Consider the following 63,725-nt stretch of genomic DNA (forward strand, 5'->3'; position numbering starts at 1 on the left):
ACAGGGAATTGGCCGCTCAGTTCTGAGACTGTCTCCAGCCAGTCTGCCAATAAGTCTTCTCATAAGCACCCCCTCAGCTGGATCTAAAGCCTTCCCGGCATTGTGAGTCAGCCCGAGAGGGACAGGAAAACTGCTGTATGGGCCCTGTAAGTAACATTGTTTTGAAAAAGCTCAACTCTAAGCGAGCCGAACTTTCCTACCCACATCTAAGCGAGCCGAACTTTCCTACCCACAGATGAGAGTCTCCTCACCCGGAGCAGAATTAGCCTAGATAATGGGATGGTGGGCTGAGATGGAGGGTAGAATTTACATAATTGTTTATTGTCAGGAAATCTCTAGAAAAGGAGTGTTTTGTTCTGCCAGGTGTGGGTGGGATATCCTGTTGTTCATTAGTGAAATGACTTAATCAGCTGCTAATACATTTATCCTAGTTAGTGGTTTGGTGCTCAAGGAAACTAAAGAGGTTTTCAGGGGCTGAAAAGCCCAGTGATTCTTACTAAAAATGAAAAATACAAATTTTGAACATCTAATGCATGCCAGGTACTGTACTAGACACAGTGTGTGTTCAGTCTCACAGAGAAGGAAACCAAATGAAAGAAATTTTACATTACTTGTAGGTTTCAGTGAGAAGAGTTTTTGAGAGCTTGAGCATTGAAATTAAAAATAGGTTTAGAATCCCTACTCTGATGTTCACTAGTTGTACATGATCCTGTATATGTTTCATAACTTCTTTCATACTCAATTTCTTCATCAGAAAAGTGAATATAATACTGCAACATGGTGTTATAGTAAAGATGAAAAGATAAAATGCTTAAAGAGTACTTGGCAAAGTACTGTTCATAGAGCAGTAGCTGTTGTTATATTTTTGTCATTATCACTATACAAGATCTCAAAACTAGTTGGTGTTTGAACAGGGATCTAAACCCAGGACGGTCACACAATAGACATGCTGTTGGCAATGACTTGGACAATACTGATAATACTATATAGTCTAATTCAGCAGTAAAGCCATCACCACAAACTGCAGCTCATGGAAGTGCAATGGAGAAAGTGCATCACTGTGATGGAAGTGGACAAGAAAATTAATAGAGAGACTGTAGCTTATTTCCCATAAGAGAAAATGAAGGCTGTGCAGGGACTCAGAGGATGGGTTGAACAGTGGTGGCTACACAAAACGTTCGTTTGAGGGAATTTTTGTGCTTCCTCCTAACCATATTCATTAGTCCTCCTTTATTCTTTACGAACAGTTTCGTGTTTTTGATTTAAGAAGATTGCAATGAAATACAACTGCAAGGTTCCACGACCAACCACACTGCTATTACTAAGCCTCCATATGAAATCCTCTTAAGGCTCCAGTTTTTGACATTTCAGAAATAAAATCAATATGAACTTAATGATGACTTGTATATTGAGGCTAAGTGAGTGGATGGTGAGTATGCATGGTATGTGTGTGCATGAGGGAGGCAGTTCTGAGCAGATGATCTGCTAGAGTTCAATGTCATTTTCTGATAAATGAAGCAAAGAAGAGGGAGCCAGGTTTGGAATGGGAGAGGGGGTAGGATCTTCTTGATTCTTACTGACTGAGCTGTCTGAGAATATATGGGTGGAGCTATCCCTCAGGTATAGATAAAATAGTTTATTCACATTTTATTCACTGGCCCTAAGCAGAGAGCTTTGATTTGTTCTCCAAACTACTGCCAGTTCTTTTCCTAAATCATCAATTTGATTTACTCATTCTACTTCCATGACCTAGTTGAAGCCTAAAAATCTTCTTACATCTTCAAAGATTCTATTAACTTTTTTTTGTCTTTTTATTTTATGTTTATTTATTTTTTAATATTTTATTTTATTTTTTAACTTTACAATATTGTATTGGTTTTGCCATATATCAACATGAATCCGCCACAGGTATACATGTGTTCCCTATCCTGAGCCCTCCTCCCTCGTCCGTCCCTGTACCATCCCTCTGGGTCGTCCCAGTGCACCAGCCAAGAGACCATAATTAGATCTCAGGTTTGTGAGTCATCAGGATATAAGTGCTATTTAAAGCCATGGGAATAACTGTTATATCACAAGAAGAATATATGGAGAGCAAAAAATAAGAGGAGCTTGTTGGAAGAAAATGACAGTCTTCAGTTTAGTTCAGTTGTCATGGCTGACTCTGTGACCCCATGGACTGCAGCACACCAGGCCTCCCTGTCCATCACCAACTCCCAGAGCCTACTCAAACTCATGTCCATTGCATTGGTGATGCCATCCAACCATCTCATCCTCTGTCATCCCCTTCTCCTCCTGCCTTCAATCTTTGCCAGCATCAGGGTCTTTTCAAATGAGTCAGTTCTTCACATCAGGTGGCCAAAGTATTGGAGCTTCAGCTTCAGCATCAGTCCTTCCAATGAATATTCAGGACTGATTTCCTTTAGGATGGACTGGCTGGATATCCTTGCAGTCCAAGGGACTCTCAAGAGTCTTCTCCAATACCACAGTTCAAAAGCATCAGTTTTTCAGTGCTCAGCTTTCTTTATAGTCCAACCCTCACAATCCATACATGACTACTGTAAAAACCATAGCTTTAACTAGATGGACCTTTGTTGGTAATGTCTCTGCTTTTTAATATGTTGTCTAGGTTGGCCATAGCTTTGCTTCCAAGGAGCAAGTGTCTTTTAATTTCGTGGCTGCGGTCATCATCTGCAGTGCTTTTGAAGGCCAAAAAAGTTTTAAAGACAGTCTTAAAGAACAGCACAATTACAAGACAGGGAACAAAAATATTGTTTGATCACCAGGGAAGAAAATATTATAGAATCACTATCGTTGAAGCTAATAAAGGAGACAGTTTCAAAGAGGAGATAGTCAACACTGAGAAAATGTGAAATAAGGGAGAGGAAAATGCAAATAAACTTTTGGACTTGGTATTTAGGAAGTCATTGGTGACAGTTGGAGAATGTTCTGAGAGTCATTAGAGAAATAATCTGGATTGTTACTGAGCATGAAGGAATGATAAACAAAAGTATACTGCCTTTCAAAGAGCATTTTTGTTATTATAAAATATGGCAGGAAACTGAGAGAGAAACAGTTTATGTTGTATTTCTCTCACTAGCTAAGCACAGTGGCTGGTTAAGAAAGATGCTCAATCTGTCTTGGTTGAATTGAATGTGTTGGAAAAATCAGTATAAATGTGTGGGAAGCTTTCATTAATAGATTGGGATAAAACTTGAGTATTGTAGAGTGCAGAAAGGGAGTCAATGGTACTAAATAAGACACTAAAGAAGGAAAGGAATCTTGCTGGAGTTAAATTAGAGGAGATGAAGAATTATTTATTTAGTTATTCATAAAATATTTGGAAATGCCTAGCTTCTGATGCTCTGGAAATAAAATCCAAATTCCTAATCTCTTTCATGAAATTCAAGATATTCATGTCCTAGCCCCCCCTCCTTCTCTTACTTTATTTCCTATAGCACCCAGCTTCACATTTAAGGCTCAGTAGTCTTCCAACAAATTGTATTATATCATTCAACCTCTGCTTCCTTGTTATCTATGTCAAGAACATATCTTTGATTTCCATCCTTGAAAACTCACACCCAACCATCAAAACTTTGCAGAGTTAAAATTAATCTCATCACTTAAGATTTCTTGGAACTAATTTTTCTTAGCACACAGTCACACACATTCATGTATACTTGTATTCATAATCTGTCGCTTCACATTATTTTTGTCTTATCTGTCACTTTGAAGCATCTTACCTTCACATACTTTACAGTTCAGTTCAATTCAGTCACTCAGTCCTATCGAACTCTTTGCGATCACATGGACTGCAGCACACCAGGCTTTCCTGTCCATCACCAACTCCCAGAACTTGCTCAAACTCATCTCCATTGAGTCGGTGATGCCATCCAGCCAGCCATCTCATCCTCTGTCATCACCTTCTTCTCCTGCCTTCAGTCTTTCCCAGCATCAGGGTCTTTCCCATTTGTCCATTCTTTGCATCTGGTAGCCAGAGTATTAGAGCTTCAGCTTTAGCATCAGTCCTTCCAGTGAATATTCAGGACTGATTTCCTTTAGGATTGACTGGTTTGATCTCCTTGCACTCCAAGGGACTCTCAAGAGTCTTTAACACCACAGTTCAAAAGCATGAATTCTTTGGTGCTCAGCTTTCTTTATGGTCCAACTCATATCCACGCATGACTATTAGAAAAACCATAGCTTTGACTAGATGGAACTTTGTTGGCAAAGTAATGTCTCTGCTTTTTAATATGCTGTCTAAGTTGGTCATAACTTTTCTTCCAAGGAGCAAACATCTTTTAATTTCATGGCTGCAGTCACCATCTGCAGTGATTTTGGAGCCCAAAAAAATAAAGTCTGTAACCATTTCCACTGCTTCCACATCAATTTGCTATGAAGTGATGAGATCGGATGCCATGATCTTAGTTTTCTGAATGTTAAGTTTTAAGCCAACTTTTTCACTCTCCTCTTTTACTGTCAACAAGAGGCTCTTTAGTTCTTCTTCGCTTTCTGTCATAAGGGTGGTGTCCTCTGCATATCTGAGGTTACTGATATTTCTCCCGAAATCTTGATTCCAGCTTGTGCTTCATCCAGCCCAGTGTTTCTCATGATGTACTCTTCATATGTTAAATATGCAAGGTGACAATATACAGCCTTGATGTCCTTTCCCGATTTGGAACCAGTCTGTTGTTCCATGTCCAGTTCTAACTGTTGCTTCCTGACCTGCATACAAATTTCTCAAGAGGCAGATCAGGTGGTCTGGTATCCAATCCCTTTCAGAATTTTTCACAGTTTATTGTGATCTACACAGTCAAAGGCTTTGGCATAGTCAGTAAAGCAGAAATAGATGTTTTTTCTGGAACTCTCTTGCTTTTTTAATGATCCAAAGGATGTTGGCAATTTAATCTCTGGTTCCTCTGCCTTTTCTAAATCCAGATTGAACATCTGGAAGTCCATGGTTCACGCATGTACTGTTGAAGCCTGGCTTGGAGAATTTTGAGTATTACTTTACTAGTGTGTGAGATGAGTGCAATTGTGCAGTAGTTTGAGCATTCTTTGGCATTGCCTGTCTTTGGGATTGGAGTAAAACTGAACTTTTCCAGTCCTGCAGCCACTGCTGAGTTTTCAAAATTTGCTGGCATATTGAGTACAGCATTTTCACAGCATCATCTTTTAGGATTTGAAATAGCTCAACTGGAACTCCATCACCTTCACTAGCTTTGTTCATAGTGATGCTTCCTAAGGCCCACTTGATTTCGCATTCCAGGATGTCTGGCCCTAGGTTGGAGATCACACCATCATGATTATCTGGGTCATGAAGATCTTTTTTGTATAATTCTTCCGTGTATTCTTGCCACCTCTTCTTAATATCTTCTGCTTCTGTTAGGTCCATACCATTTCTGTCCTTTATTGTGCCTATCTTTGCATGAAATGTTCCCTTGGATGGATCTCTAATTTTCTTGAAGAAACCTCCAGACTTTCCCAGTCTATTGTTTTCCTCTATTTCTTTCCATTGATCATTGAGGAAGGCTTTCTTATCTCTCCTTGCTCTTCTTTGGAACTCTGCATTCAAATGGGTATATCTTTCCTTTTCTCCTTTGCCTTTCACTTCTCTTCTTTTCTCAGCTATTTGTAAGGCCTCCTCAGATAATCATTTTGCCTTTTTGCATTTCTTTTTCTTGGGGATGGTCTTGATCGCTGCCTCCTGTACAATGTCATGAACCTCTGTCCATAGTTCTTCAGGCACTCTATGAGATCAAATCCCTTGAATCTATTTGTCACTTCCACTGTATAATCATAAGGGATTTGATTTAGGTCGTACCTGAATGGTCTAGAGGTTTTCCCTACTTTCTTCAATTTAAGAGCTCTACAACTAGTGGCATTTCTTTGCCTGTGACTCCTCTGATATGCCCATGCCTAGTACACAGTGCCTGGCATGTAGCTGGTTTTTCAAATAGGTAATTTTCCTTTTTTTCCCCAAATGTGTCACTGGGCTCTGTTTAAAGATGTGGTTTTCTGTCTCTCAGTGATGAGGTCCTGACATCTCTCTGGTTTTCTCAAGTATCAAACCTCCGTTATTTTGCTTGTTTTGTACTACTAGTGCTGACATAATCTGGTCTTTTGTATTCTCATAACAATTTTTATTATTCATCATGGTATGCTGGATATTGAAATTATTTATAAGCAGCAGCATTCACTCTCCCTTAATTATAAACCCTGTAAGAGATGTTTTGTTTGTGTTATATCTTAGCTTCTAACAGAGCACTGTGCCCAGAGTAGGTGTTCAGGAAATGTCTCTGAGAGTGTAAGGCAAGAGCAAAGAAACAATATTACAGGCTCATTCTCGCTTGACAGTTTCTGGCTTGGAATACTTCATCTTGACATACACAAAATGTAGAATTATTTCAAGTACTGTTTTCTTGGAAAGCCTTTTGCAAATACCCCAAATCATTTGTAAACAGAATTGAAGTGATTCCTTTTTTAATAATTTCTCTACTTCCAAGTAACCTCAGAAAGTTGTTAACTTCAAAAACTGAGTCCCAGGTTCTATGAAAAATGATAAGAAATAGGTCAAAGACTTGTGGAAAATGAGATGTGAACCCATTATTATAAATTATCATATCATTCATTTAATATATTTTTAGTTTATCTTCCTGATCAATACATACTTATTAAATGTAAAAGCTGTAAAAAAAAAAAAAAAGATTTTCAGAAATCACTATAGTTTTAATTAATATCAAAAAGTGCTAATAGAACCTGTTAATCTTTCAAACTTTCACAGTTAACTGCTAAGTACATGCCAGTTGCATGACACAGTATCTATTGATACTTCATTTTTTAAGTATTTTTTAATTGTTTATTTATTTATTTTTGGCTGCTCTGGGTCTTTCTTGCTGCGTGTGATTTCTTTAGTTGCAGCAAGCAGAGGTTACTCTCTAGCAGAGGCATGTATTTCTCATTGCAGTGGTTTCTCTTATTGCAGAGCACTGGCGCTAAGTACCCAGGCTTCAGTACTTGAGGCACACAACCTTATTTGCCCCAAGACATGTGGGATCTTCTCAGACCAGGAATCAAATGTGTGTCCCCTGCATTGGCAAGCAGATTTTTTTTTTTTTTAACCGTGGACCACTAAGGAATCCTGATACTTCAGTTCTATAAAATGATCAAAGCCATGGCAGTGCCATGGGTGTAGTATCCAGAAAAAATTTTCCTTTTTAAATAAATATTCCCTTTTTGTTACTTCTCATTTCCCTTATGAAATTTGCTAATATATTCTGACAGTAATTTGATTGGTTCTCTGGAAACAGTCTCATTTTTGTAAACTGGAGAATATGAAGTCATAGTTCACTGATTTGACCAACTCATGTAATTTAACATTCTTTTTTCCTTGAATTTTCCATTAATCAAATTAAAAATTTTCCTGTTAAAACTAAGAGATTTATTTAGGAAATTCTTGACCTTGCACTTTGGGTAAAACTGTGTTCTGGAAACTCTTAGGTTCCCTTAAGGAACAGTGATCTTAACATTGGTTACAAGTTCATTGTGGCTCAACTCTCTTTCACATATGCCATTCTAAAAGCTTTGGAATACTAATCTCTGTTTTCCCCATACCCCTTCTTCCAATTCATACAGACCTATTTACCCAGGATGCAATTGCTTATTCAATGAAAAATAAAGTTATGTTCCCCTCCAAAGCAAAGCAGTAAGATTCTATTAGGTGTCTCTTTAGAAGCATGTCTTAACAAAATGGAGAAAAATCTGTTCTTTGCTAATGGAGAAAAGCTAGTCTGTAAAGAAACTGAAGCAATATATTTGAAACTGACAGCATGTTATATCAACCAGGGGCCAGAGGCCTTTGTAGGTAATAAGTCTGTGTTCTAGCTCTCCATCTCTCTAATGCAATTCCAGATGCTATAAGGGTCTGGACGAGGGTCAAATGAAAATGGTCATTTGAAAGGTTAGATACTATAGTCACCTGCACATGACCGCACTGATGCTTAAGTCATTTATTATCACTTAATACATGTTATTTTGCATTATAAGTATCTCTCAATATTTTCTGGCTTCCCAAATTATCTGTAAGCTTCACTGCTTTCTCTTCTCTTGACCAATGTAATACTGCTCCTCCAAAGCCTCAATCATTTGTCTCTGATGCCAACTATACAGAATATATTCCAAAGAGGATGGAATATGATCAGCCAGTCTTGGGTCAAGTTTCTTTTCTTAGTTCTGCCATCTCTGGCTAGAAGAAAAGATCACATAATATAAACCTTGCTATCAGCAAAATGCTCCAGGGAAAAAAAATCATGAGCAGGGGCAAATACAAAAAAAAAAAAAAGTATTGTTAAAGCAGTTGAAATTTTGCAATTATTTTATCAATTTATATCAGCCATTCATATTTACATGGTATATAGATCTTCATCTCTGGTTAGCTTTTGGTTGAATAAAATTATCTGTAATTGGATTGCCTGTTTAAATGTAAGTTTTTTGGTTATTCCAGAATTTCATCTTGGAATTCTGTACTTTTTAATTCATCATGTCAAACTTGCAAAATACCACATCCTCTTCCGTCATTTTCCTGCTGACTGGTGTTCCCGGGCTGGAAGCCTTCCACACCTGGATCTCCATTCCCTTCTGCTTTCTCTATGCAACTGCTCTCTCAGGAAACAGCCTGGTTCTCTTTGCCATCATCACTCAGCCCAGCCTCCACAAGCCCATGTATTATTTCCTCTCCATGCTGTCCACCACTGACCTTGGCTTGTCTGTATCTACTCTGTTCACCATGCTGGGTATATTCTGGTTCAATGCCAGGGAGATCAGCTTTAATGCCTGCTTGTCACAAATGTTCTTTATTAAATTCTTCATTGTCATGGAGTCATCAGTGTTGTTGGCCATGGCTTTTGATCATTTTGTGGCCATCTCTGACCCCCTCAGGTATGCCATCATTTTGACGGACTCCAGAATAACTCAAATTGGAGTGGCCATTGTCATCAGGGGGACGCTAACGCTCACGCCGATGGTAGCACTTCTTACGAGACTGTCCTATTGCCACAGCCGAGTGCTCCACCACTCCTACTGTTTCCACCCTGATGTGATGAAGCTCTCGTGCACAGACACCAGGCTCAACAATGCAGTGGGGCTGACTGCCATGATCTCGACTGTTGGTGTGGACTCAATCCTCATCCCCTTTTCTTATGTTTTGATCATTAAGACTATCCTCAGCATTGCATCCCCAGAAGAGAGGAAAAAAGCCTTCAGCACATGTATCTCTCATATTGGGGCTGTTGCCATTTTCTATATCCCATTGATCAGTCTGTCCTTTGTTCACAGATTTGGGAAACGGGCCCCAGCCTACGTACATACTATGATAGCTAACACCTACCTGCTAATCCCCCCTGTCATGAACCCCGTCATCTACAGTGTGAAGACAAAACAGATATGCAGAGCTGTGATAAAAATTCTCCACTCCAAAGACACATAGAATCACAGAAACAGTCTATGTCAGGTTGTTTTTATCAATTGAAAAGTGAATCTGGTGATCGTTGATACCAAATGTGCAAATATTTAAAATCAAAGATGAAATATATTTAGAAAATCAGCTTGACTGACCCATTTGTTTTACAAATGAGGAGGCGAGACATTAGAATAGGAGGAACAAACAGCTTTACTGTCTAGAATTTCTCCTCCAATGACTGCTTATTCTAAGCTGTTGTTTATCCTGCCAGTAGTCTGTCTCTTTTTACTTCATCCACTTCTCAGCAGGTAAGATGACACAGTATGAAAAAGTCACTCCTTTTTGAGAAATAGGTAGTATTTCCTAACTGTACTAATAATTTTAACTAATATTTATTATTTCCTTTGACCAGTCATTGTTCTGTTTTTTACACATATTAACACATTTTTATATTTGAAACAAAATGATAAGATAGTCACTTTTAGTATTAGTGAGAAAAACTGAAGCACAAAAATGTTAAGTAACATGCTTAAACAGCTAGTAAGTAATGAAGCCACATTTCCTTTCCACCTGCAAACTGACTTCCTTCAGGGTCCTCCTACTCTTAACCTTAATTGTGTATGTAGTATAAACAATATATGTATTTATATAGCTATACTATATTTATATGTAATATAAACATGTATACACAATACAGCATATAATTATACATGAATTGGATCCCCTAGAGGAGGAAATGGCAGCCCACTCCAGTATTCCTGCCAGGAGAATTCCATGACAGAGGAGCCTGGCAGGCTACAGTCCATGGGGTCGCAGAGAATGGGACACGACTGACCATCTGAGCAGCAGCGTACATAAATTAACTAACTTGTACTGGGGGGACACAATTTAGACAAACAAACAAAAAAATAAAACTGTATTCTCTAAAAATTTTCAACCAATTAATCAAATAAAAGCCTAAAACAAAATCCTCAAACCTCACAAATGTATTTCTACCTGATGTTCTTTCCCAGCTAAGCATATTCCAGAATTTCTTTCTGACCTCCCTCAACTTTTTGCCCCAGTAGAAACTAAAAAGTGACTAGAATTGCAAAGGAATTACAAGTTGTATTATCAGAATTGTTTTAATTTGTAACATTTATTTCATGTATGGCTTAATTCAGCAAGTTAATTATTTTTTCCAACCTGGGTATATCCAATAATTATCAAAAATTTAAAGTGCATGTTTCAATGATACATGTATTTACTCAGTAATCACTCAGTAATGGTGAGCCCTATAGCTGGTATCAGATCCAACAAAGAAGTAGAAGTAGTCATTCATAGCTACAGGGAATTTATTCACAGTACCAGTTACTTAACAGTTAGGATGATGTCAAACTCTTCAGCATGTTTGACAATAGTATTTTCTGAGTCAATTACTATTAATCTTCATCTTCGTTATCATTTTATGTTGAAATGTCCCAGAACTTTGTTCTGAGACCCGTCTTATTCTTTGTTATATTCTCATTTCTGGTCATCTAATTTAACATAATGTCTTTACATACAATCTATAAGCTTGTAAATCCCAAATAAGTATTTATAATATAGTCCAGACATATCTAATTGCCTGTGCATCAGTATCTTCATTTGGACATCTAAAAATCATCTTAGACTCATCATATCCAAAACCATATCCTGGTATTCACACCAAGGAAAAAACATTCTCAATCACAGTTTTCTGTAACCCAGAAACTCTGCCTTTCAAGATGCTGAGAGAAGACTTAGAGTTATTTCTGGCACATGTCCATCTCCCCCATTCTACATCCAATCTTTAGCAAATGCTGATGACTCTTTATTCCAGGTGTTCCAGATGTTGGTATCTGGAGTACAACTACTTTCTACTACTTCTACTGCTACCACCATGTTCCAAGCCATCATCATTTTGAACCTGATTTTGCTTTATAGTACAGTCTATTTCCCCCACGGTAGTTAAAAGGATTATCTTAATGCACAAGACAAATCATGTCACATCCTGTGTTTAACATGTTCCAGAGGTCTCCTGTCTTACCCAAGAAACATTTACAGTCATTGTAATACCTTACAAGGATTTATGTGCTCTGACTCGTCTTCATCAGCTCAACTTCAACTCCTACTACTCTCCTCCTTACTCATTCTACTGCTGCTGCTGCTGCTGCTGCTAGGTCGCTTCAGTTGTGTCCAACTCTGTGCGACCCCATAGACGGCAGCCCACTAGGCTCCTCTGTCCCTTGGATTCTCCAGGCAAGAATACTGGAGTGGGTTGCCATTTCCTTCTCCAATGCATGAAAATGAAAAGTGAAAGTGAAGTTGCTCAGTCATGCCCGACTCTTCTCGACCCCATGGACTCCAGCCTACCAGGCTCCTCCATCCATAGGATTTTCCAGGCAAGAGTACTGAAGTGGGTTGCCATTGCCTTCTCCTACTCTCTCTACTACAACCACACTAACCTGCAAACATTCCCTTAAACACACCGAGCATGCTTCACCCTCAGACTTTGCACTTGCAGATCTCTTTACTTGAGATGTTCTTCCTCCCGATGTGTTATTTACTGCCTGTCACCATGCAGTCTCCACTCGTGCACCCCCTTATTACAGGGCCCTTTATACTACAAAAAATAATAATGACAACACCACCTCTTCCTCAGTTCCTGCCTTCATTCACTCTCTTCCTTACCTACCTTGTTTTAACTTCTAGCACTTTCACACTCTCTGTAACGCATTACATATCTGTTTATCTCTTTTCTAGCTTCCCCATTAAAAGGTAAGGTCTTTGAGAATAAGGACTTTGTTTCATTTAAGCTCTCTTCCTACCAGATAGAAAAAAAAATCATAAAATCTGTGTGGCCTGCTCAAAGTCATTGCTTCCCCTCCACCCAGAGGTCCAGGCACAACAAACAACTTGCATTTCCTTAGCCTTGACTGCTCTATCTCACTTTCAAGCCTTTGCACAGGCTCCTCCACTTACAGCACCCTCACTCTCTTCCCTCTAACCAAGTAGAAGCAGCTTTCCTTCAGAGATGTTTTCATGATGTCTCAAGTCTCTCTGGTGTCCTTTTCAGGTTCTCCTGCATCATTTTGTGCTTCTTCATGGCACCCTTTTTCAGACTCTACTGTAAGCATTCTTCCCACAAAAGACTCTGCTTACTTCTTGAGATCAAGGGACGATGTCTCAGTCACCATTAGAAATAAGAGAAAATGAGCACATGATGTGGGATCACAGACTCAATTTTTGTTTGATATTTCCACACATGACATAAGATAGGGCAGGGAGATAGGGGAGAGAGACAAAGAGGTGCTTGGGCTAGAGAAGATGGATTGGGGTACACAGCGTCCTAAATATGGGAGGAGATGGAACTTCAGTCTTAAGAACTAGACAGCCAGGAAGCTCTCACTACTTCTACAGATGTTTCTCTCCCATCAGCACCCTCCTGCAGGACCAACACTAACATGTGAAAAGCCCCACTGTGCAACCATCCAAGCAACTTGTAAGCTTCCATTCCCAGGGAGGGCATAGTGTAGACGTTAAGGGAAATGGGGCTGGGGTGCAGAGCAAATGTCATCTCTGACCCAAGGGACAAGCTTACAATGAATTGGAGATTTTCCTAAAGGCCAGAGCAGTGGTAGACACATGGCCACTATTTCACTTGGACTTCTTAATGAAAATCCTTAAATGTTCCATAAGTCCTATGAGGCCCTATATGATCCAATTGCCCATTACTTCTCTGATTGTATCTCCCTACTACTCTTGCCCTGGTTCCCTCTGCTCGGCACAGTGGCCTTCTTGGTGTTCTAAACCCCCAGATACATTCTCTTCTCAGGAAATTTATTTGTGGTTTCTTTTCCTTCTTCCTGGAATAGTCTTCTTCAAATACTTCCATGGATATATTTCTCACTCTGTTAGGCTTCTCCTTAAATGCTTTCATTCTGTGTGGTCTTTGTAATATTGTGCAATAGTTTCATTTAAAATTTCTACTATCCCCTTGAGATGTATTTATTTCCTTCTTCCCGTTATTTTTTTTCTCCTGAAGCCTACCTAACATCCTCTTTCATTTTTTATAGCAACTCCATGTACTGTCTGTACCCTAACCAGAATACTCCATGAGGCTGGAGATTTGTATGTGGCATCTATTTTTCTTATTACATTGCTGTCATTGTTCAGTTGCTAGATCATGTCCAACTCTTTGTGACCCCATGAACTGCAGCATGCCAGGCTTGATAAATCTTTGTTGAATGTAAATAAATAAAGAATCTGAATACTTGGTTCTCTGACCATATTATAATTCATGAACCATATGACCTAAGCAAAGAGCCTTTAGGTTATGTGTATGCTTTATCTGTGACACAGGTGCAATAAAAAGTGGCTTCCTCACCTGAAAGTCCATTTCATCAACTGAAAGAAAAGCTGGGGCTGGGAAAAGAGAAGTTCAAGAGGTGCATGGCCTTATTTTGAATTATGGGACTATATTTTTGTGTGCCTGTCTCAATAAAGAGGATATGAACTCCTAGAGCTCAAGAACCAAACTACATACACTGGCAGGTGTGTCTAGTAAAGTGGCTAACTAGAGTTTGAGTTACTTGGATGGGCAGATATAGATTGTCGAGAGCCCTGTATGTGTAAGTGTGGGAGTGATGGCAGAGGAAGTGGGCCCCTGGTAATCTTCGCCCATCCACCCCCACCAGACTGAAACAGTGGGAAGCCTGTAGGAGTGACATACAAGTGGCCATGGAGGTATTGCCCCCTGCCTGCCCAGCCTCCTGGCCTTCAGTCCATATTCCCATAGCCTATCCCCATAGGATTCCTAGGCAGTTATAAATAAATCTGTGCCTGAAAGGGAGAATCAGCTTCAGCTGCCTCTCATCAGGACTGTACCATATTCAAGTGAGTGCACCCTCGCTGGGGTCAGGCAGCCCATGGTCCCTGGCATCCTAAGGAACCCTGAAGATCCTACAAACTGTCTCGTGGCAGGGTAAGGGGAAGCCCTTGTATCCCACCCACATCTTCATGGATGAGGAAGAAGTATTTCAGAGCATTAGTTGCCACCCAGAAAGGCAAGTGAGACTAGATGCTACAGCCACACTCAGACCCAAAGAGAAGCGGCAACTGGGTCTGGCTAGCATCCCTTTAGGCAGAAGACCAGACCACATGGGAGGAAAGCATGAGGTCTTCTGGGATAGGTAACTGGGGAGATGAAACAATGGCCCCAAGTCTTAGGCTGCTACCAGCAAAGCAGAAAAGGTGCCCTGCAGAAAGAAGAGTCAGGGAGATATCTGACTCTGAGGCCACCAGAGACCCTTCTGTCTGCCCATGTGAATGCTGTCATCAGAGGCACTGAGAAAGGAAAAATGCATTACTGTCCTCCCCTTGCTACCCTCCATGCTTGTAAGCATCTACCTCTGAAAAATGCTTTTCATTCTCTGACAGCAGCTGAGGGGGACAAAGCTGGGATCTGATATTTGTCAAGGAAGGTAGCTGTAATATCTTGGCACATGTCTGAGAATGGAGAAGAACGGATAGTCATCAGAGGAGAGATTTTCTGACCTTTGAACCTGGATCTGTTCTTTCTTGCTTATCCAAGATGAGGATAATCTAAGTCAAAATTTTTAGTTTTCACTTTATCATATTGTGTTTTTAGATACCTGGTCATTCTCCTCTCCAAACCCTCTCTACTAAGGCCAAATAGAAAAGCATGTCTCAGCAGCAGAAAGGACACAGGTTAGGAGTGAAGAGGAATCCTGGTGGGGTGGGGAGAAGTGGGGAGGATGAACAGTTTAATCCCAATATCACTGATGAAATCACCTGCAGAGTGTATTCTAAAGATTCAGAACCTCTTTTGAAAAGCCAAGCCATTAGCTCTTTAGAGACAATTAGCTCTATATACCAGGGTACTTAGGGAGACTTTCAGGAAAGAGTTTGATGAGATCAGAACACAGAATAAGGCAGAGCAACACTGAGTTTCCTAAGAAATCAAAGATTCACCTAATATAAATAACTCATGGCCAGAGGTTCCAAGAAAGATAAAGCTCTGGGAGTATCAAGACTCAACTCAAGCTCTCTTTGCAGTGAGAGTGGCCTTAGAGACAACTTTTAAAAGTAGAGAGACCCATCAGCCAGGAATGGAGAGAAAGCCTTCACAGGGGCCACGCCTGGCAGCTAGGATCCTACCAGCACCTTCATCTCCAGGGAATTCATTGGTGGGAACTACTACCTTTCATTTGATGACCCCAAATAAGTTTCCCTGTTACCTTAAGATATTGACTTTGGCCTTTTTTCCTTAATTTTTATTTTGTGGGTTTTGTTTATTTGTTTTTTATTATTTTATTTTTTATTACAGTTGTATCTTTCCTCTCTTGCTGACCTCAGACCTGGAATCCTGAAAATTTGCAAGCAAACAAAGCAAAACAAAAACAAAATAAAAAATCTCCCTATCCCCACTGTTTGCTCTACCTTTTATTCCCTTCTCTGTCTTTTTAATTTCTACTCAATATTTCAAGACTGAACAGAAGGATCATCTTGTTTCAGAGAGTTTCCTCTGATGATGCTTCTCCCATCCTATGCGTTAAATGCACATCTTTTCCTAACTCATATCCCAAGATTCTAATATTTTCATTACTTATCTGTCTCTCACTCTAGGCAAGGTATCTGAAAGGCAAATGATGTGTCACAACACCTGAAAGGCAAAAATATGCATTTTTGTCTCTGTATTTTCAGCATCTAGCAAATATCCTTGATATATGGTAAGTCTTATAAGTAAATGCTTATAGAACAGAAAAATGATTCCCAGGGAACTTGAGAAGGACAGATTTTTGGGATGAGCATTGTTCTCTCCAGGTTCCCTTTTACAAATGTAAATGGACTTTGAGAGTAGTGACTGATAAGTGAATTTGAGCTGTCACTTTCCCCTTTGGCAGGAGGCTTCAGACAGCCTTTTTATGAAAGAACCCAGATGACTCGGAGGAGTGAGAGAAGAGAGAAGGGGAAGGAGAGCTAAGGTGTATTCAGTCCCCGGGTCTCTGGGGCCAGCCTCTCTGATTGTGCTCCCTGTCCTAGCAGGCTAGCAGGCTGCCAGTGTGACCTCACCTTCTCGGTGCCAGCTATGAGTACCTGCAACTTCACACATGCCACCTTTGTACTTATTGGTATCCCAGGACTAGAAGCAGCTCAATTCTGGATTGGCTTCCCCCTGCTTTCTATGTATGCTGTGGCATTGTTTGGAAATTGCATCGTGGTCTTCATCGTAAGGATGGAGCGCAGCCTCCATGCTCCCATGTACCTCTTTCTCTGCATGCTGGCAGCCATCGACCTGGCCTTGTCCACATCCACCATGCCCAAGATCCTCGCCCTCTTCTGGTTCGACTCCCGGGAGATCACCTTTGATGCCTGTATGACCCAGATGTTCTTTATTCACGCTCTCTCAGCCATCGAGTCCACCATCCTACTGGCCATGGCCTTTGACCGTTACATAGCAATCTGCCACCCGCTGCGCCATGCCGCAGTGCTCAACAACACAGTGACAGCCCAGATTGGCCTGGTGGCTGTGGTCCGCGGATCCCTCTTCTTCATCCCACTGCCTCTGCTCATCGAACGGCTAGCCTTCTGCCAATCCAACATGCTCTCGCATTCCTATTGCGTGCACCAGGATGTAATGAAGTTGGCCTATGCAGACACATTGCCCAATGTGGTCTATGGTCTTACTGCCATTCTGCTGGTCATGGGTGTGGATGCCCTGTTCATCTCTTTGTCCTATTTTCTGATTATACGAACAGTTCTACAACTGCCTTCCAAGTCGGAGCGGGCCAAGGCCTTTGGAACCTGTGTGTCACATATTGGTGTGGTGCTGGCCTTCTATGTGCCTCTCATCGGCCTCTCAGTGGTGCATCGCTTTGGGAACAGCCTTCATCCCATTGTGCATGTTCTCATGGGTGATGTCTACCTACTTCTGCCTCCTGTCATCAATCCCATCATTTACGGTGCCAAGACCAAACAGATCAGAACTCGGGTGCTAGCTATGTTTAAGATCAGCTGTGACAGGGAGTTTCAGCCTGTGGGAGGCAAGTGACCCTTACCACGGCACTTATTCTTACCTTTAATGGCTTGATATAATGATTTACTAATGCTAGCTTGATCTCAGTTGCCCATAAACACGTCAGTGATTTTCTCTGGTTTGGCTTCTAAATACTTCCTCTGCTTGGGGTTAAATTTTTGAGGCTGCCATAATTATTTTCTGGGCTTCCCAGGTGGACACAAGCAGTAAAGAACCCATCTGCCAGTGCAGGAAATGTAAGAGACATGGGTTCAACTCCTGGGTCAGGAAGATCTGCTGGAAGAGGGTGCAGCAACCCACTTCAGTATTCTTGCCTGGAGAATCCCATGGACAGGGGAGCCTGGTGGGCTACAGTCCCTAAGGTTGCAAAGAGTCAGACACGACTGAAGCGACTTAGCATAATTCTTTTCCGCAGGTAAAAATGCTATTCAGTACTACTGATTCACCTGGAGAATTCCGTGGACAGAAGAGTCTGGTGGGCTACAGTCCCTGGGGTCTCAAAGAGTCAGACACAACTGAGTGACTAACACTACCACTATTACTACTATCCTTGTTACATAAAAAGCTAAAATTAGAAAATAAGCAGCAAAAGAATGTAAAGGAGAGTGGCAAAAGTAAAATTTGACTTTTAAACAAGGGAAAATTTTCTTTGATTATTAGTCCAAGAAACCTGTATTAACACAATAATTAGGTAACATTTTTGCTTATTTAATTAGCAGTTTTTATTAATGAAAATTCATAATGTAAAAGGAGTTTGTGTTGGAGCATATATGCTGTAGCAACACCACTGATGGTGCAACTGCCAAAATGTAGCAAGGGCTTTTTAAAAGTTATGAGTGTTAATGCTGTAATCTCTCTTTTGAAAACTTATTCTCATAAAATATCCCTAAATGCAGAAAACAAGTTTCTCATAAGATATATCAATCATACCATTATTTATAGTAATCATGTATTTGACATCCAAGGTTTGAAGTATGGGCTTCCTTGGTGACTCAGACATGGTCTTTTCACTTAATGGAACATTATGTGAAACAGTCCATGTTAAGGAAATATTATGTGACCTTTAAAGGCTCTGCTATAAAATGAAACATGCATGTAATGTTAAGAAAAATAAGGAGGATACATGATTGAAACTAACTTGTAAAACAATCTATGCCTTGAAAGAAATGTGCTCAAATTACTAGTGACTTACTTCTGTTTCTATCTTCTAATTCCTTTTTTATGGAGATCTTGTACATCTTTTATAATTTGTACAAGTTAGCATGTACAACTTTTAAAATGGAAAAAATGAAACTGATCATTTATGTACACCAGGGATTGTCAAAGACTCATTGTTTCCTATTTATTACCTGGGAAGTTCAGCTTTAAATAATAATGCCAATGAATATATCTTGAGTGGTTGCAATGTTCCAGAAATCTAAGTGCTTTATAGGTTTTATCTTATCTTCACACCAACTTTATGGCAGAGGGACTATTTTTGTCCTCCATTACCAGTGCAAGAAATAAGGTTTACATTGAGAAAACTAAGGCACACAGTTTTATGGGTGCCATGCCATGATTCCAAATTAAATTTCATAACCAAATACAGTATTTAATGTCCATGCTGCATTGCTTCCTGTTTAACATCTGCCATTTATCTCCTCAGCCTGTGTAAATGCTGTTTTCCTTCTGCCATGTGCCTTATGAGATAAATGACTATTTGTGTTGAGAGATAACCCTGCCCTTGTTGTGAGCAACAAATCTAGGTTACTCTTCATGTTTTACAGCCAACCTTCATGTTCTACAGCCTGCTTCTTTCTTGACTAAGGGAGAATATTTTTGTCTATTTATCCCTAAAATCTTCTCAATCATGTCTCCCTTTTTTTAAGTGTTTTCTGTATCTGTCAAACATATCCAAGGTCTGAATTTTAACTTAGGTAATGAGACATTATAAATTTTATTTCAAATTTTGCTAAGTGTTATACCTACTGCTTTCACATTCATAGAATCCTATGTGAGAGGTTCCCTGGTCTTCTTTCTCACCAGTGCAGAAAGCTAAATGCATCTTTTCAAGATGGACTATTCCCATTGTATCGTTGAGCAGGTCTGATGAGATGCTAAAGTCTGAGGACAATCACTGGGCCTATGTGTTCCCTCAGCAGCTTCACTGAACAAATCTTTTGTGGGTAACTAGGGTGGATAAACCATGGGGGGTGACTTCAGCCTGTAGGCTCTTGCTCAGAAAGGGGGAACCTCAGACTCTTAGCCTTTCTCCTGAAGAAGGGTCCTCCTAGCATATGATGTATCTGTGAGCATCCAATTCTGATCGCCTGCCCAGAGACTGTAAAAGAGCCTCCAAAGTCTTGCAGTTCATCAATGCACATAGACCAGGTCTGAGGGAGAGAATGGAAGAATGAATGGCTCCTTTAAAAAAGCAAAGGCATGCTCATAAAATTTCCACTGTAAAAGTGGAAATTCGAGTATTGGGCCTCACCCCAAATAATGAGGTCAGGAGCCTCATTTGATGAAATTGACTATGTCTCTTCCCACAACTTCCATTCTCTTCTATTTTCCTGTGCATTGCTCTACCTCAAATCATACCCTCCTGACTACTTCCATACATCTAAGAGAATAACCAGATTAACAACTTAATAAAGTGTGCCATCTCTCGCTCCCAAATCTCTCACTGTTCACTGCTGTCCGATTTATTCATATTCCATTTCTGTCTCCCCTACATCTCCCTATGCCCCAAGATTTTAACTTTAAAAAAAGAGTAGTCCAAAGACTTGTATTCATAGCAACACTATTCCCAATAGCCAAAATGTGGAAGCAACCCAGGTGTTCAACACATGAATGGATAAAGAATACTGGTTATATACATACAACAGAATATTATTCAGCCATAAAAAAGAACAAAATATGATATATTCTACAACATGAATGAATCTTGAGAATATGATGTTAACTGAAATAAGCTAGACACAAAAGGACAAATATTGTAGGATTCCAATTATATAAGGTACTAAAAATTCATTGAACTAGAAAGTAAAATTCATCAAAATAGAAAGTAGAGGTTTCCAGGGGCTGGAGGCAGGGGAGAATGAGAGTTATTGTTTAGTGGGTAACAGAATTTCAGTTTGGAATGATGAAAAAGTTCTAGAAATGGATAGCGATGATGGTTGCACAACAATGTGGATATACTTAATCCCACTGAATTGCACACGTAAAAATGTTTGTTAGAATGGTAAATTTTATGTATGTTTTACTATGATAATTATTTTTAAAATGTAAAACATCACCATCAATTTTATAACAAGAACATGTTGAAATGATTGCATCTAGGTTAAAGAAAGTATATTAAGTTTTTGTTGCTGCTGTTTAAGTATCCCAAAGAAGAACACATTTGATCACCATACTGAGAGGAAGGCAGAGCCCTGGGATGAGATTTAGGAACTCAGAACTCCAGTCGTGTTACTAAGCCTTGTGACCTTTTCTAAATCACATTATCTCTTTGAAGTCTGTAAACATGGTGATTAAATTATGTAAAGTCTAAAAAATCTAAATCCCATTTCCAATCTTTTTTTTTTTTTTTTTCACTTTTTGGCTGCCCTGTGTGGCATGTGAGATCTTATTTCCCTGTCCAGGGTTCAAACCCCCTCCCTCGTCACCCCCTCTCCCTGCAGTAGAAGCTCAAAGTCTTAACTGCTGGACCACCAGGGAAGTTATATGATGTGCTCTGAACATTAAGAAAGTGAAAGTCACTCAGTCCTGTCTGACTCTTTGTGACCGCATGGACTGGGCCAGAACACTGGAGTGGGTAGCCTTTCCCTTCTCTGGGGGATCTTCCCAACCCAGGGATTGAACCCAGGTCTCCCTCATTGCAGGCGGATTCTTTACCACCTGAGCCACAAGTGAAGCGGAAACATTAAGAAGCCGGGAACAATTCAAAAAGTCCTGCAAGGCTGAATCTCTCCTGGGACTCCTTCAGAACTGCTTTCTGACCCACATAAGAAAACCAGCCTCCTTCCCTGAGGCCACACCTACTGTTTGCCCAAACACTGTATTTATCAACTTGACCTCCTACTCCCTGATTCTACCAATTATAGCTGTCTCCAAAAATCAAACCTTCTTTCAAAAATGGGGGAATTTCCACCCAGTAGATATGCATGGGCTCTCTGAAAGGAGGTCCAGTCCAGCAGAGAGAGAAAACCATTCTGATCATCAAGTCAATTCACTTTCTGTGAGGCTTGTTTTCCTCTTTAGTTTATTTTGAGCAATATTAGTGTCTACCCCTCAGTGCCTTTGTGAGGATTGTGTGCAATTATCCATGCACAGTGCTTAGTGCAGTGTTTAATACATAGTATGAACTCAATAAATACTCATTATTATCATTGAGAAGAGATTGAGAAGATAGATAATAATCCCTGTCTTACAGGGATAATGAGGAGATAGGAATATGGGTTTCTGTCTGTGGCAAGCAAGACACACAAATTGTTTTAAAACACTGATTAGAGCACATTAGCCTAGGAGCTTGGAGTTTAAGACCTGGACTTTGTTCTTCTCTCACCCCTCCAATTCACATACACACACCAGCAGGACTAAGATTGGAAAATGAGGTGAAGGAAGGGAATGTAGTGGAGAGGGGAAGTGGGACTTAAATGGGATTCAATTTGGATTGAAATGACTGATTATATGCACTAGAGAAGAAAAATCAACAGAAAGGCCATAGTTTTCAAAACTATACCAGAAAAAATGCAATTGCATACTAGAAAGTGGCAAACTAAAAACAGGTTATGGCCATTACTTATTCCTTGTTCACACAAACCAGGGTCCTGGGAGAGTGTTTGCCTTTTGTTTCCCAATGTCCTGGAAGGACTTCAAGAAGGAGGCCTCTGGGTGCCTGGGGAGCTGAGTCAACTGAGAGAGGTGGTCCCAGGCAGCCCCTGCCGTGAGAGGCCTCTGGGTCTCAGGCAAGTGCTCGCTGTCGTGAGAGTCTCTTTCCCAGTGAACAAGGATCTCTGGGGACCAAGGACCATAAAAGCTTTGCCCTGTTCCCAGCCATGTTTATGTTGGCCTGAACAGTGGAGGGCACCAGTTTAGGTATCGAGTTCCCCATGAGAGCCACAGTGTCTGAGGTTGCTCTATAAGCAAGACAACTCCCATCCCCACAATAATTACATTTACCCCCCACCTCTGAGCAGCATATCATTTACCCAACCCTGGACTGACAAGAAATAAGAACACCACATAAGTTTGTTTTGAGAGATAGAGATTTCCCCAGGCTTTAAAAATTATTATTAGAAGAAAAGATTTACTCTCAATACATATTTATGACCAGAGATTACCAGCATCACATATCTGAGATTCTTTCCAAAAATGATCACCACCAATTATCCCAGCTGGTGCCAGAATTCATGCCCAATGTCCATGTTTAAATGTCATTTAACTTGAAATATTCAAGCATAATTTACAACCTTCTAGGCCTTGTAAGAAATGAAGAGAATACCAAAATAAACAATAGTGGATGTTAGAGTGTATGTCAGATATTACCCAAAAGGAAAGAGATAACAAGTGTTGGCAAGAATGTGGCGAAAAAGGAACATATGTGCACTGTTAGTGGGACTGCAAATTGGTACAGGCATTAGGAAAAACAGTATGCAGCTTATTCAAGAAATTAAAAATAAAAATACCATAAGCAATCATTACCTCAAAGAGATACCTGCACTCTCATATCAGCATCATTCACAATACCCAATGTATGGAAACAGCCTAAGCATCTATCAGCAGATGAATGGATAGAGAAAATGTGATGTACATATATATTACATATATATATGTATGTAATATATATAAACACATAATATATGGATATTATTCAGCCTTTTAAAAGGAAACTCTGACATTTGTTACAGGATAGATAAAACTGAAGGGCATTATTCTAAATGAAACATTCTAGACAGAGATAGACAAATAGTTCATATTCTCACTTGTATGTGGAATCAGGAGGAAAAAACATCAAACTCAAAGAAACAGAGCAGAATGGTTTTTGTCGGAGGCTGGGAATTGGAGCAGTGAATAGGAAAATGTTGATGAAAAAAATATAAACTCTTAGTTATAAGATAAGTAAGTTCTAAGGATCTAGAGTGTAATGTGATGACCATAGTTAATAACACTACCTTGTATAACTGAAATGTGCTAAGAGAGTACAACTTCAGTGTTCTCAGCAAAAAAAAAAAAAACTAAGTTTTTTGAGGTGATCGATTTTTATTAATTAACTGAATGGTGGGGATCCAGCCCTTTCACAATATATATGTATATATAATTGCCACATTTTACCTTTTAAGTATATTACAATTTTATTTGTTAATTATACCTCAATATATACATAAATTTCAATCACTGACCTGAATGTAAAACTTTTTTAGACATAAGCATAAATCTATAAAACTCTTAGGAAAGTGTTAAGAGAAAATCTTCAGTATTTAGAGCAAAGCTTTTCTTAGTCTTGACACCAAAAACATGATTCATTTAAGGAAAACTGATAAATTAAGCTTCACTAAAATTAAAAATTGCAGGTGTATCAAAGACTCAGTTTAAAGGATGAAAAGACAACATACAGAGTGTGAGAATATGTGTGCCAATTACATATCCAACAGAGGCGTAGTATCTAGAATATAAAAAGGACTTTGAAAATTTAGAATAAAAAAATCTAAAGATAGGCAAAAATCATAAAGTGACATTTTATGGAAAAAGATACATAGATGCAAATAAATACATGACAAAATGTTCAAAATTATTAGCCCCATAGAAAATGAAAATTAAAACCATGACGAGATACCAATATATATCTATAAGAATAGCTAGCCTTTTTTTTTTTAAACAAATGTGAAAACATCAAATGCTAGCAAGGATGTTGGGAAACTGGATGCTTAATACACTGCTGAGGAAATGTGAAAAGGCATAGCTAGTCACTCTGAAAAACATTTTGGTAGTTTCTAAAAACTGAACATGCAACAAACATATGACTGAGCATCTGCACTCTGGTATTGATCTCAGAGAAATGAAGAAATACGTGTACCAAAAGATTGTACAAAAAATGTTTGTAGTAACTTTAAAATACTAACCCCAAACAGGAAATAAGACATAATGTACTTCAACAGGTGAATTGTTAAAAAACAAACAAACAAACAAAAAAACAGTGGTAATAGCCATACCCTACAATATTGCTCAGCATTTAAAAAGAATAAACTGTTGAAGACGGTGAAATAGAAAGACCCTGAGCACACTTCCTCCGATGGTTACATCAAAATTACAACTGTTTACAGAGGTGGCTCAGATGGTAAAGAATCCGCCTGCTATGCGGGAGACGTGGGTTCGATCCCTGAGTTGGGAAAATCCTCTGGAGAAGGAAACAGTTACCCACTCTGGTATTATAGCCTGGAGAATTCCACGGACAGAGGAGCCTAGTGGGCTATAGTCTATAGGGTCACAAAGAGTCAGACAAGATTGAGCGAGTTTCACATACATACATACAGAGCACATACAGAGCAACTATATATGAGACAGTTTTCCACAGCTAAAGATACAAAGAAGAAATCACAATGAATGCGTAGGAGGTGCAGAGACACAATGTAGTCAAAATTCACAACCCTGGGAAGGCAACACACAAATAGGTGAATAATCACAATAGCAGAGATTCTCTCCAAGGCACAAAGGGCCCAAACCCTACATCACGGTCTCCGACAGGGGTTTTGCATCAGAAAGATGAACCCCAAGAGCATCTGACTTTGAAGACCAGCAATGGCACCCCACTCCAGGACTCTTGCCTGGAAAATCCCATGGATAGAGGAGCCCGGCTGGCTACAGTCCATGGGGTCGCTAAGAGTCGGACACGACTGAGCAACTTCACTTTCACTTTTCACTTTCATGCATTGGAGAAGGAAATGGCAACCCACTCCAGTGTTCTTGCCTGGAGAATCTCATGGATGGCAGAGCCTAGTGGGCTGCTGTCTATGGGGTCGTACAGAGTCAGACACGACTGAAGCGACTTAGCAGCAGCAGCAGGGTTTGCATATGGGAGAGGTAGAGGGCTGTAGGAAAAGTCCCCATGCTCTGAGTCCCAATAGAAATTAAGGAAATAATCCCACTCACAATTACATCAGAAAGAATAAAAAACCTTGGAATAAATCTAGCTAAGGAGGTAACAGACTTGAACTTGGAAAACTATAAAACTGATGAAAGAAATTGAAGATGAAAAACAGAAATACATAATAGTCTCAGACTCCTGAAACTAATACAATATTGTAACTCAATTATACTTCAATTTTAAATAGGCACAAGCTATTAATACATGGAACAAGCTGGATAAATCTCCAGATAGTCATGCTGAGTGGAAAAAACATAGTCCCCCCAAATTATATACTATACCATTTCATCTGTAAAACAATCTTGCATTGACAAAAGTATAGAAATAAGTAACACACTAGTGATTGCCAGGGATGAAAAAGGGGGTGGGAAACAGGGGAGTGGGAGTCCACATAAAAGAAGAAAAAAAAAAATGAGGGAGCCTTGTGGTGAAGGAAATGTTTAGTATCATGACTGTAGCAATGCCAGTATTCCTAAATTGGTATTGTACTGTTGTTTCACAAGATGTTAACTTTGGGAGAATTGAATGAAGGATATATGGTGTTTCTGTGTTGTCTTACAGCTGCATATGAATCTACAATTGTCTCAAAAAGAGTTTTAAAGAATAAAGTATCTCAGTTTCTGCTTTGCCATTCCAAGATTTCTTGTTGTTGTTGTAAGTGATGGACAGCCAACAAAGAAGTGGTTAAAAGCTTGGAGATGGGGTTGATATGAAACACACTTGCCTTAGAATGGTCCGTCTAGTATGGTGTAGATGTAGGAGTGGAAGCAGGAAAAAGAGCAGATGGACTAGGCAAGACTCAGAGAGGGCACATTTGATGGCCCTTGTTTCTCATTGTGAAGCTGGGAGCAGCAACATGAGCTACTGAGAGTGAGATAGCAGATTGGACAAAGAGCTTGAGAAGAATGGCGACAATTTAAAAACCAAAAGGAAAATTATGGAGTACTGCTGAAATCTCAGCTCAGGTAAATGAACATGAATTTATTTTGATATAAGATTTTAAAGTTGAGTAATTTTTCCTAAATTTATTTATCACCTATGGAGGAGAAAGGGAGATACACTGGGCCCAGTTCATCTGGGAGTGCTGTGCTAAGTCGATTCAGTCGTGTCTGACTCTGTGTGATCCTATGTACTGTAGCTGGCCAGGCTCTTCTGTCCATGGGTATTCTCCAGGCAAGAATACTGGAGTGGGTTGCCATGCCTTCCTCCAAGGGATCTTCTCAACCCAGAAATTGAACTCGGATCTCTTACGTCTCCTGCTGCTGAGTTCTTTACCATCCTGAGTTCTTTACCATCCTGAGTTCTTTACCACTAGTGCCACCTGGGAAGCCCTCAGCTTGGAGAGTGCAGCCAAAATCAGAGGAGAAAAGTCAGATGTGTTCATAGAAAGCAGCTCCAAGTGAGTGACATTAGTCCAAATTGATTTAGGAAAGAGCTGAGGTCACAGCTATTTTGGAGTAGAACTCTCAAGAAAGGGAGAAAGAAGGGACACAGAACTTATATGTGGGAAGAAACATCAAGAAATGGAGAAAGATTTGAACTGAGTTTTGAATGGCTCTGTAGTTCATATTGTTTCTACTAAGCTTCCTCCTTTTGACCTAGATTCAACAGGGCAGCCCCAGGCTAGGCGTGTGGGCAGAATCTGTGCCAGCTGCAGTCTGGAGCTACAAGCCTAAAGTCTTGGAGTCTGTCCCAGAATGAGAGCTGAGAGTTCAGAACAGGGTCTGTGGGTCTTTTAGAAGTCTGAGCTCTCTCCACTTCCTCTAAGAAGCCTTCCCTGATGCCCTCTGGCTGGGGGAGGCCAACACTACTAGGCCCCCAACACATCACTCCACCCCCCACAAAAATGGGCTGTTCCTGCAGGATTTGTCTTGGAATTTGGCCAAGAGGGGGCTGGCTTGAGGAATATTGTCTTTGAAGGATTTCAAATGCGATTGAAGTGGATAGTCTGTGAAGATAATTTAAAATTGCTGGGGTATTGTAGAATCTATGAGTCTGTCTCCTTTCCTCCATTATTGTTCAATTGCTCCAACCACTTCCCCATTCCAAGAGCTAGCCACAAATTGTTCAGTCCTCAGGGACCTGAGTGGAGTGGCTCCTCTGTGGCTCAGGCCTGGCCTTCCCTGGAGATGACACTACAGCTAAAGCATCTTAAAGACGTCCTGGGCTCTTGCAGGATGTGGAATGGCAGAACAGCTGGAGACAACAAGCAGCCAGGGTGAGTAACCTGGGCTCTCAACACACCTTCTCTGCTTCCAGGATGAATGACCACTAGTGCCTCTGCCTCAGATGGAGGTAACAGTGGGAAAGGTCTGCAAGTCAGGCAGAAGAAAGAGAAATAACCATTCTTGGACAATAGGAGATGGTCATGCCTTCTTGAGAAGAGACTCTGAAGAAGGCTGCCTTTCTGAGGATTAGGGAGTTTATAGCTTAGAAAAGCGGAGAAGGCAATGGCACCCCACTCCAGTACTCTTGCCTGGAAAATCCCATGGACGGAGGAGCCTGGTAGGCTGCAGTCCATGGGGTCGCTAAGAGTTGGACACGACTGAGCGACTTCACTGTCACTTTTCATTTTCATGCATTGGAGAAGGAAATGGCAAGCCACTCCAGTGTTCTTGCCTGGAGAATCCCAGTGACGGCGGAGCCTCGTGGGCTGCCGTCTATGGGGTCGCACAGTCAGACACGACTGAAGCGACTTAGCAGCAGCAGCAGCAGCAGCTTAGAGAAAAACTGGAATCCCAGACCACACTTCCAGGGAGAAGTGTCCCTCGTAGTCTCTGCAGAGAGGAAGTAAACAAGGAGAAATGTCAAGATTTCATCACATCTGGCATTCATTTTCCTTAATTTATCACTGACCCATTTTTATATCACAATATCAAAAAATTAATTTGGTTCATGATTTCTTCAATTGCTTTACTTGGAAAATATTTATACAGAATTTTCTTCTCTCTCTTGAATAATTCCTTATCTCAAAGAGATGGGGGCAACAGAGGATGAGATGGTTAGATGGCATCACTACTCAATGGACATGAGTTTGGGTAAACTTAGGGAGTTGGTGATAGACAGGGAGGCCTGGCATGCTGTGGTCCATGGGGTTTCAAAGAGTTGGCAACGACTGAGTGACTGAACCGAACTGTAGTTGTTTTAACCCTTTTAATTTTTACAAAATGTGTCTGCACAAGCTCTGTGATGGAACTTCTCTGTTACTTGGCTTTGAATGGAGTGAATTCCGTCAGGTTTTGGTATTTGCTCACAATGTTTGAGAGAGATTGGATGGAGGGCTCCAGAACTGACATTGTCAGCAACATCACTATGTTTTCTTTAAAAAGTTTCTGCCAAATTACGCACAATCTTCTGCTCCAGAGAAACAATGCTTGTCACCCACCTAAAAAATAAAGGATGTTGATATATGGCAAAACCAACACAATATTGTAAAGTTAAAAAATAAAATAAAAAATAATAATAAATTTTAAAAAAGAAAGAAATAAAGGAATTGAAAAAAAAAGGCAGTCCTACCTTTAGGGTGAGTTTATGATGTTGACTAGATATGACATAGCTGTAGACCCCAGGGTTCAGATTAAAGCCCCTTTTAGCTCTCAGACATACTTTTGGTGGAATTTTATACTCTGCTAAAAGATAGCTGTGCAACTCTTCTTCTTACATTCTTTTATTGACCTACCTGTAAAGATTTTTTATTTGCTTATTTACTTGTTTATACTTTTTGTATTGAGATTTAAAGGAAAATCCCAGGAAAACAATGAGAGTGAGCCCAGGTCATCAACCCTTTAAGTTTCCACAGTATATTTGCAATTTATTTCCATGAGGTGAGGCCATTGCTTTTTGTTTAAACTAGGGCTTTTTAAATTGGACTCTTTATGATCATCTCATGTATTTCTAAAGAAAGTACCACTTTCTTCAATAAGTGAAGAGATCAGTATTTCACATAGCATTTCAAAAATGATACTACAAAAGTATTTATAGTTAAATATACTATATATCAATATATTTAGATATCCAATATTTAAATATATCAATACATTTAAATTATATTGTCTCTTGCTTGCTTTCAGGTGGAATACATTTTCAACCTCTTTCACATTTATGTTTTTTTTAATTTTATTTTATTTTTAAACTTTACATAATTGTATTAGTTTTGCCAAATATCAAAATGAATCCGCCACAGGTATACATGTGTTCCCCATCCTGAACCCTCCTCCCTCCTCCCTCCCCATACCATCCATCTGGGTCGTCCCAGTGCTCTAGCCCCAAGCATCCAGTATCGTGCATCGAACCTGGACTGGCAACTCGTTTCATACATGATATTTTACCTGTTTCAATGCCATTCTCCCAAATCTTCCCACCCTCTCCCTCTCCCACAGAGTCCATAAGACTGTTCTATACATCAGTGTCTCTTTTGCTGTCTTCTACACAGGGTTATTGTTACCATCTTTCTAAATTCCATATATATGTGTTAGTATACTGTATTAGTGTTTTTCCTTCTGGCTTACTTCACTCTGTATAATAGGCTCCAGTTTCATCCACCTCATTAGAACTGATTCAAATGTATTCTTTTTAATGGCTGAGTAATACTCCATTGTGTATATGTACCACAGCTTTCTTATCCATTCATCTGATGATGGACACCTAGGTTGCTTCCATGTCCTGGCTATTATAAACAGTGCTGCGAGGAACATTGGGGTGCATGTGTCTCTTTCCCTTCTGGTTTCCTCAGTGTGTATGCCCAGCAGTGGGATTGCTGGATCATAAGGCAGTTCTATTTCCAGTTTTTGAAGGAATCTCCACACTGTTCTCCATAGTGGCTGTACTAGTTTGCATTCCCACCAACAGTGTAAGAGGGTTCCTTTTTCTCCACACCCTCTCCAGCATTTATTGCTTGTAGACTTTTGGATAGCAGCCATTCTGACTGGAGTGAAATGGTACCTCATAGTGGTTTTGATTTGCATTTCTCTGATAATGAGTGATGTTGAACATCTTTTCATGTGTTTGTTAGCCATCTTTATGTCTTCTTTGGAGAAATGTCTATTTAGTTCTTTGGCTCATTTTTTGATTGGGTCATTTATTTTTCTGGAATTGAGCTATAGGTGTTGCTTGTATATTTTTGAGATTAGTTGTTTGTCAGTTGCTTCATTTGCTATTATTTTCTCCCATTCTGAAGGCTGTCTTTTCACCTTGCTAATAGTTTCCTTTGAGGTGCAGAAGCTTTTAAGGTTAATCAGGTCCCATTTGTTTATTTTTGCTTTTGTTTCCAATATTCTGGGAGGTGGGTCATAGAGGATCCTGCTGTGATGTATGTCAGAGAGTGTTTTGCCTATGTTCTCCTCTAGGAGTTTTATAGTTTCTGGTCTTACATTTAGATCTTTAATCCATTTTGAGTTTATTTTTGTGTATGGTGTTAGAAAGTGTTCTAGTTTCATTCTTTTACAAGTGGTTGACCAGATTTCCCAGCACCACTTGTTAAAGAGATTGTCTTTAATCCATTGTATATTCTTGCCTCTTTTGTCAAAGATAAGGTGTCCATATGTGTGTGGATTTATCTCTGGGCTTTCTATTTTGTTCCATTGATCTATATTTCTCTCTTTGTGCCAGTACCATACTGTCTTGATAACTGTGGCTTTGTAGTAGAGCCTGAAGTCAGGCAGGTTGATTCCTCCAGTTCCATTCTTCTTTCTCAAGATCGCTTTGGCTATTCGAGGTTTTTTGTATTTCCATACAAATTGTGAAATTATTTGTTCTAGCTCTGTGAAGAATACTGTTGGTAGCTTGATAGGGATTGCATTGAATCTATAAATTGCTTTGGGTAGTATACTCATTTTCACTATATTGATTCTTCCAATCCATGAACATGGTATATTTCTCCATCTATTAGTGTCTTCTTTGATTTCTTTCACCAGTGTTTTATAGTTTTCTATATATAGGTCTTTAGTTGCTTTAGGTAGATATATTCCTAAGTATTTTATTCTTTCCGTTGCAATGGTGAATGGAATTGTTTCCGTAATTTCTCTTTCAGTTTTCTCATTATTAGTGTATAGGAATGCAAGGGATTTCTGTGTGTTGATTTTATATCCTGCAACTTTACTATAGTCATTGATTAGCTCTAGTAATTTTCTGGTGGAGTCTTTAGGGTTTTCTATGTAGAGGATCATGTCATCTGCAAATAGTGAGAGTTTTACTTCTTCTTTTCCAATTTGGATTCCTTTTATTCCTTTTTCTGCTCTGATTGCTGTGGCCAAAACTTCCAAAACTATGTTGAATAGTAATGGTGAAAGTGGGCACCCTTGTCTTGTTCCTGACTTTAGAGGAAATGCTTTCAATTTTTCACCACTGAGGATAATGTTTGCTGTGGGTTTGTCATATATAGCTTTTATTATGTTGAGGTATGTTCCTTCTATTCCTGCTTTCTGGAGAGTTTTTATCATAAATGTGTGTTGAATTTTATCAAAGGCTTTCTCTGCATCTATTGAGATAATCATATGGTTTTTATTTTTCAATTTGTTAATGTGGTGTATTGCATTGATTGATTTGCGGATATTGAAGAATCCTTGCATCCCTGGGATAAAGCCCACTTGGTCATGGTGTATGATCTTTTTAATGTGTTGTTGGATTCTGATTGCTAGAATTTTGTTAAGTGCCGGGAGCCGGTGAGGCATTCCGCTCGTGACAAAGGTCATGAGGAAGGAGGCTCGGCATACGCAAAGGCGGGATTGAGCCTCAGGAGTCCGCCCGGATATTCTCGAGCATTTCCCCCCAAAAAAACCAGAGTCTGCCTACTTTATTGCTTTGTGCTCTCACCTCTGACTTTACTGGGGGCTGTCCCCTACCACCATCTCGCTCTCTCTGTCAAAGAGTTAACTTACAGCTCCAATTAATAAAGTTCCTGGGCAATTAGGAGTGTTTAAATCCAAACCCCTCAGATGGCTCTCTAACTCGCCTGACAAGTTTACCTGGACTTCTACAGCTATGCATACAATTGTTTACAGTCTCCCAGCCTCAAGAGGCATGGGAAGCTTAAGATATTCAAATAGCTTAGAGCCTCTCAGAGAGTTAGAAACTGTCAGAATAAACTAGTAAAGGATTTCATTGATGAGCCAATGCTTGTTGCCAAGTTTTCACATCCCCTGAATTGTATCCTTGAATGTGTATTAATTAATATAGTTGGTATGTAGAAAAAATAAGTAGTGGCCTTGGTGTTAGTAACTTTAGACCCTTAAGGTAATAAATTCTTTCCTTTGTTGTAAACCCATTACACATCCGCCCTATAGGAATGCAATTTTATCTTCAGAAGATGGCGCCAAACCTTAAAATAATTACTCATAGAGAAAATAAGTCTTTGTTGATAAGTCCTTGTCAAGAGTCATAAAATGTTAGTAGGCCTTCTGGCCAGAAGATGATGTAAATCACCTAAACCATTTGTATACGATAAATTTGCAGGAAAGAAACCCTGGTTTTTGATAAGAATCAAAGACTGCTGACTTTGCATCCCCTATTATCCTCTATGTGTAACTTACGGTATAAAAGCCCCTGTTAAAAATAAAGCTACGGGCCTTGCTCACCAATGCTTGGTCTCCCCATGTCATTCTTTCCTTTAACTTCCGGCTGAAGTCTCCATCTGGAGCGTGGATATCCTCTGCGACCACTTATTTGCCTGGGCTTCTAAGACCCACTCGAGAAGGTGTCTAAGGTGGGGCACCTTCCGCTCTTCAAGAGGGCGCCTGCGGCCTCCGTGGTCAGAGCTAACCTGGTGTCACGGGTTATATTGATTTTCCGCGTAAACCAAGCTACTCAGCCTCTTTTCTCCACTGAATTTTCCTACTGAGCTATCCTCATTCTATTACTCTTTATATCTCTAATTACCATTTGAATAGGTCGCCAACGCCGTCTCCCCTTCAAACACCCTGGGTCAGCCAGGGCTGGTCCTCGGCAGTTAAGGATTTTTGCATCTATGTTCATCAGTGATATTGGCCTGTAGTTTTCTTTTTTTGTGGGATCTTTGTCAGGTTTTGGTATTAGGGTGATGGTGGCCTCATAGAATGAGTTTGGAAGTTTACCTTCCTCTGCAGTTTTCTGGAAGAGTTTGAGCAGGATAGGTGTTAGCTCTTCTCTAAATTTTTGGTAGAATTCAGCTGTGAAGCCGTCTGGACCTGGGCTTTTGTTTGCTGGAAGATTTTTGATTACAGTTTCAATTTCCGTGCTTGTGATGGGTCTGTTAAGATTTTCTATTTCTTCCTGGTCGACTTTTGGAAAGTTGTACTTTTCTAAGAATTTGTCCATTTCTTCCACGTTGTCCATTTTATTGGCATATAATTGTTGATAGTAGTCTCTTATGATCCTTTGTATTTCTGTGCTGTCTGTTGTGATCTCTCCATTTTCATTTCTAGTTTTATTGATTTGACTTTTCTCCCTTTGTTTCTTGATGAGTCTGGCTAATGGTTTGTCAATTTTATTTATCCTTTCAAAGAACCAGCTTTTGGTTTTGTTGATTTTTGCTATGGTCCCTTTTGTTTCTTTTGCATTTATTTCTGCTCTAATTTTAAGATTTCTTTCCTTCTACTAACCCTGGGGTTCTTCATTTCTTCCTTTTCTAGTTGCTTTAGGTGTAGAGTTAGGTTATTTATTTGACTTTTTTCTTGTTTCTTGAGGTGTGCCTGTATTGCTATGAACTTTCCCCTTAGGACTGCTTTTACCGTGTCCCACAGGTTTTGGGTTGTTGTGTTTTCTTTTTCATTCGTTTCTATGCAAATTTTGATTTCTTTTTTGATTTCTTCTGTGATTTGTTGGTTATTCAGCAGCGTGTTGTTCAGCCTCCATATGTTGGAATTTTTAATAGTTTTTCTCCTGTAATTGAGATCTAATCTTACTGCATTGTGGTCAGAAAAGATGCTTGGAATGATTTCTATTTTTTTTGAATTTACCAAGGCTAGCTTTATGGCCCAGGATGTGATCTATCCTGGAGAAGGTTCCATGTGTGCTTGAGAAAAAGGTGAAATTCATTGTTTTGGGATGAAATGTCCTATAGATATCAATTAGGTCTAACTGGTCTATTGTATCGTTTAAAGTTTGTGTTTCCTTGTTAATTTTCTGTTTAGTTGATCTATCCATAGGTGTGAGTGGGGTATTAAAGTCTCCCACTATTATTGTGTTATTGTTAATTTCTCCTTTCATACTTGTTAGCATTTGTCTTACATACTGCGGTGCTCCCGTGTTGGGTGCATATATATTTATAATTGTTATATCTTCTTCTTGGATTGATCCTTTGATCATTATGTAGTGACCATCTTTGTCTCTTTTCACAGCCTTGGTTTTAAAGTCTATTTTATCTGATATGAGTATTGCTACTCCTGCTTTCTTTTGGTCCCTATTTGCATGGAAAATATTTTTCCAGCCCTTCACTTTCAGTCTGTATGGGTCCCCTGTTTTGAGGTGGGTCTCCTGTAGACAACATATGTAGGGGTCTTGTTTTTGTATCCATTCAGCTAGTCTTTGTCTTTTGGTTGGGGCATTCAACCCATATACGTTTAAGGTAATTACTGATAAGTATGATCCCATTGCCATTTACTTTATTGTTTTGGGTTTGAATTTATACACCATTTTTGTGTTTCCTGTCTAGAGAATATCCTTTAGTATTTGTTGGAGAGCTGGTTTGGTGGTGCTGAATTCTCTCAGCTTTTGCTTGTCTGAAAAGCTTTTGATTTCTCCTTCATACTTGAATTAAATCCTTGCTGGGTACAATAATCTGGGCTGTAGGTTATTTTCTTTCATCACTTTAAGTATGTCTTGCCATTCCCTCCTGGCTTGAAGAGTTTCTATTGAAAGATCAGCTGTTATCCTTATGGGAATTCCCTTGTGTGTGATTTGTTGTTTTTCCCTTGCTGCTTTTAATATTTGTTCTTTGTGTTTGATCTTTGTTAATTTGATTAATATGTGTCTTGGGGTGTTTCGCCTTGGGTTTATCCTGTTTGGGACTCTCTGGGTTTCTTGGACTTGGGTGATTATTTCCTTCCCCATTTTAGGGAAGTTTTCAACTATTATCTCCTCAAGTATTTTCTCATGGTCTTTCTTTTTCTCTTCTTCTTCTGGAACCCCTGTGATTCGAATGTTGTAGAGTTTAATATTGTCCTGGAGGTCTCTGAGATTGTCCTCATTTCTTTTAATTCGTTTTTCTTTTATCCTCTCTGATTCATTTATTTCTACCATTCTATCTTCTAATTCACTAATCCTATCTTCTGCCTCTGTTATTCTACTATTTGTTGCCTCCAGAGTGTTTTTAATTTCATTTATTGCATTATTCATTATATAGTGACTCTTTTATTTCTTCTAGGTCCTTGTTAAAACTTTCTTGCATCTTCTCAATCCTTGTCTCCAGGCTATTTATCTGTGATTCCATTTTAATTTCAAGATTTTGGATCAATTTCACTATCATTATTTGGAATTCTTTATCAAGTAGATTCCCTATCTCTTCCTCTTTTGTTTGGTTTGGTGGGCATTTATCCTGTTCCTTTATCTGCTGGGTATTCCTCTGTCTCTTCATCTTGTTTAAATTGCTGAGTTTGGGTTGTCCTTTCTGTATTCTGGCAGTTTGTGGAGTTCTCTTTATTGTGGCTTGTGGCTTTTCCTCGCTGTGTGTGGGTTTGTACAGGTGGCTTGTCAAGGTTTCTTGGTTAGGGAAGCTTGTGTCGGTGTTCTGGTGGGTAGAGCTGTATTTCTTCTCTCTGGAGTGCAATGAAATGTCCAGTAATGAGTTATGAGATGTCTATGGTTTTAGGGTGACTTTGGGCAGCTTGTATTTTGAAGCTCAGGGCTGTGTTCCTTTGTTGCTGGAGAATTTGTTGGTATGTCTTGCCCTGGAACTCGTTGGCCCTTGTGTGGTGCTTGGTTTCAGTGTCGGTATGGAGGCATTTGATGAGCACCTGTCAATTAATGTTCCTTGGAGTCAGGAGTTCCCTGGAGTCAGGGTTTGGACTCACGCCTCCTGCTTCCAGTTATCGGTCTTATTTTTACAGAAGTTTCAAAACTTCTCCTTCTATACAGCATCATTGATAAAACATCTACATTAAAGATGAAAAGTTTCTCTACTGTGAGGGTCACTCAGAGAGGTTCACAGCGTTACATGGAGAAGAGAAGAGGGAGGAGGGAGTTAGAGGTGACCCAAATGAGATGAGGTGGAATCAATAGTGGAGAGAGTGGGGTAGCCAGTAGTCACTTCCTTATGTGCACTCCACAACTGGACCACTCAGAGATGCTCACGGAGTTATACAGAGAAGAGAAGAAGGAGGAAGGAGACAGAGGTGGCCAGAAGGATAAAAGGGGGGAATGAAAAGGAGGGAGACAGATCCAGCCAGTAATCAGTTCCCTAAGTGTTCTCCACCGTCTGGAACACACAGAAATTCACAGAGTTAGGTAGAGTAGAGAGGGGTTAGGGAGGAGACACAGTCGACCTGGTGGAGAAAAAGGAGAGTCCAAAGGGAGAGAAAGCAGTCAAGCCAGTAATCTCGCTCCCTAGTGAAAAATGGGTCCTGAAGATTGGGTTCTTAAAGGTACAAAATTGGTAACAAATACATAAAAGCAAAAATTAAAAATCTAGAGTAGAGTTTGGAATTTCAAAACTACGATGTTAAAGAAAAGAAGAAGGAAAAGAAAGAGAGAAAAAACGAACAAAGAAAAACAAACAAGGTCGCAAAAATTATAAAGAAAATATAGGTACAAAATTGATAACTAATACCAAAAAGCAAAAATTAAAAATCTGGAGTAGAGTTTGGAATTTCAAAAATACAATGTTAAAAAAAAGGAAGAAGAAGCATAAAGAGAGAAAATAAACAAACAAAGATAAACAAACAATGTCACAAAAATAATAAAGAAAATACAGGTACAAAATTGATATCAAATAACAAAAAGCATAAATTAAAATTCTAGAGTAGAGTTTGGAATTTCAGATATACAATGTTATATAAAAGAAGAAGAGAAAGAAACAGAAAAACAAAAAGTCACAGAAATTATAAGAAAAAAAAAAAAGCTATAGGTACAAAATTGATAACATATACCAAAAAGCTAAAATTGAAAAATTAGAGTAGAGTTTGAAATTTCAAAAATACAATGTTAAAGAAAAGAAGAAGAAGAAGGAAAAAAAAAGGTCAAATGATTATAAAATATATATATATGAAGTTTGCTGAAGAAGAAAAAAATAGGGTCTTTTTTTTTTTTTTCAAAGTAATCGGTTATAAAAGTGAAAATTAAAGGAACAATAGAGGACTTAAAAAAATTTTTTTAATTAAAAAAAAAAGAAAGAAAGAATGATCGTAAAAATAGTAAAAATATATCTAGGACTTATTCTGGTTTTGTTGTGAGTATTGTGGGTTCAGTTCATTTTTGGCTAGTTCCTTGGTCCGACTTACATTTCTCAAGATCTATAGGCCCCTTCCTATGTAGTCTGTAGTAACCACAGGGTTTTCATCTATTGCCTGTAGCTTCCAGGGCGTTTCCCTCTGTTATAGCTTCTTCTGTTTGCTGGTCTCTTCAGTGTCTGGTTTCCGCCCTGACACAAAGGGGACAGTGGAGGAAACATTTTTTTTTTTTTTTTAGGCTCACTTGTTCAGTCGCACTGTGGGGAGGGAGGGAGGGATGCTGCAAACAAATAACACTGGCGTGCGCTCGCAGTGCCTCAGCCACACTGGGTCTGCCCCCGCTCACGGCGTGTGTAGCCTCCCTGCCCACACTGCTCGGGCTCTAGGTTGTTCCGCCGGGAACAATCCAAGGCCGGCCCTGGGTTGCATGTACCTCCCAGGTCCAAGCCGCTCAGGTTCAGGCACTCGGGTAGTCCTCAGAGGCGCAGACTCAGTTGGGCCTGCGTTTTGAGCTCTTCCCAGGTCCGAGCAGCTCAGGTGATGAGGTGTTTGGTGAGCGCCAATGCTGCGACTTATCGCCTCCCCACCACTCAGTTATCTGGGTGTAAAACTGGCGCACCTTCTCAGGCAGATGTTAACCGTCCAGACCCCCAAGAAGTTTTAGTTAGCAAAGAAGCCTGCTTACAGTTTTATAGATAATGTCTCTCTGGGGCTGCGATTGCCCCCTTCCGGCTCTGGCTGCCTGTCACAGGAGGGGGAAGGTCTGCAGCCGGCTATCCCTGTTCAGTCCTTTGTTCCGTGCGCGGGCCTGGTGGTATCTTAGGTTGGAGCTGGCTTTTTGCATGGTAGACATCCCACAGTCTGGTTTGCTAGCCCAAATTATTTCACTCAGATAGCGCTCAGGGTATTCAGGCCAGATTCTTACTCTAAGTGATGCAGCCCACGCCGCCTCCCTGCCCAGCCCCCGCTTGCTAATGGCGTGTGCAGGCGTCTGCGCTGCTTCTCCGCTGGGGGAGTTACCGTAGGGCTCACAATCTGCGAGTTTTAATTGTTTATTTATTTTTTCTCCCTGTTATGTTGCCCTCTGTGCTTCCAAAGCTAGGCACAGATTCGGCAGTGAGAAGGTTCCCTGGTTTTGGAAATGTCTCTCTTTTTAAGACTCCCTTCCTGGGACAGAACTCCATCCCTCCCTCTTTTGTCTCTTTTTTTTTGTCTTTTATATTTTTTCCTACATCCTTTTGAAGAGTTGGGTTGCTTTTCTGGGTGCCTGATGTCCTCTGCCGGCATTCAGAAGTTGTTTTGTGGAATTTACTCGATGTTTAAATGCTCTTTTGATGAATTTGTGGGGGAGAAAGTGTTCTCCCCATCCTACTCCTCCGCCATCTTGGCTCCTCCCCTCCTCCTTCACATTTAATACATGCTATTGTGTGTTAGGAGAAGGCAATGGCACCCCACTCCAGTACTCTTGCCTGGAGAATCCCGTGGACGGAGGAGCCTGGTGGGCTGCAGTCCATGGGGTTGCTAAGAGTCAGACACGACTGAGCGACTTCACTTTCACTTCTCACTTTCATGCGTTGGAGAAGGAAATGGCAACCCACTCCAGTGTTCTTGCCTGGAGAATCCCAGGGACAGGGGAGCCTGGTGGGCTGCTGTCTATGGGGTCGCACAGAGTCGGACATGACTGAAGCAACTTAGCAGCAGCAGCAGCATTGTGTGTGAACTCATGTTACATAATAGCAGAACTGCCATTTTCCCCATGTTTTTATCTTGTCTTATTCTTCTGTCCAGATTGAAAAGGTCCCATCTTGCTGGAGATCTCATCAGTAAATGAAGGATGTTCTTTTCCTGGTCCTTTGCCAACATCTCCTTCTTCCAGCCACATGCTTTCCTGATGATTGGCATCCCAGGCCTGGAGGCCATTCATGGCTGGATCTCCATCCTCTTCTCCTCCATGTACACTGTGGCCCTCACAGGAAACTGCCTGATCCTCTTGGCTGTGAGGAGGACTCCCAGCCTGCACCAGCCCATGTACTACTTCCTGTCCATGCTGGCCCTCACCGACGTGGGCCTCACCTTGGCCACAATGCCCACCACACTGGCTGTGCTCTGGTTTGACCATCGGCTCATTGGCTTCGACACCTGTCTGGTCCAGATGTTCTTCCTCCACTTCTTCTCCGTGGTGGAGTCCTCGGTGCTCCTGGCCATGTCATTTGATCGCTTTGTGGCCATCTCCAACCCCCTGCGCTATGCCTCTATCCTCACAAACTATGTCATCATCAGGATTGGGCTGGCCACTGTGGCCCGAGCCACTGTGTCCCTCTTCCCATTGCCCTTCTTACTAAAGAGACTGAACTTTTGCCCTGGCAAGATCCTCCTGTCCCACTCATTCTGTTTCCATGCAGATGTCATGAAACAAGCCTGTGCTGACATTACTGTCAATATCACTTATGGGCTGTATGTGGTTCTGTCCACAGTGGGTTTTGACTCCTTGCTTATTGTGCTGTCCTATACCCTTATTCTTCATACAGTGATGAGTCTGGCCTCTCCCAGGGAGCGTATCCGGGCCCTCAACACTTGTGTTTCTCATATTTTAGCCGTTCTGGTTTTCTTCATCCCAGTCATAGGTGTGTCCATGATCCACCGTTTTGGGAGACACCTTCCCCCCATAGTACACGCCCTTGTTGCCTACGTGTACCTGGTGGTGCCCCCTGTGCTCAACCCTGTCATCTACAGTGTCAAGTCCAAGCCCATCAGGGAGGCCATGCTCAGGGTGCTGAGCGAGAAGAGGAAAGGCTGATGAAGTCAAGAAATAACCTCAGAATCTGAGGGAAAACACAGTCAAACAGTTATAACCTATGTCCAGAAAGCCCATATTCTGAGCCCTGACCCAGAGACATTATCAAGAGAATGACAAGCAAATGCATGTCCTCAGAATCAGCCCTGATTCTTTACTTCACTCCTTAATCTCAGCTTTTTTATTCAGAGTTACTTGTGCAAGAGTCTGTGGTTGTTATGAGAGAACATTAAATGAACCATACATAGTCTCTTCCCTCCACTGAGGAATAGAAGTTTCTAAATACACAATTATAGTAAGTGTAATAAGACTGTGAGAGGTCCAAACAAAGAGCTATAGGAACCTAAAAGAGGGCTTCCTGCTTTGACAGGAAAAAGTGAGAAAGGAGTCGGGGAAGGAATCAGGGAAAAAGGAGGCTGAAAAGTGAGTAAGAGCTTCTCAGGCAGAAAAGGTAGGCAAGTAGTGCTCAGTTGCTCAATTGTGTCTCAGTCTTTGTGACCCCATGGACTGTAGCCCACCAGGTTCTTCTGTCCATGGGATTTCCCAGGCAAGAATACTGGAGTGGGTCGCAATGTCCTCCTCCAGGGGATCTTCCTGACCCAGGAATCGAACTCACATCTCCTGTGACCTGGCACAGGCAGATTCTTTACCCTCTGAGCCACTGGAGAAGCCCCAGGCAAGCAGAGAAGAATGGAAAACAATGGAAAAACAAATGTGGAGTTCTCTGGTTGCTTGTGGGAAATGAGTGGTCAGATGTGCCTCAGCATAATGTGTGTGTGTTGGAGGCAAGGAAAGTTGTAGTTACAGCTCGTCACAGCTGTGGATCCAACGGACATCCCTTGCTCCAAAGGGATAGCTCCTGGCTCAAAAATGACCTTCGTCTAGCCTGAGATCATAATACTGGAGCCTCTAGTTTAGTTACACATCACTCTCTCTGCCTCACCTCTTAAAATTCCGTGTGCCTGGGACAGAAATACCTTCATTCTAAAGTCACCCCAAAGAAGCCACTCAGGTGTGCATTTTCTTCACTGGCAGCTGCATTGGCAGAAAAACAGAGTCAGTAAATTTAAGCAGGATTTAGAGGCCAATGTTTGAAAACATAAATGTTCTCTTAAGATGCTACTGCACTGACTGTGTGGATCACAATAAACTGTGGAAAATTCTGAAAGAGATGGGAATACCAGACCACCTGATCTGCCTCTTGAGAAATTTGTATGCAGGTCAGGAAACAACAGTTAGAACTGGACATGGAAAAACAGACTAGTTCCAAATAGGAAAAGGAGTACGTCAAGGCTGTATATTGTCACCCTGTTTATTTAACTTATATGCAGAGTACATCATGAGAAACACTGGACTGGAAGAAACACAAACTGGAATCAAGATTGCCCGGAGAAATATCAATAACCTCAGATATGCAGATGACACCACCCTTATGGCAGAAAGTGAAGAGAAACTCAAAAGCCTCTTGATGAAAGTGAAAGTGAAGAGTGAAAAAGTTGGCTTAAAGCTCAACATTCACAAAACTAAGACCATGGCATCCAGTCCCATCACTTCATGGGAAATAGATGGGGAAACAGTGGAAACAGTGGCAGACTTTATTTTTGGGGGCTCAAAAATCACTACAGATGGTGACTGCAGCCATGAAATTAAAAGACGCTTATTCCTTGGAAGGAAAGTTATGACCAACCTAGACAGCATATTCAAAAGTAGAGACATTACTTAGCCAACAAAGGTTCGTCTAGTCAAGGCTATGGTTTTTCCTGTGGTCATGTATGGATGTGAGAGTTGGACTGTGAAGAAGGCTGAGCACCGAAGAATTGATGCTTTTGAACTGTGGTGTTGGAGAAGACTCTTGAGAGTCCCTTGGACTGCAAGGAGATCCAACCAGTCCATTCTGAAGCAGATCAGCCCTGGGTGTTCTTTGGAAGGAATGATGCTAAAGCTGAAACTCCAGTACTTTGGCCACCTCATGCGAAGAGTTGACTCATTGGAAAAGACTCTGATGCTGGGAGGGATTGGGGGCAGGAGGAGAAGGGGACGACAGAGGATGAGATGGCTGGATGGCATCACTGACTTGATGGACATGAGTCTGAGTGAACTCCGTGAGTTGGTGATGGACAGAGAGGCCTGGCGTGCTACGATTCATGGGGTCGCAAAGAGTCGGACACGACTGAGCGACTGATCTGATCTGATCAATTTGGGGGCTATATATTCATAAGTCATACTGCTAGATGATAAAGTAGATCCATATTTAATTTTTTAAGGAACCCCCGTACTATTTTTCATACTGGCTCCAGGAGAGTACACTATCACCAACAATGTGCAAGGTTTCAATTGCTGCACATACTCACCAAGGCTTGTTGTCTTTTTTTTTAATGATAATTGTGAATGCTCATTTTGGTTTTGATTCATTTCTTTCTAATAATTAGCCAGGTTGAGAACCTTTTCATGTCCTTATTTGTATATCTCTGGAGATGTATTTGTTCAATTTCTTTGCCCATTTTTTTCATCAGGCTGTGTCTTTTCTTTTCTTTTTTTTTTTAGAATGGCAGGAGTCCCTTATGTATATTTTATATCAGTCCTTTATCAGGTATGTGGTTTGCAAATATTTTCTTATTTCCATAAGTTTTCTTTTCACTCTGTTGATTGTTTCTCCTTTTCCATGCATTAACTTTTTAGTTTGATGTACCCCCATGTGTCTAATTTTGCTTGTGTTGCTTGGGATTTTAGTTTCATGTTCATAAAGTCATTGCCAAGTTCAATTACATGAAGCTTTTCCCTAAGTTTTCTTCTAGGTGTTTTATACTTCCAGGTATTAGGTTCAAATAGTTAATCTATTTTCAGTTAATTTTTGCATGTGATGTGAGATCAGATCCAATTTTACTCTTTCGCATGCAGGCATCCAGTTTGCCCAATGCCACTTGTCAAAGAGACTGGTCCTTTCCCTATGGTCTATTTTTGGGATCCACATTAAAAATCGGTTGACTCTATATGAGTGAGTTTGGATCTCCATTTTTTTATACCAGTACCATACTGTTTTGAATTGTAATACAATTTAGACTACAATACATAATCTTTAGATTTGTAATATATTTTGAAATCAGAAAGTATGTGATGCCTCCAGCTCTGTTCTTCTAGTTTAAGATTGCTTTGACCTTTGTGGGTCTTTTATGATTCCGTATGAAGTTTAAGATTGTTGCCATCTGTAAAAAATATCATTGAGATTTTTATATAAATTTCATTGCCTTTACAGATCACTGTGGGTAATAGGCACACTTTGACAATAATGAGTCTTCCAATCCATGAATACACAATGTAATTTTATTTATTTGTGGTCTTTTTAATGCTTTCTTCAGTTATTAACAGTTTTCCATGTACCAGTATTTCACCTCCTTGGTTAAGTTTATTCCTAAGCATTTTATTTTCTTTGATGCTACTGTAAAAGGGATTATTTTCAAAATTTCCATTTTGGATAGTTTATTTTTAGTGTTACAAAAACAAAAAGGATTTTTCTGTATTCTTTGTATCCTGCACTTTACTGAATTTGTTCTAATAGCTTTTTATGGAATTTGAGGGTTCCAAAGACATAAGATCATATTGTCAGCAAACAGAGAAAATTTTACTTCTTTTCCAATTTGAATCACTTTGTTTCTTTTTCTTATCTCACTGCTTTAGCCTGGACTTTTAGTACTATGTTGAATAGAATTGGAAAAAGTAAGTATGCTTCCCTTGTTCCTGATCCTTGTTTCTGAGAAAAATCTTTCAATTTTTCACTCTTAAGTATAAGGTTAGTTATGGGCTTGTCATACGTGTTCTTTATTATGCTCATATACATTCCTTACAAATCTAGAAATACCATATTCATTTCAGCATTATTCACAATAGCCAAGATATTGAAACAACCCAAATATTCATCAACAGATGAATGGATAAAGAAAATGTGGTATACACATAAAGTAGAATATTACTTACCCTTTAAAAAGAAGAGAATACTGCCATCTGCAACAAGGAAATATTTGGAGGTGATAGATATGCCTGTCACCTTAATTGTGATGAATGATTTTATGAATGAAAAGATAAGTCCAAATGAATCAAATTGTATACATTAAAGGAATTCAGTTTTTTGTACATCAGTTATACCTCAATAAAGCTATTATGCACACACATACACACACACAGATGCTTCTGCATGTTGGCTCTGGGGCCTCTTCATGCTTTCAGCATTGTTTTCACTCTATTAGAAGTAAAGGAAGCCCCTGGAGGTGGAACAAGATGGCAAGGACAATATCCTGGGTAGGAAGGCATGCTGCATCTCTAAAACACAGGTCCACAGACATGGATGAGCTCCCATGTCTACCCCTAGTCATCTCTCTGTGTCTGAGGCCATTTATTCCTCATCTGTCTTCCCAGGTTACTTGACCCATAGTTGCTATGGAACATGATGGGGCTGTCACAAAATCACAGGAAAAACAGAAACAGAAGTGAGTCTGCTTAACCTGCAAGAACAACCCTAGGAACCAAGGAGAGAGGGCAGAGAAAGAGACACAACTCACCCGAGTGTCCATAAGGCTCACTTGGAGGGACCAGGAAGTGTTCTGTGTGATTCCAGATAATAGATGTGATATCATTGGAAGGCACAGTGAAAAAAAGGTTGAAGTGCCAGTAGAATTTCCTACAAATGTAGTGGAATGGATGAACCCAGAAAGGATGATGATCCCAACACTCTCCTCCACAGAGGTGTGTCTGCTTCTCTCCACTCTCTCTTTGGTCCCTAGGGTTGTTCTTGCAGGTTAAGCAGATCCACTTTTGTGTCAGTTTTTCCTGTGATTTTGTGAAAGCCCCATCATGTTCCATAGTTTCAAAGTTGCTCAGATCCACAACTTTCCAACCAAACACATGTTTTGCATATTGTCCATTTCCCAGGGAGGACTAAGCAGAGACTATCCTCTGCTGTCTGTGGCCAGGATGTCCCTGGGGAGCAGCAACTCACTAAGGCACCCAGGCAGTGGTATAAAGTAGCATTTAAGTTGCAGAGTTTTTCTGGGCTCTTCAGAATGACGGGCAATAGAGAAGGCTGCAATGACAGGCAGGGTGAGTAACTTAGGTTAGAACCCTTTTTACACTATTAAGAAGGGTGGGGACCTGGTTAGTGAGTCTGAAATTCTCTATCTGTCAGCTGCTGTCATGTGGAGGAATAAGTGGGATGGAGGATGAGTAGATGCCAGAAGCAGGAAGAAAAGGATTCCAGGCCTTCATGAATGTTAGGTCTGCATCACCAAATAAGACAGAGGAAGTGAAAAGGCTACTTTCCTGATGCACAGATATTGTCTAATTCAGATAATTATGCAGAAACTCAGACTCTGTGTCCAAGCAGATTAATACCTTTTTATTTCTCTAAGAAAAGCATCAATATAAGGCTATCTTTAAAATCCCACTCCAGAGAGCAGCCTGTGGGTGACCTGAATGTTTGCTTGGTTTCTACACTCTCACTATGAGACTGTTCTTTCCATCTTTCTGAATAAGAAGAGCCTTTTAGAAAAGAACTTGGCTTAAATATTGCAAAATGACTACAACATAGTATTAGATAGCACCTCCATCATATCACACAATTATAAGATTTCTTTCCTTCTCTCTTTTGTAAAAAAAAAGAAAACAACTTGGCTTTGAGGTCATGTAAAGAGTGTATGTTGGATTCAGTCTTTTTCTTCTCAGCTGTTTGACTTTCCAAGACATACAGAGTCACAAGATAACACAATCCTAGAGTGCTAAAGTGGAAAGGATGGAATTCCTCAGGGAAAAGTTATAGTTTAAAATATCTTTGACCCTTTAGTGTGCTGGAGATGATAATAGAAGACCAAACCTGATCTGATTCCAGGTTAAAGTTATTTATTACAAAATTCTGAATGACATGGGAAGCAAGAAACATATCAATCCAACTTGGCTACTAAAATAGGCATTTTAGTAAAAGAACAGAGAGAAAAAAAGCCTTTCCTTTCTTTCAACACAAAGAATCTTCCCCAGTGTTCAGTTCAGTTCATTTCAGTCACTTAGTTGTGTTGACTCTTTGTGACCCCATGGACTGCAGCACACCAGGCTCCCCTGTCCGTCACCAACTCCCGGAGTTTACTCAAACTCATGTCCATTGATGCCATCCAACCAACTCATCCTCTGTTGCCCCCTTCTCCTCCTGCCTTCAATCTTTCCCAGCATCAGAATAAGTGAAGCGAAGTAAAGTTCCTCAGTCATGTCCTACTTTTTGCAACCTTGTGGACTGTAGCCTACCAGGCTCCTCCGTCCATGGGATTCTCAGGGTCTTTTCAAATGAGTCAGTTCTTTGCATCAGGTGGCCAAAGTATTGGAGTTTCAGCTTCAGCATCAATCCTTCCAATGAATAGTTGGGACTGATTTCCTTTAGGATGGACTGGTTGGATCTCCTTGCTGTCCAAGGGACTCTCAAGAGTCTTCTCCAGCACCACAGTTCAAAAGTATCAATATTAGACTCCTCATAACAATGTAATATATATTAACAAAAGAAAGGTAGAAAAGGTCATTATCTGGATGTAAAGGAGAAATTGGCTTGGTTGTATAAGATTTGCTCAAAATATGCCTTAGGTGGTATACTATAATTTTAACCCCTTAAGCTCTGAACTTCTTATAATGTTCAGCTTAAATTACCATTTGGATCCTGCTACTACAGCCAAGAGTAATAGATCACATAAATGCCTACAGTTGCATGGTACCTACATATCAACTATGGAAAAAGTCAAGTTCAAAGATAGGGATTTGAGAATAATTCAATAATAGATCAATTAATGCAGAATGAAAGAAAGAGAACTGTGACATTAATCCCATATAAAATTAATCCTGATTCCTTCAAATTAAATAAAGAGCTGACACATTCTATTTTGATTTATGCTACCATTGACAGAGTATTTCCTGGGTGGATCCTAAGTAAATCCAAATAAAATTGGATAATAATAAATATTAGCTGAAGAAACCACTGATCTTTATACAAAGTATATAGTTTAAGTTGTGAACCACCATGTTAAGGGTTGAGATAAGGGGAACTAGAAAATGAAATTAAGGTATTTTCATTCAATCATTCATTTTCTTGTTTATTAACTGATTATCCCTGAAAAAAAGAGGATAGAAATTTATGAAATCATCAAATTCAGAACAGTAAGATGGAATGAGAGTGAAGAAATATGTCTGGGATTAGTGAAAAGAAAAGCAGGAGCAAGGAGATAATTAGCACAACAAAAGGCAAATGGCTTTGTAGGAAGGACACACAAGGTAACAGTGAGAATTAAGATTTTTGGAGAAACAGGAAGGGGCTTCATTTGGAGAAACTTCAGTCTTATTAACATGGAACATCAGAAGAGAACAATCTCTTCTTGATAATTTGATCCTGCCAGCCCTACACTTAACAAACTTCCAGGATCTAGTACAGCCTACGGCCAATACAGGAGGTTTAAGACTGTTGAAAGCATATAAGCCAAATAGACCTGAATTTAAATTTGGTCTCTTTCCTGGCACAGGCTAGAAAAACTCTCTAAGCCTCTTCCTTCCAGTTTAATGTATTCATTTTCCTTTTTTTTTTTTTTCTTTTTTAGCGTGTACCACTTTTAAAGTCTTTATTAAATTTGTTGCAATATTGTTTCTGTTTTATGTATTGCTTCTTTGGCCACAAAGCATGTGGCATTTTCGCTCCCAAGCAGGGAGCATTCACCCTCTGTGGCTGGTAAAGTCTTAAGGACTGGATCACCAACGAAGTCCCTATCAGATCAGATCAGATCAGTCGCTCAGTCATGTCCGACTCTTTGCGACCCCATGAATCACAGCACGCCAGGCCTCCCTGTCCATCACCAACTCCCGGAGTTCACTCAGACCCATGTCCATCAAGTCAGTGATGCCATCCAGCCATCTCATCCTCTGTTGTCCCCTTCTCCTCCTGCCCCCAATCCCTCCCAGCATCAGAGTCTTTTCCAACGAGTCAACTCGTCGCATGAGGTGGCCAAAGTACTGGAGTTTCAGCTTTAGCATCATTCCTTCTAAAGAAATCTCAGGGCTGATCTCCTTCAGAATGGACCAGTTGGATCTCCTTGCAGTCCATGGGACTCTCAAGAGTCTTCGAAGTCCCTATAACTTTTATTATTTGTTAAAAAGATACAGTAACACTTACTTTATATCTTTTTTTTTTTTTTTTTGAGACAGAGAGATATTCACAAACAAGAATGTTGGGGGTCTAACATTTAGAACACAAGAGCTTCAATAAGTATTAAATTAGGAAGTTAATTTGCTCAGCATTGTTTTGTTGTTGTTGAGTCACTCAGTCATATTTAACTCTCTTGCAACCCCATGGATTGTAGACCACCAGGCTCTTCTGCCTGTGGGATATTCCAGGGAAGAATACTGGAGTAGGTTGCCATTTCCTTCTCCAGGAGATCTTCCCAACCCAGGGATCAAACCCGTGTCTCTTGCACATGTCCCCTGCATTACAGGTGGATTCTTTACTGGTAAGCCACCAGCTCAAGATCAGATGCTAAAATTTTGTGACACTACTAGTACAGATTCCAATGAACCCTTAAAGAACCTAAATTTATGTCCCTAATTTATGTCTTCAGTTGGCTTCTGTGGAAATTCTAACTTGGAGAAGAGAACCATAGGTCTTGTCCTCCTGCAGCTGTGGCCCTCCCAGCTTGGCCTGAGGTCAATGATCAGAGATTACAGGGAGGACATTCAAGGACAAATCAAGTCTTCCAGATGAGTGTGCTAAGAGGCTAAACAAAAGGTTTAGCTGGTATTCTAAAAACTGCGGCAAATGTTCAATGAATGGAGTGTGCGAATGATTTCTGTTTAGCAACTTGTAACCTGGATTACAAAGGTACCCAATGACCCAGACAGATGTTGTCTGGGCAAGGCAGAGCTGGACCCCAAATTCCTAAATGTTCTCAGGGACCTGGTGAGAATCAAGTGTCTCTTCATTTACCAAAGTTTCTTGGTACTTAATATAATTTTCAGCCTAGGTATTTATCATTACTGGATCTTGAATAGAAGACAGTGTCCTAGGATTTGTACCCAGACACTTCAAACACAAGAAAATCTCAAGTTCTAATAGTTCAGGAAAACGCTGCAGTTTTCTCTTCCTTTGTTGGACTTCAGAATTTCTCTTTTCACTTTAGATAAAATATTTCACTTCTCTATCAGCAAAGTAATTATGACAGCACATGTGATAACTATGTAAAATCGGGCTTCCCTGATGGCTCAGTTGGTAAAGAATCCACCCACAATGCAGGAGACCCCTGTTTGATTCCTCGGTTGGGAAGATCCCCTGGAGAACGAATAGGCTACCCATCGCAGTATTCTTGGGCTTCCCTTTTGGCCAGCTGGTAAAGAAATCACCTGCAATGCGGGAGACCTGAGTTCAATCCCTGGGTTGGGAAGATCCCCTGAGGGAAAGGCTTAATCACTTAAAATATAATATCATTTAAAATATAACAAAATTCATTCTCAATTGAATAAGTATAACAAGGACACAGGGAGGAGGATGACAATGATCATGAGCATTTTCAATGTGCTGTACATATTAAAGAGTGCTGCTGCTGCTGCTAGGTCGCTTCAGTTGTGTCCGACTGTGTGACCCCATAGACAGCAGCCCACCAGGCTCCCCCATCCTTGGGATTCTCCAGGCAAGAACACTGGAGTGGGTTGCCATTTCCTTCTCCAATACATGAAAGTGAAAAGTGAAAGTGAAGTCGCTCACCGTAGCCTGCTGGGCTCCTCCATCCATGGGATTTTCCAGGCAAGAGTACTGGAGTGGATTGCCATTACCTTCTAACACACATCAATTTATTTAAAGAAAACATTGGATGGAAGGGTATAAATTGTATAAAATTTACATTTAGTATAAACTAAATCCGTTTCAGTCATTTATTTTCTGGTAACCATAGAAAATTTACACTATCTCCTGCATGCTGCATTTGTTTTGATGACGCATTGGCTAATGTATGTACATTCCTAGAACAGTTATTAATATAAAGTAAAAGCTGAGACATGGAAAATAAATAGTGAAAATGACTACACAGCATAATTATCTGCCTATTGACAGGTGTTCGGTCAGTGTCTTTATGTCTGTCCAGATTGAAAAAGTCACAAATTTCTGGAGCCCTCATCTGGCCCCTAAGGATGTTCCCTTCCTGGTCCTTTGCCAACATCTCCTTCTTCCAGCCACATGCTTTCCTGATGATTGGCATCCCAGGCCTGGAGGCCATTCATGGCTGGATCTCCATTCCCTTCTTCTCCATGTACACTGCAGCCTTCACAGGAAACTGCCTGATCCTCTTGGCTGTGAGGAGGACTCCCAGCCTGCACCAGCCCATGTACTACTTCCTGTCCATGCTGGCCCTCACCGACGTGGGCCTCACCTTGGCCACAATGCCCACCACGCTGGCTGTGCTCTGGTTTGACCATCGGCTCATTGGCTTCAACACCTGTCTGGTCCAGATGTTCTTCCTCCACTTCTTCTCCGTGGTGGAGTCCTCGGTGCTCCTGGCCATGTCATTTGATCGCTTTGTGGCCATCTCCAACCCCCTGCGCTATGCCTCTGTTCTCACAAACAATGTCATCATCAGGATTGGGCTGGCCATTGTGGCCCGAGCCACTGTGTCCCTCTTCCCATTGCCCTTCTTACTAAAGAGACTGAACTTTTGCCCTGGCAAGATCCTCCTGTCCCACTCATTCTGTTTCCATGCAGATGTCATGAAACGAGCCTGTGCTGACATTACTGTCAATATCATTTATGGGCTGTATGTGGTTCTGTCCACAATGGGAATAGACTCCTTGCTTATTGTGCTATCCTATGCTCTTATTCTTCATACAGTGATGAGTCTGGCCTCTCCCAGGGAGCGTATCCGGGCCCTCAACACTTGTGTTTCTCATATTTTAGCCGTTCTGGTTTTCTTCATCCCAGTCATAGGTGTGTCCATGATCCACCGTTTTGGGAGACACCTTCCCCCCATAGTACACGCCCTTGTTGCCTACGTGTACCTGGTGGTGCCCCCTGTGCTCAACCCCGTCATCTACAGTGTCAAGTCCAAGCCCATCAGGGAGGCCATGCTCAGGGTGCTGAGCGAGAAGAGGAAAGGCTGATGAGTCAAGAAATAACCTCAGAATCTGAGGGAAAACACAGTCAAACAGTTATAACCTATGTCCAGAAAGCCCATATACTGAGCCCTGACCCAGAGACATTATCAAGAGAATGACAAGCAAATGCATATCCTCAGACTCATGGGTGAAAAACAGTCCTGATTCTTTACTTCACTCATTAACCTCAGCTTTTTCATTCAGAGCTTACTTGTGCAAGACTCTGTAGTTGTTATAAGGAATAATATTAAATGAACCATAGGGAGTCTCTTCCCTCCATTGATGGATAGAAGCTCTAAATACACAATTACAGTAAGTATAATAAGACTGTGAGAGTTTCACATGAAGAGTTATAGGAATGTGGAAGAGGGTTTGCTCCCTTGCCAGGAGAAAATGAGAAAGGAGTTAAGGAAGGAGGCTAAAAGGTGAGTCAGTTGTCAGGAAGGCAAGGGCAGGTCATACATAATCACTGGAAAAGATTGTAAAAGTGAATAAACTGAGGTGTGGAGTTATCTGGTTGCTTGAGGAAAGGTGAGTGATCAGATGTGGCTCAGCATAATGTGTGTGTTTGTGTGTGTGTGTGTGTCTGTGTGTGTGCTAGAGGCAACGAAAGTGTAGTAAAGCTCTTCAGAGCTATGGATCCAATGGACATTCCTTGCTCCAAAAATGTACCTCCTTGCATGAAAATGGCCTTTCTCTGGCCTTTGACTGTCACCTGAGATTCTAATTTCAGAGGCTCTATATTTTAATTACACATCATTCACTTCTTCCTCATCTCTTAAAATTCCATGTCCCTGGGTTAGGAACACCTAACCAAAGTCATCACAAAGAGACCACTGAGGTAGGCACTTTCTGCATTGTCAGCTGCACTGGCAGAAAATCAAGGAGCAGGTAAATTTATGTAGGGTTTAGAGGCTTGCTTGGAAAATCCCATGGACGGAGGGGCCTGGTAGGCTGCAGTCCATGGGGTTACTAGGAGTCAGACACAACTGAGCGACTTCACTTTCACTTTTCACTTTCATGCATTGGAGAAGGAAATGGCAACCCACTCCAGTGTTCTTGCCTGGAGAATCCCAGGGACGGAGAGCCTGGTGGGCTGCCATCTATGGGGTCGCACAGAGTCGGATACGACTGAAGCGACTTAGCAGCAGCAGAGGTCTATGTTTTGACATATTCTCTTAAGATGCTACTGCACATATCATTTACATCCTGGTGTCCATTTTGGTGGGCATATATTCAGAAGTGATAGTTAGATGATATAGTAGCTCCATATTTAATTTTTTAAGGAAGCTCCATACTATTTTTTTAGTAGCTGCACCAGTTTACATTATCACCAATGATGCAGAAGGTTCCATATTCTCCACAACCTCAACAATGCTTGTTATCTTATTTTTTTAGTGATAGTTGTGAGGCGACATCTCTTTGTGGTTTTGATTTGCTTTTTCCTAAAAAATAGCAAGTTTAGTTGCTACTTGCTTTGCAAGTTGCTTTTTATATACCTATTAGTATTTCTTCAAAGAAATGGCTATTCAGTTCTTTTGCCCATTTTTTAATCAGGTTATATTTTTGTCCTTGAGTTATAGGAGTCCCTTATATATTGCTAATTTTAATCCTTTATCAGATATGTACTTTGCAAATATTTTCTCTTTTCCATGGATTGCCTTTTCACTCTGTTAATAGTGTTTCCTTTCCTGGGCAATAACTTTTTAGTTTGATGTATCCCCACTTGTCTAATTTTGCTTTTGTTGCTTGTGATTTTGGTTTCATTATTTCATAGGTCATTGCCAAGTCCAGTTACATGAAGGTTTCTCCCAAGTTTTTTTCTACTAGTTTTATAGTTTATTATGGTCAAATATTTAATACATTTTGAGTTAACTTTTGTATATGATGTGAGATCTGGTTAAATTTTATTCATTTGCATGAGGACATCCAATTTTCCCAACATCACTTGTCAAAGAGAATGTCCTTTCCTCATTGTATATTCTTGGGACTCTCATTAAAAAGTAGTTGAATATATATGGGTGAGTTTGAATTTCTATTGTACAAGACAGGTTTTATAGCAGTGAAAGTGAAAGTCATTCAGTCATGTCTGACTCTTTGTGAACCCAAGGACTACAGTTCATGGAATTATAGGCTATAATACTGGAGTAGGTAGTCTTTCCCTTCTCCAGGGGATCTTCCCAACTCAGGGATTGAACCCAGGTCTCCCACATTACATGCATATTCTTTACCAGCTAAGCCAGAAAGGAAGGTTATACCAGTACCACACTGTTTTAAATTGCTACAGATTTGTAATATATTTTGAAACCAGAAAGTATGTGATGCCTCCAGCTTTGTTCTTCTAATTCAAGTCTGCTTTGACTATTGGAGGTCTTTTATGATTCCGTATGAATTTTAGGACTTTTTTCTATTTCTGTAAAAGGTATCATTGAGATTTTTATATAACTTTCATTGACTTTGCAGATCATCTGGGGTAAAATGCACACTTTGACAATATTAACTCTTCCAATCCATGAACATAAAGTGTACTTTCATTTATTTGTTGTCTTCTTCAGTGATTTATAGTTTTCTTTTCTTTTTTTTTGGGGGGGGGGGCCTCCATTCATTCAAGAACTCAAGATAATTCTGGCTAGATACAGACGTGCTGGTTGTTAACCTTCCAGAACTGTATTTCAGCTCCAAAGTCAAGCTCAGTTTCCAAAGTCAGGGTCAGTAACAAGGCCTGATTAAAGAGCTTCTTAGATTTGTGAAATCAATTAGATTGAAGAAAACTAATTGTCTGAGGAGTTTGTCAATTCCAAGTCAGTCTTTGTTTTATTTTTACTAGCTGGACAAACTCATTATACCATTGCTAAATAATTAATTCTCTGCTAAAATGAAAAGTTAATGTTTCTACTGTAATTCCAAAAACAATGCTTCCAACCAAACAATCAAACAGTGTTGAAACTGGGAGTAAAAGAGAAAATTCCAGAACTGAAATACATTTTACTCTCACGTTAATTTCTTGTTAGAGGCAGTTCCCATTGTCTGCCTATCTCCCTCCCTCTAGGAGTTTTCCATGGGTCTCTGTTTTCCCAATACCTCTGAGTACCTGAGGTCCCACTGATGTCTCTTCCTCCCAGAAGTGTTTTGAAGACCTTGGGGGTGGGGGTGGGCCCTGCACCTCTCCTGCAGAAGCTAGTGGCCCTCATGTGGTTTGCATGTGTTCCTAATGGCATGCTCGGAGTGTGTCAGCCAGTACCATCTGGGGCACCCAGAGCAGTGTCTAAGAGCCTGTGACAACTCAATCCTAGGCCAGAGGACAGGGGAATATATTGGATGATTGCAATTCCCTTTCAGGCAGAGAGACTCTCTGGCATTAGCATGTCCACATCTGCTAAACTCATTATAGCCCCTGTTCCTCATGAGTATTATAACAAGAAGAGCCATCAATCTGGCTAAATCACAGCTCCTCTCTGGCCACTCTGCTCCAGTCTGATCTGGTCTGTGCTGCCTAAGCACATGTTAGTGTGTGTCAGGCTCTAGTTGGGGCTCCTGGCCAGCCTTCCCCCTGCCTATGTCAGAGAAGTCAAATCTGACAGTCCCTGAAAAGTCAGAGGCCTCATATTGCTGGGGAAAGGACCTGTATTCTGAATTTAGCACATCTGGCCCCTAAAACATCATGTCTCTACCAGGGCAGAATGATGGGCTCAAGAATGATGTTTAAGTAAACTCTCCAGGTAATTTTTATGCATTCTAAGGATTGAGATGCCCTGGTAGAGACATGATTTATAGTTTTCAGTGTACAAGTCTGTCACCTCTTTAGTTAAGTGTATTCCTAAGTATTTTATTTTCTTTGATTCTGTTGTAAAACATATTATTTTTTCTTATTGTCCATTTTGGATAATTGATTGTTGGTATAATAAAAACAAAACTGATTTTGTGTACTAATTTTGTACCCTGAAACTTTCTTGAATTTATTGCAAACTGTTTTCTTATAGAGCTTTGGGGATTTTGAATACATAAGATTGTGTAGCCTGCAAACAGAGATAATTTTATTTCTAATTTTCCAGTTGGAGCTCTTTATTTCCTTTCCTTAAGTCACTACTTTGGCTTGGATTTTAGTACTATATTGAATAGAAGTAGAAAAAATGAGCATACTTCCCTTGTTTCCAATTCTTGTTCATGAGAAAAATGTTTCAGTTTTTACTACTGAGTATAATTTAAGTTATGGGCTTGTCATATATGTCCTATATTAAGTTAGGAATACATTGCTTACATATCTAGAACTCCCATATTTGTTTAAGCATTATTCACAATAGCCAAGATAGTGAAACAACCCAAATGTCCATCAACAGATGAATGGATAAAGAAAATGTGGTATACACATAACGTGGATTATTACTTGGCCTTTAAAAAGAAAATCCAGCCATTTGCAACAAGGAAACATTTGGAGGTGATGGATGTCTGTCACCTTGATTGTAAGGAATGATTTTAAGGGTATATAGGTATGTTCAAATGGATCTAATTATGTAAATTAAAGAAATTCAGTTTTCTGTACATTAATTATACCTCAATAAAGCTATAACACACATACACACACACACACACACACAGATGCTTCTGCATGTTGGCTCTGGGGCCTCTTCATGCTTTCAGTATTGTTTTCACTCTATTAGAAGTAAAGGAAGCCCCTGGGGATGGAACAAGATGGCAAGCACAATGTTCTGGGTAGGATAGCATGCTGCATCTCTAAAACACAAGTCCAGAGACACAGATGAGCGCCCATGTCTTCCCACATTCGTCTCTCTGTGTCTTAAGCCATTTATTCCCCATCTGTACTCCCAGGTTACTTTATCCATAGTTGCTATGAAACATGATGGTGCTTTCATAAAATCCCAGGAAAAATAGACACAGAGGTGGATCTGCTTAACCTGCAAGAACAGCCCTAGGAACCAAGAAGAGAGTGCAGAGAAAGAAGCACAACTCACCTGAGTGTCTGTAAGGGTCACTGGAGAGACCAGGAAGTATTCTGTGTGACTCCACATACTAAAAGACATAGTTAAAAAAAAAAAAAAAAAGTTTGAAGTGCCAAGTAAAATCTCCTACAGATGTGGTAGCAGGGATGAGCCTAGAGAGCATGATTCTAGCCCTCTCCTTATCAGGTGCTCAATAATATAACTTTCCAAACAAAAATACATATTTTTCACATTTTCCATTGCCAAGGAAAGACTAAGCTGAGACTATCCTCTGTGGCCTATCTCTGGGATATCCCTGGGGAGCATCAGCTCAAGGCACCAAGTATAAAGTAGGGTCTTAGTTGCGAAGATTTTCTGGGCTCCTTCAGAATGAGGAACAGTAGAGAAGGCTGCAACAACAAGCAGGGTGAGTACCTTGGGGCCCAGATACAACCCTTCATACACATGTTATTTAGTAGGAGGGGGGCCTGATGAGAGAATCTGAGATGCCCTCTCGATCAGCTGCTTTCATGTGGAAGAGCCATTGAGATGGAGAATGAGCACATGTCAAGAGTAGGAAGGAAAGGAAGGAGGCTAGCCTTCCCATAAATGCCAGATCCTACACCCATACCCCACCACACCCCCCTGCCAGTAGGGGAAAAGAAGTGAAAGAGACTTTTTCCTGCAGCATAGAGACTGTCTAATTCAGATAATTATGCAGAAACCCAGACTCTGTGTCCAAGCAGATTAGTACCTTTTTATTTCTCTAAGTAAGGTATCAATATAAAGGTATCTTAATATTCACCCCAGAGAGCATCCTGTGGGTGATCTGGATATTTGCTTGCTGTCTCAATTCTCTCTATGATATTTGTCTTTCCCATGTTTTCTGAGTAAGGAAACTCTTAGAAGAGCACTTGGCTTAAATAATGCAAAATTGTTACACCATAGCATTAGATAGCACCTCTATGATGTCACATAATTATCATGTTTATTTCTCTCTGTTTCTGGTAGGAAAAAGAAAAGCACTTGACTTTTTTTGGCGGGAAGTATATAGTTGTTTTACAATATTGTGTTGGTTTCTACTGTGCAATGAAGTGAATCAGTTTTGTGTTTGCCCTCGATTTTATACCTCCCACCCACACCCCCTCATTCAACTCATCTGGGTCACTACAGAGCACTGAGCTGAGCTCCTTGTGCTGTACTGTAGATATACTCACCCCAAAGTCCATATATCCATACTCTATGTCTGGATCTCTATTCCTGCCCTGAAAATAGGTTCATCTGTACCATTTTTCTAGATTCCACATATATGCGTTACCATATGACATTTGTTTTTCACTTTCTTACTTCAGTCTGTATGACAAACTCTAGGTCCATCCACATATCTACAAATGACCCAGTTTCACTTCTTTTTATGACTGAGAAATATTCCATCATATGTATGCACCACATCTTCTTTATCCATTCATCTATCAATGGACATTTAGGTTGATTCCATGTCCTGGCTACTGTAAATAGTGCTGCAATGAATATTGGACTGCATGTGTCTTTTTGAATAATGGTTTTCTCTGGGTATATACCCAGTAGTGGTATTGCTGGGTCATAGGGTAGTTCTATTTTCAGTTTTTTAAGGAATATTCATACTGTTCTCCATAGTGGCTGTATTAACATACATTCTCATCAAGTGCTGGAGATTTCCCTTTTCTCCACATCCTATCTAGCATTTATTGTTTGCAGATGTTTTGAAGATGGCCATCTGACCAGTGTGAGGTGGTGCTTCCCTATAGTTTTTATCTGAATTTCTCTAATAATTAGTGATGTTGAGCATCTTTTCATGTGTCTCTTGACCATCTGTATGCACTTGATTTTGAGTTCAAGTAAAGACTGAGCGAATTCACTTTCACTTTTCACTTTCATGCATTGGAGAAGGAAATGGCAACCCACTCCAGTGTTCTTGCCTGGAGAATCCCAGGGACGGGGGAGCCTGGTGGGCTGCCATCTATGGGGTCTCACAGAGTCAGACACGACTGAAGCAACTTAGCAGCAGCAGCAGCAAAGAAAGTAAGGTGGATTCAACCTTTTGCTTCTAGGCTATTTGACTTTCCCAGACACACAGAGTCAGAAGATAACAGAATCCTAGAGTGCTAAAGTGGAAAGGATGGAATTCCTCAGGGGAGAGCTATAATTTAAAATATCTTTGACCTTTTAGTGTCCTGGAGATAATAATAGAAGACTAAATCTGGTCTGATTCCAGGTTAAAGTGATTTATTTTAAAATTCTGAACCACATGGGAAGCACAAAACATATCAATCCAACTCGGCTACTAAAATAGAGATTTTAGTAAAATAAGAGTGGGAAAAAAAGCCTTCCCTTTATTTTTTTAAACCACAGAGAATCTTTTCCAATATTATTTCCTCATACCACTAATATACACAAAAAGCAGGTAAAAAGGTCATTATCTGGATGTAAGGGAGAAATTGGCTTGGTTGTATAAGAGTTACTCATAATTTTTGACAATTTTCCTTAAGGGGTATACTATAATTTTAACCCCTTAAGCTCTAAACTTCTTGTAATGTTACAGCTTAAGTTACCATTTGGATTCTGCTACCACAGCCAAGAGTAAATAGATCACACAAATACCCACAGTTGCATGGGACCTACATATAAACTGTGGAAAAAAGCAAGTTCAAGACAAGGGATTTAAGAGTAATTCAATAATAGATGAATTAATGCAGGATGAAAGAAAGAGAACTGTGACATTAATCCCAGATAAAATTAATCCTCTGCTGCTGCTTCTGCTGCTAATTCACTTCAGTCATGTCCAACTCTGTGCGACCCCATAGACAGCAGCCCACCAGGCTCCTCCGTCCCTGGGATTCTCCAGGCAAGAATACTGGAGTGGATTGCCATTTCCTTCTCCAATGCATGCATGCACGCTAAGTCACTTCAGTCGTGTCTGACTCTATACGACCCCAAGGACAGCAGCCCACCAGGCTCCTCTGTCACAGGATTCTCTAGGCAAGAATACTGGAGTGGTTTGCCATTTCCTTCTCCAAAATTAACCCTCAGATTCCTTCAAATTAAATGGAGAGCTGACACATTCTATTTGGTTTGTGCTGCCAGTGACAAAGAGTATCTCCTGGATTGATACTAAGCAAATCCAAATGAAATTAGTTAATAATAACAATTCCGTCTAGTCAAGGCTATGGTTTTTCCTGTGGTCATGTATGGATGTGAGAGTTGGACTGTGAAGAAGGCTGAGCGCCAAAGAATTGATGCTTTTGAACTGTGGTGTTTGAGAAGACTCTTGAGAGTCCCTTGGACTGCAAGGAGATCCAACCCGTCCATTCTGAAGCAGATCAGCCCTGGGTGTTCTTTGGAAGGAATGATGCTAAAGCTGAAACTCCAGTACTTTGGCCACCTCATGCGAAGAGCTGACTCATTGCAAAAGACTCTGATGCTGGGAGAGGTTGGGGGCAGGAGGAGAAGGGGACGACAGAGGATGAGATGGCTGGATGGCATCACTGACTTGATGGACGTGAGTCTGAGTGAACTCCGGGAGTTGGTGATGGACAGGGAGACCTCGCATGCTGCGATTCATGGGGTCACGAAGAGTCGGACACGACTGAGCGACTGAACTGAACTGAACTGAATTGTATTAATCTGAAGAAACCACTGGTCTTTACTATATACAAAGTATATACCTTAAGTTGTGAACATATGGACCTTTGAGATGCTATGTTAATGGACTGAATGAAGAAGAACTGGGTAATAAAATTACTGTCTTCATTCAATTATTCATTTTCTTGTTCATTTATTGATTATCCCTGGAAAAAAAAAAAGAGGATAGAAATTTATGAAATCATCAAAATCAGAACAGTGAGATGAACTAAGAGCTGAAGAAATATGCCTGGGATTAGTGAAGAGAAAAGCAAAACCAAGGAGATAATTAGCACAACAAAAGGCAAATGACTTTATAAGAAGGATCTAAAGGGTCACAGCCTTTGCCCTGCTTAGAGCAAAGGCTAACAGAGTTTTGCCAAGAGAACACATTGGTCATAGCAAACACCCTCTTCCAACAACACAAGAGATGACTCTACACATGGACAGTACCAGATGGTCAATATCGAAATCAGAATGATTATATGCTTTGCAGCCAAAGATGGAGAACCTCTATACAGTCAGCAAAAACAACACCAGGATCCTGAACTCAGATCATGGACTCATATGGCTCAGATCGTAAAACTCCTTATTGCAAAATTCAATCTTAAACTGAATAAAGTAGGGAAAACCACTAGACCATTCAAGTATGACCTAAATCAAATCACTTATGATTATACAGTGAAAGTGACAAATAGGTTCAAGGGATTAAATCTGATAGACAGAGTGCCTGAAGAACTGTGGGCAGAGGCTCATGACACTCTACAGAAGGCAGTGATCAAGACCATCCCCAAGAAAAAGAAATGCAAAAAGGCAAAATGATTGTCTGAGAACGCCTTACTAATAGCTGAGAAAAGAAAAGATGTGAAAGGCAAAGGAGAAAAGGAAAGATACATCCATTTGAATGCAGAGTTCCAAAGAATAGCAAGGAGAAATAAGAAAGCCTTCCTCAGTAATCAGTGCAAAGAAATAGAGGAGAACAACAGAATGGGAAAGACTAGAGATCTCTTCAAGAAAATTAGAGAATACCAAGGGAACATTTCATGCAAAGATGGGCACTATAAAGGACAGAAATGGTATGGATCTAACAGAAGCAGAAGATATTAAGAAGAGGCGGCAAGAATACACAGAACTGTACAAAAAAGATCTTCACAACCCAGATAATTACAATGGTGTGATCACTCACCTAGAGCCAGACATCCTGGAATGCGAAGTCAAGTGGGCCTTCTGAACCATCACTATGAACAAAGCTAGTGGAGGTGATGGAATTCCAGTTGAGCTATTTCAAATCCTAAAAGATGCTGCTGTGAAAGTGCTGCACTCAATATGCCAGCAAATTTGGAAACTTCAGCAGTGGCCACAGGACTGGAAAAGGTCAGTTTTCAATCCAATCCCCAAAAAAAGCAATACCAGATAATGTTCAAAGTACTGCACAATTGCATGCATCTCACACACTAGCAAAACAATGCTCAAAATTCTCCAAGCTAGGCTTCAACAGTATGTGAACCAAAAACTTTCAGATGTTCAATCTGGATTTAGAAAAGGCAAAGGAACTAAGGATCAAATTGCCAATATCCATTAGATCATAGAAAAAGCAAGAGATTTCCAGAAAAACATGTATTTCTATTTTATTGATTACCCCAAAGTCTTTAACTATGTGGATCACAACAAACTGTGGAAAATTCTGGAAGAGATAGGAATACCAGACCACCTGACCTGCTTCCTGAGAAATCTGTATGAAGGTCAGGAAGCAACAATTAGAACTGGACATGGAACAACAAACTAGTTTCAATAGGAAAGGAGTACGTCAAGGCTGTATATTGTCACCCTGTTTATTTAACTTATATGCAGAGTATATCATGCAAAATGCTGGCCTGGATGAAGCACAAGCTGGAATCAAGATTGCCAGGAGAAATATCAATAACCTCAGGTATGCAGATGACACTACACTTATGACAGACAGCAAAGAGGAACTAAAAAGCCTCTTGATGAAGGTGAAAGAGGAGAGTGAAAAAGCTGGCTTGAAACTCAACATTCAAAAAATTAAGATCCAGTCCCATCACTTCATGACAAATAGATGGGGAAACAATGGAAATAGTGACAGACTTTATTTTGGGAGGCTCCAAAATCACTGTAGATGGTGACTGCCGCCATGAAATTAAAAGACATGTGCTCCATAGAAGAAAAGCTTTGACAAACCTAGACTGCATATTAAAAAGCAGAGACATTGCTTTGCTGACAAAGGTCCATCAAGTCAAAGGTATGGTTTCTCCAGGAATCATATATGGATGTGAGAGTTGGACTATAAAGAAAGCTGAGCACTAAAGAATTGATGCTTTTGAACTATGGTGTTGAAGAAGACTTATTAGAGTCCCTTGGACCTCAAGGAAATCCAGTCAGTCTATCCTAAAGGAAATCAGTCCTGAATATTCATTGGAAGGACTGATGCTGAAGCTGAAGCTCCAATACTTTGGCCACCTGATGCAAAGAACTGACTCATTGGAAAAGACCCTGATGCTGGGAAAGATTGAAATTGGGAGGAAAAGGGGACGACCGAGGATAAGGTGGTTGGATGGCATCACTGACTTGGTGGACATGAGTTTGACCAAGCTCTGGGAATTTTTGATGGACAAGGAGGCCTGGTGTGTTGCAGTCAATGGGATCGCAAAGAGTCAAACACATCTTAGCGACTGAACTGAACTGAAACAGTCACAGAGAAATGGCAGAAGATTTTTGGATAAACAGGAAAGGGTTTCATTTCCAGAACCTCAATCTTATCTCCATGGAACATCAGCAGAGAACAAGCTTTTCTTGATAATCTGGTCCTGCCAGCCCCAAACTTAACAAATCTCCAGTATCTAGTACAGCCAATACAGGAGGTTTAAGATTGTTTAAAGTGTGTAAGCCAAATAGACCTGAATTTTAATTTGGATTCATTTCTGGCATAGCCTAGAGAAACTCTTTAAACCTCTCCCTCCAGTTTTACTTTTTATTATTATTGTCATTTTTATTATTTGTTTAAAATATACAGTAATACTTGCATCATTTTTTGAGACTGAGTGGTATTATTTACTAATATATGAGAGAATAGAACGTCTAATATCTGGAAGACAAAAGGTATCCAATAACTGTTAATAAAATGTATTTCCCCAAAAACAACCTAGAAGGGAGGGGTGAGGAGGGAGGTTAAAAGGGAGG

General features: G+C 40.2%; 4 protein-coding genes and 1 long non-coding RNA gene across 5 annotated transcripts in view; all 5 read left to right on the forward strand.

The window, feature by feature from the left end:
• The window catches only part of LOC147358143 (uncharacterized), a 1,397-nt gene extending 3 nt beyond the window's left edge, over positions 1 to 1,394 (forward strand). Inside the window, exons 1-2 of the long non-coding RNA XR_015142137.1 lie at positions 1 to 146; positions 1,248 to 1,394. The exon at positions 1 to 146 is cut by the window's left edge and continues 3 nt beyond it. This is a non-coding gene — a long non-coding RNA (uncharacterized LOC147358143). The remainder of the gene's footprint in view (positions 147 to 1,247) is intronic.
• A 3,933-nt stretch (positions 1,395 to 5,327) lies between these two features.
• LOC147358144 (olfactory receptor OR51C1) lies at positions 5,328 to 10,501 on the forward strand. The gene has a single exon (XM_086340446.1). It carries the CDS (start codon positions 8,537 to 8,539, stop codon positions 9,479 to 9,481), a length of 945 nt encoding a protein of 314 aa, XP_086196572.1. The 5' UTR covers positions 5,328 to 8,536; the 3' UTR covers positions 9,482 to 10,501.
• Positions 10,502 to 13,488: 2,987 nt separating this feature from the next.
• LOC147358145 (olfactory receptor 51E2) lies at positions 13,489 to 19,078 on the forward strand. Its single transcript, XM_086340445.1, has one exon. It carries the CDS (start codon positions 16,566 to 16,568, stop codon positions 17,526 to 17,528), a length of 963 nt encoding a protein of 320 aa, XP_086196571.1. The 5' UTR covers positions 13,489 to 16,565; the 3' UTR covers positions 17,529 to 19,078.
• A 12,692-nt stretch (positions 19,079 to 31,770) lies between these two features.
• On the forward strand, positions 31,771 to 40,998 carry LOC147358146 (olfactory receptor 51I2-like). The gene has a single exon (XM_086340447.1). The coding sequence runs from the start codon at positions 39,829 to 39,831 to the stop codon at positions 40,789 to 40,791; it is 963 nt and encodes a 320-aa protein (XP_086196573.1). The 5' UTR covers positions 31,771 to 39,828; the 3' UTR covers positions 40,792 to 40,998.
• A 4,937-nt stretch (positions 40,999 to 45,935) lies between these two features.
• On the forward strand, positions 45,936 to 54,463 carry LOC147358147 (olfactory receptor 51I2-like). The gene has a single exon (XM_086340448.1). The coding sequence runs from the start codon at positions 50,974 to 50,976 to the stop codon at positions 51,934 to 51,936; it is 963 nt and encodes a 320-aa protein (XP_086196574.1). The 5' UTR covers positions 45,936 to 50,973; the 3' UTR covers positions 51,937 to 54,463.
• The last annotated feature ends 9,262 nt before the right edge of the window (positions 54,464 to 63,725 follow it).

The sequence above is a fragment of the Bos grunniens genome, chromosome 15, assembly GCF_055505025.1.
Source record: "Bos grunniens cultivar Pamir isolate PY7600 chromosome 15, Bosgru_T2T1.0, whole genome shotgun sequence".
NCBI classification, from domain to species: domain Eukaryota; kingdom Metazoa; phylum Chordata; class Mammalia; order Artiodactyla; family Bovidae; genus Bos; species Bos grunniens.

Coding starts and splice junctions, on each gene's coding strand:
- LOC147358146 (XM_086340447.1), top strand. CDS start 39,829: ATGTTCTTTTCCTGGTCCTTTGCCAACATCTCCTTCTTCCAGCCACAT.
- LOC147358145 (XM_086340445.1), top strand. CDS start 16,566: ATGAGTACCTGCAACTTCACACATGCCACCTTTGTACTTATTGGTATC.
- LOC147358147 (XM_086340448.1), top strand. CDS start 50,974: ATGTTCCCTTCCTGGTCCTTTGCCAACATCTCCTTCTTCCAGCCACAT.
- LOC147358144 (XM_086340446.1), top strand. CDS start 8,537: ATGTCAAACTTGCAAAATACCACATCCTCTTCCGTCATTTTCCTGCTG.